General features: G+C 40.3%; 1 protein-coding gene across 6 annotated transcripts; it reads left to right on the top strand.

The window, feature by feature from the left end:
* The first annotated feature begins 33,991 nt into the window (after positions 1 to 33,991).
* CDC42EP3 (CDC42 effector protein 3) lies at positions 33,992 to 63,495 on the top strand. 6 transcript variants are annotated; one of them, XM_050894898.1, is made up of 4 exons: positions 37,409 to 37,579; positions 51,280 to 51,464; positions 61,353 to 61,565; positions 61,647 to 63,495. In XM_050894898.1, exon 4 carries the CDS (start codon positions 61,661 to 61,663, stop codon positions 62,426 to 62,428), a length of 768 nt encoding a protein of 255 aa, XP_050750855.1. In that variant the 5' UTR covers positions 37,409 to 37,579; positions 51,280 to 51,464; positions 61,353 to 61,565; positions 61,647 to 61,660; the 3' UTR covers positions 62,429 to 63,495. The 6 variants fall into 6 exon arrangements, with proteins under 6 accessions (XP_050750857.1, XP_050750856.1, XP_050750855.1 ...); XM_050894896.1 differs by having other exon boundaries at positions 51,224 to 51,464; XM_050894897.1 differs by lacking the exon at positions 37,409 to 37,579 and adding an exon at positions 37,876 to 37,921 and having other exon boundaries at positions 51,224 to 51,464.
* The last annotated feature ends 1,016 nt before the right edge of the window (positions 63,496 to 64,511 follow it).

Below are 64,511 nucleotides of genomic sequence, written 5' to 3'. Positions count from 1 at the left end.
AAATACGAATGTACAAAGGAGGAGGTAAGGAGAGAACACACAAATCTAGTCCTTCCTTTAGGACTGATAGGGGATTGGCCTCAAGACAAAAACTTATCTGAGCTACAGCTATCTGCACCAGGAAAGTATCAAGCTGATTTACTTTCAGACATGGTTTTGGTTACTAACTCCTATTAATTTGCAGTTAAAGCAAAGCAAACCTTACATTACACTAAAAAAGAAAAAGATTCACAAGCATACCCTAGTCCTGTTCAAAACTAAGAACAATATCAAAACTGCTATAATTAAATGGTCAAACCACCGTGGAGTGTATAATAGAAGCATCCTTGTCATTATCATTTTGAGGTGAACTAGAACAAGGAATATAAAATTCTGATCACTTTGAAACGTTTGAAATTCAAAGACTAGTGACAGCTCCACAACTGTGTCACAGGAGTGTATTTCACTTTGTGATTAGCCATTTCACAATTTCTTGTACATATTTTTGAATCATCAGATACCAGATGAATGTAAGCAGTCTAGTACGGTAATTCCTTAGCAATCTTATACACAAAATGAGCACAGTCATACCTGTCTTCCCATGCTTACTGAAATTAAAATACAAAATGAAACAAAAATACCTTTTCAGATAAAGAAGATTTAGGAAGGAAAGATGAAGTGATTAGATTTCCAGTTTTAGAGTTTCTCTAATCTTGTACATCAGATTGGTAGGCACACACTCCAGAGAAGTGTGTTCTAAAAGTGTGGAAATACACTGCAAGTAATTCGTAGAAAAATCAAGTGATTTAATCTGATTCAGGGTACACAGTTCAATGTGCTTTTTTTCAGAGTTGCTGGGTTCTTAATTGTTCTCAACAATTTAAAACCACATCAGTAAGACAGTGAAAATGTTCCCTTTTTGCCTCTCAGACCTTCACTTTTCCCATTTGTAAAATATATAACTTTGTAAAATTTTAAAATATGTAAAATCATGATAGTAGCCTATCGAAAAATAGACTTTTTGCTCAGGGAATGGTTTCCCATCAAAAGGTGAAACAAGAGCTGCCTCTGAAGAAGGGAGTTTGTTATTGAATGCATTTGAACTTAATTTCCAACATTAACAGCCTTTTCCCTGCATAAACAGAATCAGGAGTTAATCAAAGAATTTCCAAGTTAAATTCTCAGTTTTCCATATCAATAAGAGAAATTCTTCCAAACCCACAAGCTCCATATTTTCACTTTGTGTTGAAAGAGTGAAACTGGTAGCCAAACCTCAGTATGCTACACATTCAACAGAATAGCATCCGTTACATGGGTAATAAATTGCCTCCGGAGGAAGAATTTTCCAGCTCAAATGAGCTTCCAACAGCAAAGCGCAGGTGTTCCAAAACACTCCTTGGTTTAGATGTGGTGAGAGAATTTTACAGATGATAAATCATAACTATTACTTTAGAACAACTACCTAGTTTTTATTTCTAAATTACCCATTTGCATTACATCTCCTCATCTCTGTGTACTCAGTCTGAAATACTCCTTTCATTTACCAACGTCACTGGCCACCCAGCGATTACAGAGAGTGTGCTCTGAGGCAGAGATACAGGGAAACAGTGTGGGAGTACACAGCTGCCCACCGCCAAAACAAGCACCCACGATTCATTTTCCAGAGTATGGCAGTCAGTTCAGATAACCACCAAAATGAAATGCAAATCCATTTCCCCCTTTTAGATATCTAAATCTACATATCTAAATATTCTCACTGTGATACTAGCATCACAGCAAAATGAGGGAGTGTGATTGCAGGCTGTGCTGGCAGACGTGGGCTAGCATCAGCAGGCAAGGACAGAAGATAGCCAAGAAGAATTGGTGGCTTGGCCTTTGGGACATGCTAGAAAGCAAAATACGTGGCCAGGATTCTTGGAGAGTTTTTAGTGTAGTTGCTGGCATGTGCTAATATGTCGGACTTTTGAGTCTTCGTTATTATTGTCACCCCTGCTACTGGATCTTGCTGGCAAGGTAGACCTACCCGTATAACAACGATACGTTTCTTTTCCTGCGTAGACATACCAGAAACTGTCATCACCAGAGCTTGAAGCAGAATTCAGGATCTTACTTTGAACATCTTAATCACATTCTTTAACTTCTGTGAGGTTTCCTGGCATTAACAGATGCCACAATGTTTGGAAAGAAATTTTTGTGGCACCTTGTTGCTGAGTCGGCATTTCAGGTCGGGTTATACTCTGAACCTTTTTTTCCTGCAAGAAAATGAACCTCTATCTACACTTCTGCTACCTTAGATTCCTCATGTCTTGTCAAATTACCTTCAAATTCACACACTGGAACCGTTCAGTCTCTAAGGTGTAATAATAGCTCAGTAAGAGCAAAAATTTGTTCAGATGACTGCCCTTTGAGTTCCCAGATCAGAAACGAAAACAGTTAAAATCAGCACTTTTTTAATGTACACAAATATATGTTTAGTTTAAAGAGAAAATAAGTTCACACTGCATGAAGTTTTTCAACATGCAAGTTTGAAATGAACTTTTCCTCCTCTCCGGCACATCTGCAGTTCACCACATGCAGACACACAACGTACGTTTTTGTTGAAACAGAAAAACACAGTAAAATAATATGAGAGAAATCATAGCCGCAAATGGCTTCTGTGGAGTCACTGAGCTGTTTGAAAATAGCACTTCACCATGTTTTCTTCTGGGCAATTTTTGTTGTCTCCCACAAAGAAGGCCGCCAAAGACCCCACACTCAACAAGCAGTCCTCCTCAGAAAGCCGAGCTGCTGTTTGATGTACCAGCCCTTCTCTGGATAATCATAATCTGGTTCAACGTGTTTGTTGATTAACATTTCACAGATATATTTTGGTTTTATTGTTCCCTGGTTTATACCTCTACCAAGACCTTATGTGGCACCAAGCCACCATCTGCTGGAACTCAACTTTTAACTCTTTCAGATGCTTGTGCATTGGCCTAGGGTCAGTCAAGCACCACGCTCTTTGCCTGACTGCCATGGAAGTGGTAGGCGGGGGTGCACAAACTTTGTTAATCCAGCTACAGACCTGCTCAGCAGGAGGAGCTGCATTCATTTTTAAGCAGATGATATTACACTCCAATCTTCTATCTTACATCCATACTTGAAACCATCAGTTGCTACATTGCACAGGACAACCTTCTAGGCTACCCCTACATTTCTTCTTGCACTACTTCTCTACTGCTCCTTCAATGAGTCTAACCACTCCCAGTCTCTGAATAAGGGAGAGATCTTGCCGTAAGCACTAATCTCCCATAGCATCTCATTCTCCCAGCCTTTTCCTTTTCTTTAATAGAAATCCATTTTCTCTAGTTACTGCTGCGTGCAGCACTGCATAATCCCTGTCTTTACAGAGTTGTGCCATGCCCCTCTTCCCAGGTGCCTTCAGCCTGTCCCTGCTCTCACCAGGTGCTCCACAGGATGCTGACTCCACTGTGCTGCTCAGGAAACAACAGAAAACAGCCCTTTGGAGATACTGTTGTGATTTTGCCTGTAAGAGCCTCCGTCCAAAAGCTCCTTTTAAAAGCAAAACTTTTGGAAGAAAATGGAGAAAGTCAGAGCATCTGCTTAGGATGCAGTGGATGACTGCTGTAGCTAGGAGAGTGCCTTTAGGTAAAATAGAGAGAGGACACCTTGATTTAAAAAATGCACTAGTCTCTCTCCTTCCCCCAGTTAGTAGGATGAGAGATACATCTGTCACAGCTGGAAAACTTGTCTATACCCTTTTGATTTGCAGTATATGTCCAACCCTCCCAGTCTCTGTCAGAGTACCTCACCAGTTATATTCCTGGCCAAACTGCAACTGCTCAGGTTTCTTTGTTTCCTGTCTCAGGGAAGGCAGCCTTTTAAGTGGCTTTTAGTTCTCCAGTCTGCATTTGAGATACATGAACCATATCAGAAGTTATTTTCTCAGATAAAACTATGATATGCACAGAAGTAGCCAAGGGTTGACTGATGATCCTCTCCTCTTTCCAATGAAAAATAGCTTCCTTCTGACTGAATTTTTCAACCATTAGCATTTTTGTTACTGGTTTGTTTCAAGAAGACTCTTGTCATTGGTTTGCAGACTGGCCATCTACATGTTACCTTGGCTATAACCAGTCAAGAGCACATTCTAGCCATGTATTCTGTAAGTTTTTAATTAAATGACCTCAGTATGCCCACTCTTTGAAGTTGAATCTATCCAACATCATTAAAACTTACTCACATGCTCTTACTTTGGTATTAAAATCTACTGAATACCTCTGAAAGTCTTTCATTCTTCACCCTTAGCAAGAATTGTAATTACCTTACTATAATAATAAGAAGAATAAACAACTTAGTCTGCCAAAATTTATTTACTTACCCATCCCAGCAGGGTAGCTCCCACTATTATGCACATTTTTCCAGTTCTCTAGAAATATAACAAAATGAAAAACTGTGTTCTTGAAAATGCTCACTAGAACCATGTAATTAACAAGAAAATTTTTTGCTTCTGACAATTTAGATAGTATTTTTTTGAATAAGTGCTTTGGGACTTTGCAGTAATGTTGTCAGACAATGCAATACTAGTTTGATTGTTTTTTTTCTAGGATAATATTTTAATTTGATTTTAGTGCTTAGTAAATGCTGGATTGTCATCCCTTTGAGACTTAAAGCTCCGATTCATAGTTAATGAAGCATAGGCAATAAAGCTCCTATTCATAGCTAATGAAGCATAGTCAAAAGCAAGGCAAAAAGCCAACCTTTACAGGTAGCTAGGAAATAAAAGCAAAACAAAACATTCTCTAAATTCAGAATTCTTTGAAATTACCTTGACCAGTTGCTATGATGCACTAGTGTCAGTGTGCCCTGTCTGTACATTGGATAGCATGCTTGAATACTTAAGCAAAAGTTTCAGCTGAGTTGGTGGGGTTTAAGCATGGGTTTAAATGCTTCAGCTAAGCCTACAGCCTCATTTTATATAGGTCTCCTATAACTCTCAGGTATCACCAGCCTGAAACAGGCTCAAATACCTGTTCTAGGAGTTACAAGCAGTATGGTACTGAGCACTGGTGTCCTGTACCCTATTGCCATTACTGCAGGTAATTTTTATGCAAGTGTAACAATCTGTACTCTTCATTTCCACAAATGGATTATTCTTTTTGAATGACTTCTCCTCTGTTCCCCCAAATATTGTCCTAAATGGATGAAACAATTGCAGGTGAGACAAAACTTCCATTAGGTAACTTATTTTATAGTTCTATTGTATATGCCATATGAAGGAGAGATATTTGCCATCATTGTATACTGTGACTAAATTATATATTACACCACAGTTGCAATGACTGTAAGAAGCCTAGTTTTCTTTGTGTCTGTGAACAGTTCTCTGGGGAAAAATGATCTGTTCATTAAAACGTAAATTGGCAATGCTATTGAACATTCTTCAGCTTCATAAAATCACACTTGATAGCACTGTTGATTGAAGTGGGCATTACATACACTTTTTATTAACTCCCCTCTCCCTGCAGAGCCCCGGATGGCATTCCTGTGGGCTCCTTCACCTTGGAGCAGGAGGGCATATGGGCCTGCTGAAAACTGAGAGGCAGATCTGCAGACTAACAGAAGGATATATTGCTGTGTTGAACAACAAAATTGCTAGTTAAAACTCAGTGAATACTAGTTTATTGAATTCTAGCTAGTAAAGATTATAGAATACAAGTAGTCCAGGCTTAGCCCTTTATCCATCACTCAAAATACAAATTTCTGACTTCACTTTCTTCCCAAAGGCAGTGTTTTTCATGCTCTCCCAATAGAATCTCCTCAACCACTCTCTTATTAATGCTGTTTACTAGCAAACTGTTCCAGTTGCTCCTATATCCTGTCTATCTACAACAAAATGCATCTGTCACTGGGATGCAGCTGTAATTACCCTGCACCATTAAGCAGTGTTCAGGTACCTGGCAGCAAGACAGCGTGGTTGTTACCCAGAAATTTGGACTTTGCTGGGCTTCTGCAAACAGGCGACTGGATGCTTGGTTCTTCTCATTTCCTCTGGAGAGTCATCCACTATTTCGTGTTTAAAACAGAGCTGAAGTGATACAGGATACAGCTACTAGCATGGTTACTTCACTGCTATAATAATGCCATTTGCTTACTGAGCTGTAGGACCCTACCCATTGGCAGAGTCTTCTCTCAGAGTTCCCCGTCCATCTTTGCAGTGACCACTTCGGGTGTGGAATTAGCTTTCACTAGAGCTGGGGTATGTTCACCGCTGACAGTACGTGAGTTCCTCTGAAGGGACGCAGGAAGCAGGCTCTGGACCAGGGTCTGAGATCTGCACCCCAGTGGCTGTGGACCACAGCTAATTGCTTGCGGGCGTGGGCTGGGGCAGGAGGGCAAACACCTCCATGCAGGCCTTACCTCAGGGCAGCTGAGGAGGTGGGGAGACCCTGGGCTGTCTGGGCCCCTAGCATGAGGCGAGGACTGGGTAGGGGTCCTCTTCCTTCTGCATATGCATCCTCCGGGTGCACAGATGTCCTCACGCAAACTGAAGGTAGGAGTCTCAGCACTGGATTATTTATAAAGACTCGTTGCCATGAGTTTTTGGCCTTATTAACAGGAAGTTACATTCCTTTCATTGTAGTTCTTGGACAAGTTTGTTAATACACTTGGAAAAATCCTGTCCCTCACGTGTGTATGTGGGAGGCAAGTTTTACTCTTCCTTAATTTTATTCTGAGCTTTGCTACTCTGCACTTGCATACAGAACATACTATGCTAGTACCAGCAAAAGATACATGTGCGCCATGTGTAAAGCACTGAATGGGAAGGGAATAGGAGCTAAAATCTGTTACTACCACAGGCCATCTGCTCAGGTACTAGCTCTCAGTCCTCCAAAGCTATCTTTGATTACCTTCAGACCAAGGAATAACAACTTCCTTTAATGTCAAGTTTTGACTTGTCCCTGGAGGATGGAAGACATGGTAGTTTTGAATCAGCACTTGGAATCGCGCTTCAAGACCAAATTGTAACACTGCCTGACACACTGAGTTGCAGCCCTTAGAAGGAGATATGATTATCATTACATCTGCAAGTCCCGGCCAAACTCCAGCTCCAGCACTCCAGCTGTGGGGTTTCATTGTTTTATGTTTCTATCCCTAAGTTGTAGGATTTGTTCTGCCTCAGCTATAGATGCTACTAGGAAATTCTTTGGTGCACATTCTACTCTCTGTCATCCAAGACAAACACTTGTCGAGGCTTTCATTTCTTGTAAATGGGAACAAGTAGTTTGTGTTTTGCCAGAAGTGTGATGCTATCAACGTGTTGCAAAATCTACAAGCAACTCACTCACCCACTCATATGTTCACCAAACGCTCTTCAGCTCTATCTGGGCATCCTGGATCTGTCTAAAAGCCATCTGGAATGATACGTTGCCAACTTCTGATCTTCAGTTAAGTACAGTAGCAACTTTCTGAACTCGTAGTTGCTAAAATGACTAAATTTGGAAACATCATAAAATTGCACTGCAACGGAGGATCTTGTTGGATGTTTTATATCCCCAAAAGCATACTCCAGTGTTTTCTTTTAGTCTTTTTAAAGAAGTGTATAAATAGTAAACAGTTTGATCTGCATTAATTCCAGAATAACTTTTGGGGGCAATTTTTCTATCATTTTTACTTTTTCTGAATCTGCCTTTGCCTCTTCTTTATCAGTTGCCTTTTCAAAGAATGTTACCGGCATTTGTCATTTCAAGCCTTTGTCTCCTTAACCTCACTTGTAATCCAGTCTTGTTTTACCCGTGGTCTGTTCATCCACTGACTTCTCCTATATTAAACTGTTGCCCACACATATGGCCATTTCTATCAGAGCTGGAGTCATTAACTTTGGAAGACATCTCAGGTCTTTGTATTTCCTTTGGAAATAACATCTTCCAAAAAGATTTACAAAACTCACAAGCCTGTAGATGTCATGGAGAACTACAGCTTGCTGGAATCCCTGGCTACAGCTAGTAACTGAGTTATCCCATCTTTAGCAACTGGAGGCATTTGTGTTTGCAACAATAGCATGAGCAAGCACTGATGCTAAATGAGATTTTGCCTAAATTTTGATCTTATGAGGCCAAGCTGACAAATTTGAAACATCTTTCAGAAGGTGTTGCTGTCAAAATAGATACTGCAAACTGATACTGCAAAATGTTAATTTTGTCAACATTTTGCTGATGTTGCAATTAAGTATAATGTTAATTAGAAAGTTTTTAAGAAGAAAAGGTTGTGAATAGAAGGTTGTGTATAGAAGCCTTTTATCAATACATTTTTATTGGACTAGATGACTCTGAGGTCAACTTCCCTGCTGAGGAGAATATACTTTTCTCTCTGTGCTGCTTCACTGAACTGTTATAAATCTGTGAAGAGAGAGCTGTAGATAAACAAAAAAAAACTTAGACAGGCTTAATGAGTGTTTACCCCAATGTGTCAGTAGCACATTCTGTTATGCCATTTTTCTCTGTTCTTACTTCATGTTCAGAAACACCAGGAACAGCTTGTTCATGGCTATCTGGAATGCCTTTGGCACACCATCTTTCGTCAATGAAATGAATACTGAAAATTTGCGCTGAATACTATTCAACTTATTGAATATATTTTAGGGCTCACTCAGTGGCTGTGCTTCAATTTGGGTTTACTCCACTGGCAGAAAAGGCATAAAACAGAGGGAAAGGTTCCTCCACTGCTGCAAATCAGTAAGTGCTTTTGATGTCAGTGAGCTGCACTGATTTACAGTGTCTACAAGATGTGCTCCAAATTTTGCTTTCCTTTTTGTTTTCATGTCACTGCTTCTGAAGATAGTAGAGACTGTCAATAAACCCAGCACCAGATCTGTCACACTGAAGAAGTATGTAGAGCTGCTCTAGTCAGAGGGGTCAGAGCTTGTTCATCTAAAGTCTTCTTAAAAAATACAGTCTTCCCTCTGTCTTAATCAGTTTTATATTTAAATAGGAGTATTGCAAAATTTGAGAATAACAGTCCAAGCCTGTTCAGGAATGTCATTCTTAAGGCACAGATCTCAGGAAATGCATGCTGTCCCCAGTCTCTGCTTCCAAAAGCTCTTTTCCAGGTTAATATCCTCTTACATTTTCTGTAGATTTTTTCCCTGCCCAGATAACCTCATCTTGTATTTTCATCACCTCATGAGTTTTGTTTTGCTCTGAGTTGTCTTTGTGTCCCTGGCCTCCATTATGCTTTTGTTAGGGGACATGTACAACCATTAGCTCGGTTGCACAGCTTCTAAGTTGACTGATTTGTATTATGTTTCTTATAAGAATCAAAATCTATTTAAGCACCAATTCAGCCAGGCTAGTCTTTAGGTTTACTATGTATGGACAGTCTTTTGGAGGATTTTACTTCTTTTCTTTGTTCCTGACACTGTCTTAAGGGCTGTAGGTGATGCAATGCCCAAGTGGTGGATAGTGAAAGTGCCAGTAGATGGTGCTGAAGAACATGCAGCATGTTCCCGAGTTTCGGTTGTTGCTTCCAGCAAGTGGCTGCTTGTGTTAGAGCACACACAGCTAAAGAAAAAAGCAATCTGGATTTTCATCTTGTTAGAGTAGATGAAAAATCATGCTATTTTCTTGCAATATTGAGCAAAGAACTTTCAGCAAAAGGGGAGAAAACTTTGTCATCAGAGACATGCTATTCCCTCCACTGCAGACCTTATGTTAGAACCTTCTCCAAACTCTTCTTGCTTTAAAAAAATCCACCTTTTCATATCTTGTCATGTTCTTTACTCAACCACTGCTGCTTCCTTTTTCATTTCTTTATGTCTCATTCCAGGATATGAGACTGCTAACCATGAGGCAGCCACTGTGCACAAAATAATTTTGAGATTCACTTCTGCCAAGCAGTCAGGAAATACAAGTCCATGTTGGTCAGATCCCCATCCCTTCACACTAAATTAACACTGAAACTCCTAGGACAGGGTCTCCCATCTTTGTACAACTTCCACTTTGTGACCTGGTCAAGGCTAGGGACACTCTGTAAGTTTTCATCCTGTACTGAGTTGAAGGAGACCTTCACTTTGCCAAATAACAGATAACACCACTTTTCTTCATTGATAACCTGGAAGCCTTGAGGTAGGAGGGTAGGGTTTGGATGGGGGTGAATGGAAAGGTGGGGAAGGGGCATACTTGAAATAATTTAGATTGGTGGTGGCTAAATACATCAATTTGGTGAATGTGATTGAGGCAGTTTAAATGAGTGACTCTTGCCTTGTTTTTTACTGTCTTTAAACTTCATAAATAAGAGATTCAGGGGACCAATTTGTCTGCCTGTGTCTGTTTTTATCCTAATCCCAATAATTCTGAAATGAAGCCAGAAATGCTGCCAATAAAATATTCAGCAACATGAGACCTTCCTGTTGTCATTTAGGGCATGGTCTCATTTGGCAAATTTAGATCAGTTAATTTCAGAAGATTCCTCTATGCCTGTCAGCCAGAGCTGGCCTCCCCACCAGGGAGACAGCACAAGGGAAAGCATGTCATTACCTCCCTAACAACTCACATACTGGCTCAATAGCACAACTCTCTCTTCACCAGCAGTTTAACACATTACCCAGGTTTATGACATATTGCAGCTGAGACCAAGGCACATGTTTATTTCTGCTCCAGGGGTGACAATATCTGGCAGGTTCCCCAAAAACTGTCTTTGTAGTATAAAGATCTCAAAGGGCTGACAGTTCCTAGACAGTTTTCTGTACTGCCTTCATTTCAGAAGACATGTTCAGCTGTAGGAGTGAGGATTAAAAGGACAGATGCACAGCCAAGGAAACCTCTTGTTTAATTCTTCCATATGAGAAGAACCAGCTCCACCAGCTCCTGCCTGCTGGGCGCAGAGCCGCACAAAGCTGCTCTCCTGCTCCACCACCTGCGCTGAGTGTGCCATGAAGTACAGAAAGGTCTTAGTTGAGCCTCAGAGACACATCTGCACTGCTCTGCTAGAGGATTCCTAGATGCCAGGGCAGTAAGAGCGTCTAATATTGAAATGCTGTATTTCAGCACTCAACCTTAAGGTCTTGGGATATCTCCGGAGTGCTTGGGGGACATAGCAGCGTTGCACGTGGCTCCTAGTGCGGTTGGGAATGGCACATTTCCGAGCCCAGAGCCTGCAGCCCTCCTGGAAAGGGTCTTCTAACACTTGACAGTGATTTGTCTGTACCACCCACATCTGGCAACCCTTCTACGTAGTTCTGCGTCTGCAGTGTTCATACCGTTATCCTTCATTTTAGAGTCAAAAGGAGGGGAGGACTCGTACAGGCCAAAGACCAGGCCTGCAGACTAACAGCCTCCCACATTCCTCCCAGTTTTGCAACTGCTAAAATGCCTAGGATTTTTTGAAAATATTTAATTTATGCTTTGAAGGGAAGAAATCTCTATTTCAGCTTTTGTCTAATGAAAGTGACTTAACTTATTCTGTCAAAAATAATCCTCTGGATGTATGAAAGTTTCTGTTTCTGTCTGTTTTATAGTGCATAGTTTGTAAGAAAATTCTGCAGTGGCAAAAAGCATGGTCTTGTCCAGAAGCTCAGCCCATTAATAACGCACAAAGATGCACTGTATTCTGCCAGGCAAAAACACCAGACAAGCTGGAAGCCAATATGGAAATATTTAATGAATTTTTCAGTAGAAGTGCCAGCTACTGTATTTCATTGAAAGGGAGGAGGATTTTAAGCTAAATAACAGATAGGTTTTGCAAAATGTAGGTATCATAATTTACAATGAAAATAATTCGGGTTTGGGTCACTGTAGTCACTGAAGCTAAGCTGTTACTGAAAAATGAACTGATTTTCATATATGGTGGCTCAGAAAAACATCTCTGGAGAAAGCTCACTATATCATTTTTCTTAAATTTATATACATGTGCTCTGATCATGTTCTCATTTTATATTTTATATAAAAACTCAGGTAAAAACATGGGGAAGTTTGGTGTTATTAAGGAGGAAAGGATATATTTGTTTGAGTTTTCCTTCCTTGAATGGATTTTAGAAGATACTGTACTTCAGCTAGGAAGATCTACTGAGAGTTTTTCTGATCTTTGGCAGTAACAAGAGATACACAGAAACTGAGCCAATACTGTAACTGAGAGTTACAACAGCAATCTGACTCAAGTTATAAACTGTACTGGGTTGCATGTATTGCCATCAAAGAGATACTGTTCAGAAGAGCAGAGACAAAATCTGTGGGAATTCCCTGGGTTGATCAGACCCCTGGGCAATCAGTAGGAAATGATGACAAAATACTACCAAGCCAAAAGAGTCATATTTCATATCTCCTTTCCGCCACTGGAAGTGACCAGATGATGGAGCACAGTGGCTACTGGAGTTACAGAGCCAGATAGGTTTGGCTTTTAGAGCATTTAGGACACGTCTTTAGAACTTGATCTCCAAATTCCACCTGCACTTCTGCATGTACATCCACAAATATACCTTGAAATGTGCTTGTGCAAGCAGTCATATATCCCCATATGAAAGACTTCTCAGTAATAGGTGGAATGATGCTGGCTGCATGATTTCGCTTAAGTCATATAGCAAATTGGTCTAACATTACATTGAAAAAACCCATATACTTTTCTTACTGGAGGCAAGTATCTCTAAAATGGAGGATAATTTTCTTTTCATGGATTCAATGGTATCATACCTGTTACAGTGCAAGATGAGTGTACCTTTTATTTTTAATGTGCATTCTTCTGTTATGTGTCAGGTACACTTCTGGGTTCAAAATATGAGTGTGATCCTCCTGAAGATGATTTTAGTACCTCTTCATTTCTCTCAGCACATTTATTATATGTTTTGCTCTTTGGGAAAAACCACTCCTGAAAACTGTCTGAAAGGCAAAAGTTATAGTTCCAGGTTAACATGTGTCAAACTGATTTGTCTACAAAAATTAAATAGGCATATGGAATAAAGGAAGAGGATTTCCAGGCAACCAAGTGTCATGATAACTGAGTGACTTATAGTGTTACACAGTCTTAGGGGCACTAATGCACTGCAAGATAAAATCCCACCCTTCACAAGTCTCAGGAAATGCATATTATATGTGCTTCACAATCTCTGTCTGATTTACTGCTGATATTGTAAAGTGCTCTGTAATCTACATCCAGGCTCCGACTGTACTTTAGGAGTACCATCAAGGAAATTAGCATTAATTAGATAGAGGAAAGATGAAAGACTCTAGGAAGCATTTAGGACCTAGTAATCATGTTTCCTAAAGAGAGAGACTTGAGTGTGATCAAATAAAGCTGCTGAGTGATTAGGTCAGAGGTTCCTGCTTTGCAAGGGCCAAATGTGGTGAAAAACGCTGAGCAGTCAGAGCTGAAAGGGGACGGCAGCTCCACACTCGCTATTTCTATCTGAACCTGTTCCCTTTTCCTCCTCTGCCTGTCCTTACCATAGCCAAAGCCACGGGCTGTGAATCGGAGGCAGCCTCTCTGGCCCAGCTTGGTGTTCCTCGGAGAAATGCTTTGGTCATTCTTAATCTCTGAGGTGTCCAAAACCTGGAAAGTAAACAGTAGAAGTACTGAAATAATTGCTCTTACTGGGGTTGTGTTCTAATAGTTTAAACTGCAGTATTTCTTTGTACTCAGTCCAGCTGCAGCCACTGGGCTGTATGTAGCTGTACAGAATGGTGAACAAACTGAGCAGCAGTTCCCCAGAGCTGTGACTGCGGCAAGAGGGGAAGTATACATGTACATGAACCAAGGCTTTTGTCAACACTTAATTCTGTAGATTGTGCCTGGTTTCTGTAGATTGTGCAGAGGTATTGTCCTGGTTTCAGCTGGGATACAGTTAATTTTAACAAGCTCTCCTATCACCATAGAAATTATCAGCAAGCTGGATGTATCCTGCAGAAAGGACTCCAAGGTTTAGTGAGGGTCAAAGGGATGCAGCAGCCCAGAAGTAATGTTGAGAGCAGAAGAAAGGAGAAAAATAACATTTACAGACTTTGAGATGGCTTGTGTGAAGTAAGTATCTCCTACTCAACGCAATTGACCTGAACTGGAGATTTGTCTGAACGAAGAGAAGAGGTAAGGGTTTGGCTTTCAGGGCTCTGCCTTGGCGTTGGTTCCCAAAGTGTCCCCACACCATCTGTAAAGCTATTGTGTTTCTGGTGTGCAGTATCATCGTTTCAGAAAGGCAGAGGTAAGATTGTGCTGTAGTCATGATGTGTGCCTTGCTTTCATATTCTTTGTTTTCCAGAGTTTACATTTGGAGCAATGCAATGTACTCCATCTGCCTTACTGTGTGAGGTGCATGATGACACTGCAGCCTGAGATTAGAGTATGAGGATTCATGTCCAGAGACCCACATCACTTGTGGAATCACTTCCACTTGTCTGGAAGTGCACAATGAATGTAAAATGCTGCACTTCTGACTTGAAAGCAATTTATCTTCACCTTCTCTTGGTGGAAGCAACCATGTAAACTCTGAGAAAATCCAGGCTGCAGACTTCAGGGTCAAATTCAATCAGTAGTTGATTAATTAAAAATTATCCTTTATAATGCAGGTTGGCTACTGAAAAGCTTTGTTCACATTTAATCAGTTATATAAATTTATCAAATTATTAATTGCCAGTGGGAAGACAATGTGCTCAGAAATTTGAAGTCTGATCTTTACCGCATCATTGAATCAGAATCTGGTGTCAGGTAAATCTGATCCACCCAAATTACTCCTTGCATAAAATGGAAGTCACTGCTATGTCAGAGAGGACAAATTAGTAGACAATTGATAATCAGTAGATAATTAGTTGATAATCAAGTGTGCTTTGAATCAAAATATGCAAAGTATTATTATCAACAGTATTTACCTCTGCAGTAGGATATGACTCAGCCTTCAATTTCTAACAGTTCACGTAACCATGTAATTTGATTTTAATATTTCAATAAAATTTTCATTCTGATTTTATTACACAAAATTACAAGAGCCCTCTAGCGGACATAGTTTTGTCTAACAACAAGAATGTGACCGACTTTGGCACCAATCTTCAGAAATTAAAAAACCCATTCCCATTACAATTTTAAAATCTGATTCCCCCCACACTGTGTGCGAGTTAAGCTAAAATGCTGAGGCTGAAGTTGGGCACACATCTGGGGCAATGCCTCTTTTTCTGGGTGATTTCAGTGGGGTTCAGCTGAGGAATGGGCTTTTAGGGGTACTTTAGCTATTTGTGGGCTTGCAATTTTAGATCTGTATGAATGTCTGTGACATGGTGGGTGACATGTGCATACCAGCGCCAGCCCAGAGTCCTCTCCAAATCAGTAGCAGTCAACCTCCATGGCTCCTTGTAGGACTTCTCAGTGAACGGTAGATCTGACGGACAGACTGTTTTGTACTCTTATGTTTTATTGAGTATGTCTTGTGCAACATATTGGTGTCCAAGGCGGTAGTTTGACAAACTTCAGCCAGCAGAAATTGGTATCAGCTGTTGCTGGAGGAAGCAATCTTGCCCTGGCCTGAGCTGCTCATGCCCTTGCCCAGATAATCTCCTACCTGGTGCCAATACAAGTACTTGGGCAGCCACAGGGTAAGCTGGAGAACTGATCTGGCTGAAAAAGAATGATACTGGCATAAGAGAAGCCCTCCACCCCCAGAGGTGGGGACATGAATCTGGGGTGGGTAGAGGGGGAAAGACAGCAGCAGCAACTTAAAACATTTGTCCAACTAGAGCTGAAAAGATCTGGTTCAAATATGGGAAGTAGCTCAGCTGCAATTATCACAGAGCTCTCTGAAAGCCCATTTATCCCACTGAGAGACATTATTAGACAGCTTCAGGTAGAAGACATGTTTTGCTTATTATTAGAACCCCTTCACTGAATTAGAGAGCACAGAATAAAAGTATATCTTGTGCCAGAGGTGCAAAGTTTGGTTTGGGAGTTTTGCAAATATCAGGTGTTCCTGAATCACGAATGCTGATTTCAGTACATGCAGGGGGCTAACAACAAAGGACTAAACAAATTGTATGTTACTGCTGTTTAGAGACCCTTGAAATATATATATGTATGTATATGTACATGTGTACACATATATGTGTGTGTGTGCATGTGTGTAAAAACAGGTTATATGGTTAAAGGGTTTTAATATACGTACAGGGTCAGGATTAAGGAAAGAAGAAATCTATTGCAAGGAGAAGGAATTTCTCAATATGATCATAAAACTCATTTATGCTAGTTCCATAAATCTGTATCCCCACAAGGGAAAGAGGAGTGTCTAAGGCAGATTTGAATTACTTGTTTAGGTACTGCCAACTTAATGCAAGTCTTGCTGAAGTACGGAAATCCTTGTATTGGCTCCAGTCAGCCTTGCATCGGGTCCTGAATTTTCATGGGGGAATAGGGGACCGTGGACACAACTCATTGCAATTGCTGCTAATGCTGAAACTTGAACTCATTTTGATCTATCAATCAGAAGAAGAATGTAGCCAGATGTTTCCCTATGTATTTTGTTCATAATTCACACGAAATATGCCTGAAATGGGGAGACGGTAATAATGTACCACTCATATTCCATATTGCATTGGTTTTGAGTATAGAGTTTATTGGAAAGTAGCAGACTGTGCAGTAGTTTTCATGTCTATCCTTGAGTTACTGTATTTTTCAAAATTGAGTGGTTTACCAATGTTTGTATATAACATAAAGGCACTACAAACATTTGTATTTCTGGACTATACAAAATCCTAGTTTACTCCTCCGCCTATTTCCATGCTAGGCACGCTGTATATGTCATTCTAGATACAATGAGCTGGAAATTTAAGATATGTTGTTTTGCTTTTTAATCCTTTTTTCAGTCCACTATTCATTCTTCATTTAGATTTCCTCACTGTGTTTTTAAGTACATGCCAAAATGCGGGATCTATACTTAAAATGACAAACTTCTTTTTGCGAACTAGACACTGATTTTGTGACAGCTTCTCAAGCCCTTTGTAGCCAGACTGCTATATCTTTCCCCCTACATCACTTTATATGTCCTTATACATAGCTGGCAGGGGAGGAAAGCAGGAAAATTTTAAACGATGTTACAATGACAGTATAGCTGCCAACATAGCCTTTCACTCTAAGTTCTATGATATTTACTATGTTCATAAAAAAAACCTAGTTCCTCTAATTCTGTGCTGCAAAAAGCATGAACACATGGTACTATTAAATAAGTTATAAAGACACAAGAAAAGAAAAGAGAAAAAAAAGAGTACAACATTTATTTATTTTTTAATACTATGATTTGTAGCTGACCTCAAGGCTTGACTCCTGTTTTGCAAAATGTTGGGACTGGCAAGGCTAAATGAAGAAATACAGTACCTAGCTTATGTTTAAACAGCATTAAATCTTCATAGTAGCTATTGCTAATATGTGTATGTATAAACAGACACCATATTCATGAGAAAACTTGCACTGATTAATTTAATGCACATATGGAACGATTCTTACTTAGAAATACTTTTGATTTGAGTAAAACTGCACAGAAACTGATGATACGTCAGAGAGATCTGCCAAATGTCCAGGGACATAGTGGGCTTTTAAGGAAAATGAAATACAATATCATGTGCTGTTTTTAGAGCAAAGTATGACACAGACCAGGTAGAAGGTCACACAAAGTGTATCTAACATCAAGGAATAAAAACAGCATCAACATTTTTATTACTTAAAATCTTATGATTTGGGGGGAAACTATCTTATTATTTTCAGATGCCTGAGTTCTGCAATTGCATGAAATAAAATGCATGGTAAAACAGCTCCTGATAAAATTTTAATTGGTATGATCTATCTGTTATTCTGACTGCTTTTACAGATCCCGAAGTAGCTTAGCTGGGAAGGGAGCGGGTGTGCTATAAATGCAGTTATTATTTTACATAAAACGTTTTAGTCAAACGGACTAAATTCCTTAGGACTTATAATCTTGGCAAAAGATTATTCTCCTTTTTTAATGTTTATCTTTTTGTTCCTATATTATATTATTTCTGGAAAAGAATGGATAGGGAACCCCTTCTTGCCTGAAAATTCAGAATGAAAGAGTTAATGAAGCAAAACCACGTAATGAGAAGAAACGCAATCATGATTAAAAGGTAAACATATATTTGACAAGCTCACATATATGGAAATGATACTAGCAGCCCTATCTATGTACAAATCTATCCCATACATCCATAAGCAAAGGATATTGCACAACCCAAAATGCAGGGCTTTTTTTTTTTTTTAACTCTAGCTCACCAAGCACCAGACAAGTACATCTTCAGTGATGAGAAAGCCACGGGGCAGCATGTGCATTTTGCATAGAGGGCTGCATTCCATTCATGCACTGAAATTAAAGCTAAATGGAAACTGGAGTTCCTCAGGGCAAGAACCATAACTTCTAATTACCAGAGGTAAAAGATAAACTAGAAAAAAAAAAATCTTTCAGATATGGCTAAAATTATGATGTGAGTCTTAGAAATATTTATCTTTCCTTCCATAAGTGAACATTCTTCTGGTAACTTGGAGTTTTTCTTGGACTGTTATTGCTGTTTCACAATGATCTAAGGCTTTATTTGTAGTCTTACTGGTGCTTATATAATTACATAAATCTAAAAAAATAGAATGTCTGATTATTCTAAATTCCAGTTAAAATGAGTCAATTGAAAAAGGAACTATACCTCAGTGTTTCAGCTACACTTCAGAGGCTCATATATTCATGTGCTCAGTAGGCCGCAGAATGAGTGATCTTGTCACAGGAGTGCATGGGGAGTTCTTTGAAATCCCAAATATAATTGAATGTCTAATGTGCATTCACAAATATATTAAGCCACAAAAGGCAACAGTGTTCAAAATCTCTGGTAGTCCTGAAAAAACCCTAGAGCTGGGCCAAGTGAGAAACGAGACTATCATCTCCTCTGAGAGCTCGTCTTCAAGAAAGCACTCAAGAAAGCCAAGGCTAATTAACTGAAGTACAGAATTAAAGTTGATTAAATAGCTATTCTCTTGCAATTGAGGATAGGACCAGCTGAACTCTGCTGCAGATGCTTTATCTCTGTGTGGCACCACCATACATACCTCTGGGATTTCCTAGACCTACTGCCCCTCCACAGAGTAATTCTGCAACACCAGTCCAGTAATTAAAGCTGATTCTTCCTATAAGTGTCAAACTGATTGCACAGGCCCAAGGTGGCTGTATAATGCACATGGGGTATATCCTACACTTGCCAAACCACCAGGCATTGTGCGAGTGAGGTATATATCCGCATGTCCACACTCTGTAGTTGTCTTCAACCTCTGTATACAAGCTAGGTCCAAAACTGTCAGCTCATATGTCAGTACAGGGCATATGCAAAACAGTGTCTGACCTTTCACCAAGAACTAGTCTCTAGGAAGGCTGAAAATCCCAGACAAATACAGAAAGTGATCAAAATTTGCCCAGGCAAGATTTCCAGGCAGGAAGAGGGCACATGCTGGGAAACAGAAAGCAAACAACAAACCAGAGGACATGCCAGGAATGGCAGTTTTGCTGTATCATTCGCAGCTGTTAATGCATGCTATTGCTGTTGGAAAGTATGTAAATAGAAGTTTTAAAAGTCCTTCTGCAGAAGCATGTCTTCCTACTGACTAATCAAATCATGTAATCAAAAGTATGTATTATATTATATATTAATGACTAGAGCTGGATCAAACTTAATTCAGATTCATTGCATAATTTTCCATGATTACAGTTCACCTTTTTCTGTTGCTTAGGTCAGAAAAGTCTTATTAAAGATATACAACTACAATTTCTCTTGTTTAGGATTAAAGGAAACCTTAGGAGTAATGGGACAAGACGTGCTGAGAAATTCTCTCAGTAGTTGTTTATAACGAAAACCAAACACCTTACAAGATACGTGATAAAAAATACAAAACATTTGAAAAATGCACAGTGTTTAAAAGGAAACATAATTTTCAATACTTTGACTAGAAGTGTAATGTGTTGCCAATAGAGTAAGCTGGATTTTGTAGGCAGAGTCCTTTTCAGAGCACAGCAAATCTGACTATAAACTTTTCCAGATTACAAACTGAGTAAGAATAGCTCACATCCTTTGCACATGCTCTCCCCTGTGCTCCACAAGAAACTCTTGTAGGTGAGAAGTCCCTAAGCTTTTGGCTGGCTGCCAGTCTTAGGATGTTTACTTTCTCTTTCAGTGTAGGCTAAAAGCAAAAATGGCAAAAAAATGAAGGAAAACATTCAAGACAGCTCTTAGTACTGGGTCCTGCTCACTAGTGCGTTATTGTGTTTGGACTGCTAAGGAAAGGAACCAAGGCAGAAAGTCGAAGCAGATCAGAAATCACTGTATTTCCATACTGCAGTATGCACTATATGCTGCCATGAGGAGTTTGGCTACTGTGCCCTTCTCCTTTGGAGAAAACATTCTCCATCTAGTAAGAATTTGCTGAATGTTGAATGCGTCCCTATTTGTCTTGACTATCGGGGCCAAGAAATGTGCACCTGCGGATCCCGATACGCAGCTGGAGCAACATTCCAGCAGGCTCCAGCAATGACTCATCAGCTCTGATCCAGTTCATCCCTCCAATTAATGAAAACAATAATACCTTCAAAGTCCAGTTTTAAGCCTTTTATCTAGAACCACTTGTACATTGCTAAAAATAATTAATCACTTCCTCTGATACACATGGAGATTCAGGACGTTTTACAGAGAACGCTATAAAAGTATATTCATCTTCACTTAAAAGTTGATTTTCATGTCAGTGCCTTAGTTTAGTCTGTTATATTAAGGACTTGCTTTTAAACAAAAAGTACAATGTTATCTACTTAGTGCAGATTCTTTTATTTCCTCTTTTATTCACGAGTTTATGAAATTATCCAAATATAAGGTAGAAGAAAATCTAGACATATATGTTTTGGAAAAGAAAATAGGAATTAAGTAATCACTGTCAGGCTAAGCTTTTGGTTTGCATCTTCTTCAAACTAAACTATCAACAAAAATAGAACAGACATGAACACTACATCTTCTCTTATAAATATCTAAGATTCAGATATCACTGATGTTTTCGCATTACAGCTCCCCTGATACCTGTGGAGTTTCCTCCTGATTTGCACTACACTTAATGAAAGCAGAACCAGCCCCTTAAAAGATCATCATTTTATCCAAATTTGGCCTGTCAGCGTACCCCTTTTTTTCTTATCCTAATAGTAACTAATAGGAGCTCTGGGTAGAGGCCTCAAGCACCAGACTTTTAATTTGGAGGATGATGAAGTGGTAAATTATCTCAGCCTTTCCCTTCCATTAATTAAGCAATACAAAATGCTGCATTATTTGATTATGCAATTTTCTTTATGAGACCTATGTTATGGAAATGAATACCAATAGTCACCATTTGGTTGCTGGCAAAAAGCATGTTAGCGAAAGACACAGTTACTATTGCAGTCTGTTGTCCCACAAAATCATGTGAAGTTCTCTTTTCACTCTCTGAAATTTGGAAAAACAAACACAGTGAAAACATAGGACATGGATGAACTGTGAGGAAGAACAAACAGCCCTGATAAAAGTTATATAATTATTGGGTAACTGCAGAGACAGTTAAGAGAAAACACATAAACCTGTGCAGTCAGCCACAGATTTAATCTGGCCCCTGCTTTCCCTTCGAGGTGCCCACAGCAGAGCCCCATGGCAGCCGATGGGACTGTGAGTTTCTGCCAAACCCGCCCCCCCCCCCCCCCCGCAGCAAATCCCTTGCTTGACTCCTGGCAGCTGCTTACCCCATGGCCAGAAGGACACCAGCACCCGAGGGGGCATCCTGTCCTGCTCAAAACACCCCGGGGCTGCACACCATCAGTGCAAGGAGTCCTCAAGCGGCAAGCAGGCAATGCCCAGTCCCTGCCTTCCACCGTCCCCCACTTGCCAATCTGCCCCTAATTACAGGTAATGACCGTGGAGGGAGAGAAAGACTGATTACTAGAAGGTCATTACTTCTGGAAGGTCAAGAAGCGCCATATGGATGCTGTGGAAAGAACTTCGATGTGAGATGCAAACAGGGGTGAGGTGTGGCTTGTGTTTTGAACCTAGAGAGGGGTGACTCTCATGGTCAAACCAAACTATCGCTGTAGAACCAGCCTGAGGCCTGTCTAAACTGATGGATCCAGAAGCACTTCCAATCCCCTGGGTGAGGGCAGCCCAGCTACTTCCCAGCTGCGTTCTGGAAGGAAATTCAGACATGTGCTGTCTTCTCCCTGCCTCGGTTTCTGCAGGAAGCAACATGGAAATTGCGCAGAGAGCTGCCCCATGCTCAGGGCAAGACCTTGATGGAGCTGTGAAGAGGCCAGGAACCTCATTGCATACCAGAGTGGGCATCTGCCCTCAGCCTAGACACAGCCTGGATGTGCCAGCTGCATCTACCAGGGACCAGGGACACCTGTGTTCCACAGGGAATGGAAAAGATCCTTGAAAAACAACGGGGCGGGGTTTGTTTGTAGCAGCTATCAGCCCAGGGTGATCTAATGGTGCTGCAATTTCACGTACTCACATTCCTCGATTCAAACCTACCATGAGCTAATCGATGATCCATTTGTCTCCCCATTGGATAGCAAATAATAGGGGTTTAGATGCCAAATAGGAATGCGGCACAACGGGGGAAGTTTAAAGCTCCTATTTATTTGGGACTTCCCCATATTGAGATTAGCAGCGATAGGAGGGCCAACTGAGCAGGAAGGATATTATGGACTATTGCCTGCTCTTTGCAATCAATTCCTTTCAAATCCATGCAGGATGTAGCCTTGTCATCCTGTTTGAAAACATTCTTCACATGTTGGAGTATTCAATGCTAAGAGAGAAGGTGGCTAAAAGGTTTCTTATGGCCACAGGGATCAAGAGACACATATATTTGTGAGGATGAGTGTCACAGAATAACTCTTTATATCATCCTGCTGGCTCACTGCACCTGTGCAGGCATTGTGTTTTTTAGGAAGTGTTTCAGTTTACAATATCCTGTACTGCTCAGCTGAAGCCACAGCTATTTACAGAAAATGGCAATACTACTCCAAAATGAGAAGTACTGGAATGTAGAAGTTCAGTGTTTCTTGATCTTTCTCTAGTGCTGACTGTCATGTCCCCACCCACAGAAAAGACTATTTATCTGTAAGGTAATTTAATTCAGATCAGTATTTATCTCTACGGTCAATATTTTCCTTTCAGGTAATTTCTTTTGAGGAGAGTAATGCTTTCTTACCTTGCAGAAAAGGAATCCCCCAAACTGTAAGCCATGCGTAATAATGTCATTGGCACTATGTCCTTATAAGTCAGTTTGATGTCCAGGCAGAACTTTCTGTTAAGGGCAAGTTTTGCCAAATCTCAGCAGGAAAGTACCAGCAAGTTCCATGCGAACTGACAATGAACTATAAAGCCCGCCTGTTTGCATGCTGCATCATTACGGTAGCTTGCTTTTAATGGCACTTTCCTTCCTACGTTTTTATTTCCATTTCACTTTTAAGAGACTGCATATTTCAAAATTAATTTCCCTAGGTGTTAATAATGTTAATTTGTTAATATTGTGGAGTTTTATTGATTCTAAATAGCAGTGTAATTTAAAATTAGATATAAATAACTTGCTAGTCAACATGCTCCAAACTAGTAAATCTTACTAGGCATATTGCCAGGCAGAGAGCTACCTGAAGTCAACAAACTTTCCTTTGAACTCAAGTGGGCTGTAAGATAACCTCTCCCACAGCAGGGAGTGCTGGGCATGGTGATTGCCTTTACAGGCTAAACCTTTAATTTGGAAGTTGGTATTTTAAAAATCCAACATTTTTTCAGATAATGTAGCATCAATGTGTGTAAGCTCCTTACATATGACACCCTTATTTCTTGCGGGTCAGCGTGTGTGGAGGGATGGGCTCTGTGGGGCCTGTGAGCTGCCACCAAACACTCTGGAAGCCTTTTAGGGGGGTAGACCTGCACATCACAAAATAGGTTTTTGACAGAATTAAGTGAGAAGGATTTGTCAGCACTTGTTATGTTTCACAGCTCAGAAATGCAGTTCCATACAGAGAGGGTATTATTAACCAGCATGCAATTTCTGCAGGATGTCATGAATCACAGGTTGTGGGACATCCTCCTGAAAGGCTCCATAAATTCTGAGTCACTTTTAAAACAAACACTACACAATGGTAAGCAAGGCCAAACTATGGTAAATATGAAAACACTGAGATGCAGAAATAGGATCCCTTCCTCTGTCTCCTCCCAGCTGATACCTTTCTCCCTTCTCCAAACCATTGGAAATGCTGAGAGCTCTGGCATCCCTTCAGGAAGGATCGCCTCTGCATCTCCACAATGCGCATCCTACCAAATCAGAGCCTGAGTAAATCTTTGTTCAGGACGTCAGGAACTGGTTGACTATGAGTAAATACTGAGTAAGGCTCCTTCCTTTCTTGATGGAATCCACTAAGGAATTTACTGTAATCTTCTCTGGCATTTTTTTTCAATGATGCACTTTTTAAGTATTTTTTTCATAGTTGGACGTGTCATGAGAGAGTCATCACATGACATTTTCCTATGGTGCCAAGTCTTTTTTTCCAAAAGATGTGCCTGTACTGCATAAAATATACAACTGAGATTTGCACGTCACTTAGGAGTCCAGTTAAAAATGGAATAGACTGAGCAGAAAAGTCATCTTGTCAAGGATAGAAATGCAAGATAGCCACACATGGCTGGAAATCCAAAGCTGAGCACTAATACCCTCGCTTTAAGCTGATGTCGCTCTAATATTAAGCTGAAGATTGATGAATCTACCCAAAATGTTTGTAAGGAACTCGAAGTTGATGGGGAAAAAAAGACACTCCCAATTCTTACAAATCAGATCAAAATGGAGGAAGAAAAGATATCTGAAAGCAATTTCATGTTTTTCTATTTCTTTCAGGTTTACTTTTTACAGCCTTGAGCAGACAAACAGAAGTCAAACATAAAGATGCGTGCAATGGATTTTCTGAGTATTCAGTCGGGCTGAATAAACAAATGGTTGGAAAGCAGTGTGGTTTTCTGCTCTCTATGCAGTGCTAGCTCAGATCCAGCAAGGTTTGTCAGATTCCATATTGTCTGCACTTACAGGAGGGCTTGTGAACAAACTTTTGGTCTTTTTTTTTTTAATTCCATCATCAGATGATATAAACTCAAATGTATAATCTGGTTTGAGTTAACACATACCTCTGTGTAGCAACCTGAAAATTTAGACCAAATAGAAAGAGCTGTTCTTAGAGGTTTCAGAGCACTGGCCACTGCAAGTAATGGAAATCTTCTAACAAAAACACTTCGTATGTTTCTAGTAAACTGGCAGATGTCACTAACTGACTCTATTTGTTCCACTCCAGTAGTTTTCACAGACATAAATGTCAGTGTAATACACCTATAGTAAACAACATTTAAAAAAAAAGCCAACATTAAACATACCAGACCCCAAATAAAAACCTCTAAGTATTGTGGTTACTTAAGAAAAACAAATTATGTCATTCAGCAGAAAGACTGTTGATTAAGGTCTTTCTTCTCTAAAATATGTATTCCAGTCATACCAGTTTGCTTAAGAGGTTAGTCAAAAAGAATAATCTAGCTAAAACAGAATGGGATTTAAAATATTCACTGAGGGTCAAAATTCCCCCAAAACATAAGCACCTGGTTCTGGACTGAGCTAGTGCAGGCAAAATTCCTACTGAATTAAGTGGGAGTTTTCTTATTTTAGGCTTTAATTACACTAGCAGGGCACTTTTTGCCTGTAGTTAATGGCCAGTTTGTAGGCTGTTACCACATTTAAAAAGATTAGTCCAGTTGCTTCCCAAATGGTCTTCTAGGATGACAACATATTTATATATGTGTGGGATGGCGAGGAAGAGAGAGAAGGAGTTAATGACGGTTATATTCTTCAGATGAAAGTATTTTTGTCTGGGGAAAAAAAACACCACTATTTATCACAAGCAAATGAATTTTTCCAGCACTGTCGTATTATTATCCTATGCAATTTGATCAGTGTTTTAATCACATACAGTATGTTGTTTGTTTAGCCAGATGTCAGGTCATCTAATTATAGAAGAGGAGCACTGGCAAAAACATTACCATAATTGATGTGAATATTATGAAAATTAAAACATATATAACAGTTATATTTGTTATATTTGTTATTAGGTTTCCAGACATTTTTCTGCAAATGCACTAGGTATCTTACAAAACTGAGGTGTCTTTAAAAAATTTATTTCAGGTTTTATCATGCTTACCATTTTTAAGCTTTCCCTATATTTTGTTCCCACTAATACTTTTCAGTCTATAATAAATCGCTAAATCTTTACCATGTGTAAGAAAAAGGTGTGAACCTGCATGTACAGGATTAGCTACTTCCATCTTTCTCAAATTGTGGACTCCTAAAAATTTTTCTGTGTAGATACAAACCTACTGGCAATGAGCGTTCTTTTCTTATTTACCTTTCATAAGACTGTCAGAAGTGGGCACCAGGGGCCCACAGACAACAGGTTCAAAACTAGTGCTTCAAAAGATAGCAGCTCACTTCTCTTAACTGCTCTGGGGACACCAGGCAACAGAAAAAATTCAGACCTGTACAATCTTGGTGGTTTTGGTGGTTTCAAGTTTGGTTTGTGACTTGTGTAAGTTGTGAACTAGAGAATATTTGTGGGACTGTGGAATAGGTAATTTTATCTTGCATTTTAAATGCAGCTTTTGTTGATATTGATGCAGAGGATAGACATAGCTAATCACATTTGTGAGAAGGAATAAGTCTCCAGTGTTTATGGAGTCTATGGTAGAGGCAGACATGGTCCCAAACTACAGGGCACAGGACAGGAGCTGCACACCTATGGTAACATCAGGAGATGCAGAAGTGCACACCATAGTAAATACATAGTAAATACATGGCTCTGTGAAGTGCATTTCTTTAAGTGACACCTGCATATAATTTCACACCAGCATCATGCCATTGATCTTAATAGTTATTCTCGACTTACAGTAAAATCAGCTGAGAATCAATTTCATAGTACTTAAACAATGTGCAAAGGCCAACACAAGAAAAGATGAATCATTCCTTTGTTTCTGGTGGGAATAGGGTCTCAAAAATATACTCATGGCAAAAAAAACGGGTAATTGTTGATTTTTAGCTCAGGTCTAAGCACATGAACAGCGGAGCTATGCTCAAGTGTATCTATTCTGGTACTGTATTCAGTTATGGGACATACCATGATGTCTGAGGTTATATTTACTGGTTTTAACTGCATGCTCAATTGCACCATTCTGTGGTGTGCTGTGGGAAAACTCGTCTGTCCTTTGTGAGTACCTGTACAGATGAGACTTTGTCCTGTAAACATAGTAAACTACTTTCAGCTTGGCATGCTGAAGTTTTCTCTGTGCAACCTCTATTCCAATCAGTGGTAAGGCATGAATCCAACTTGGAGCACTGATCTGTTCCAGCTGTTGGCATTAATGCAACTTTCATTTTGGAACCAAGAGGTAAATGCAAGACGTGAGACATGTTTGAAGGCATTTTGTCAGTGACTTCTTGTTAGCCAGCAGCATGCCTGGCTAACAACAACGTGCAGACACAGGAGCAGCTGATACAGATTTTTATAGCTGTGAAATCCCATAATGCTCATCAGTGATGCAGTGGTAAGGCTGCAAGGAGAGAGCAATGAAACAACCCTGTCTTGCAGACCAGAAGGGATATCAGAAGAGCCAGATCTACAAGAAGAGGAAGGTCCCATGAAGCTGTTGGAAGCACTTGCCCCTTCACTTGTCCAGTGAAGTTGAGCCCTTAAGGAATCTGTAAAAAAAAAACCCAGAAGATCTTCTGATCCTCTGATCCAAATCCAAAAATGAAGAAAAACTGAAGCTACATTATAGCTGGAGTTGTCTCATCATCCAGGTAGGACACTGTGGTCTACAGGTATTTGTGGTCTTGCTGCTTTATTAATACCTAGCCGAGGGAGTGTGCAAGAACCCAAAGGAGACAGCTGGCTTGCTAAGCTCTCTTTTCTCATGTGGTGGGGGGAAGGGGCTCTGTAGTAGGCGATGCTGGGGAAGCACAACCTTCTGCGAGGGCACACAGAAGAACTGCTTCCTGGGAGAAACTCTGGCTGCCTCCCTCTGCAACCTCTGCCTTCCAGCACTAAAAGCCAGAACAGAGCTCTAATTCTCATCTGTGTCAAAAATAAGAATGTGACCAAATTTGGTTTGTCCTGCTGGATTCGCAAAGTGTTTACAAAAGAGTTTCATGGAAGTGAAACTTGGGGAGCAATTGTTTAGCTTAGTGGCAAGGGTATGTGGAATGTGAGATGCGTATGTGATATCTGGATTCGGGACTAAAATCTACACTGTTACCTTTGCTTTATCCTGTGTGAACTCTCATTTTCAGTAAGTGAAGGTCATGTAAAATGACTCTTTACCAGCCCACATCCACACCCAGCCGACTTCAGCATTTCCTAATTAGGTTATATTCAATCTTTATAATGTGCTTGTAATAGATGTGGTACTGTAGCGTAATCTCAACTGATATTATTCACTTCCCAGGAATGTACAGCTGAAGCTGCTCTGCAGGCTCTGACTGAAAACAATGGGTGTGCAGCTGACAAATAAAAGTAGCTATTTTACATGCCCTGGTCTATTTGGATGCCATTGTTTAAGCGATGTCTGCTGAACAGGTATTCGCATTAGAAAAACAAGCACAATTACAATTTTCTGATGTGGCAGCTATTTTTGAAACTCTTTAAAGCTTGCTAGTGCTTTTCCCATGCAATGAAAAACTGGAATTGCCTGTTGTAGTGTTGGCTGGCAGTTATGAATGGTTTCAACTCACATTTTATAATGAAGAAATGAGCTCATGCTATATAATTGTGGGCTCTCCCCAAGAATATTTTTATTCAGCATTATTGTCAGACTAAATTAAAACCACCAAAGAGCCTGATTCCTCAAGATGCCAGGTGCTCTCAACTCCCACAGTAGTTAATGGAAGGGAAGAGTACTCAGCAGTTTCAGAATTAGTCCCTAAATGCTGATAGTAATGCGCAAATTTTCATATTAAGAAAGACAACATTTTGCAGAGCTCTCATTGTTCTTTCACTCTTCTTTTTCTTTGTAAAGTGAGCAATTATTGCTAAAAGTAGTATTTATTCTATGCCGTATCCATTTATTACATTTATATGAGCTACTGCAATATCCTTCCAAGTGACTTTTGGTTTACTTTTCCCCTTCTAAGCTTAAAACAGCCATTAACATCCTTTTATTAAAAATTAATTAGTGATGTATTTGAAGCTGCTAGTGATCATAGACAGTGGCATTCGTCTGGCATTAGAGACTTGTTTGCATCCCCTCCCGCCAAACACTGTGGAATTTTTGTCCTCTTCTCCCTGGGGAGTTCCACAGAGAAAAGTGCTCTGAGCTTAGGGGACCCAGAGGGAGCAGATGACAAAAGAAAGGAAAAGCCCTTTGGGGCAGTACGTGAACTACCACCTCCTTTCACCAGCTGAATCACCACTTCACCCCATGCACTCCCCCAGGCAGTACTGGGCAGCCTGGGAAGACTGGGGAGGGGGAGGAAGGTTGGTGCCCACAAACACACGTGCTTCCACTTGGCATTTCATAATGCAGTAAGAAAATGCAGACTAGGAAAGCCAAATCTTGTGCAGTGTTTGAATACCAAAAGAAGTTGAAAGTCAAATGTCCATCATTAATATGTACAAGGTCAGGCAAAAACCTTGCTCAAACTGTGGGTCAATTAGTCCTTCTTTTCTCCCCTGGGTCCAAAGTGTTATCACCACAGAGGATAATGAGTTAAAGCCAAGTAAGGTCCTCTGGAGCTCAGAGGTCATGGAACAAGAGTTGAAAAAATGGGTTCCAAATATTATAAGTCTTTCAACACTGTTTTCTAGGTATTCTGTTAAATATCCCACTGGGAGGCTTCTTTTCGTCAAACCTAACCACATTTCTTTGGACTTTCTTCTCTGAGTGATTTCAAATATATAAAGAATTTAGATGAAAAACAGATCTGTATTTTTTCATTGTTTAAAAAATGGTAGTAAATGCTCACTTCTTAGAAGAGTGATAGTGATTTTATTTATAGAAATTCCCAAAGTGACAGTTACAGAAATAATCTGTGGCAAACAAGTTGCAGAAGATTTTTCCCTCAGTCAGATCATGTTCTTTCTTTCCAATGCTGCATAATAATTTCCATGAAAAGAAGCTGTATTATGTAGCCCTGATCATTGTTTCAACTTGGTAAGAGCAAAACAGTGAGAAAAAACTATAAGGTTGGGGAAAATAACAGTCTCCAAATAGCATTGTTATAAAGAAGATGGTCTCAGTGTTCTCCAGACTCAGTGAGAGAAGAAAGACTAATTTGCAGCAGAGAGAGATATAAGTTGTGTATCTGTTGGGAAAATAGAAAAAATATGGATGGTGAAAAGATGAGCCTGTGGAGCTACCTCAGGAGGTTGTGGAATTTCCATCAGTGGATGATTTTAGGAACAGAGGATAAATGAACATGTGTAGGAATAGCCTAGGTTTGTGGTTGCCCAACTTGCCCACAGTGCCACAGGGATCTGGGAGGGACTGTGAAAGGTGGCTGAGGAGACGAGTTTGTATGCGCTATATAGCGGCCTGTTTCAGGGAACTCTAAAGGGGCTGCATCTCGCCTGCAAAAGAGCATGGTGAGGTCCAGAGATTTTGGAAAGTTTTAAAAGTTTAGTGCTTGATCCTGCATCAGGGCACAATGTGGAGGAGATGACCCCAAAGTCCCTTCTGACCCTACAGTTCTGTCGCTGTATAAAGTAACTTATCAGAAATGTTCTGTGTTTGGATATGTGTGTATTGGCAATCCACGGGAATTATTAAAGAAGAGACAAATATTTAGACTATTCCTATATAGTATTGCTAAAGACTATTTAGCAATAGTATTTCAGAATGCAATCTTCAGGAACACTGGAAAATAGTATTAGACAGTTTTTGAAAATGTTTTAGTAACATTTTCTTGTTTATGGTGGTAGTATGAAGAGTGTTTACATTAAATAGTTTAATTTCTTAGCTTCCAGAGCTTATGTTAATCATGTGTACTTTAAGGATCATAAAACCTTTGTCAAAGTACAGCTTTTAAACAGACAATTTCAAAGCATAACAGATTGCTTAACAATCCTCACTGAACTCCTCATCTAGCTCCAGCTGAAAGGAATGCAAAAGCACCACGGACTTGAGTTGGGCATATATAAATAAAACCAATATTATGACAAATAGAAGTTGTCCTGATTCAGCAAAGCACTTAAACAGATACTTACATTCTCTAGATATCACAGGGACGTAAATATTCAAGTATTTAAGTATTCAGGCATGCCTGCCATTTAGGAATCTCAAGACCATGCTTTAAACTCCAGTTTTAGTTCCTAATGAGAGAGGTTTGAAGTGACAGGAGACAGCATAAATCTGTGGTGGAAAGACCACACAGCGGAGGATCCCATCATTCCTTCCTGGTGATCAATTCAAAATCTGCATTTTATTAATAATGCTGATACTTTAACTGCTAAGAACTTAAAGAAATTCAGAATTGAGGTTCTCGTAGGGACCTTGGTTCTGCCTCTGGCCCCTACACTTCTGTTTTCCAGGGTTTCCCATAACACGCTAAGCTGGGGAAAGGACTGGCATTTTTTCTGCAGAGAAACTGAAACTTTTATCTAAACCATTACTGCCTCAAAACACTAACTGTATTTATGTGTACACATAACGCTTTCCTATTAATATGTCCTTTGCTTCTTCATAAGAGAACAAACCAGTATCAGTATGGCCTACGATGGTACACTTGGGCGCAGTGCAGGGTAAAGAACACGCTCCTTGTACTGGGGAATGCAGCCTGCCTTTGATAACCTTGGGATGACTAACATGGGATTGGAAAAGGTAAGAGCAATGATACAAGAACAGCAGAAATGGTGTGGCTGCGGCTTCCGGCCCAATAGGCTTTTAGGGCTGAAGAGAAGCAGGTCATCTCCTCACCACAGTGAAAACAAGCATGAATCTCAGAAGGGATAAAGACAAGGGAAAACTGAAGAGGAAAAGCTGGAACAGGTGCTGCAGATCAGAGACACAGGAGGTCACGATGTGAAAGTGTGCAAGAGAGAAACTTGAGTTAAACCAACTGTGGTGCAGTACAGTGGCACACACAGGTTTGAAACCCAGCTCTGAAAAAGAAGAACCAGGGAAAGTATTCAGAAGAGGCAGGGATGTGTGACATGACTAGGACAAGCTTTTGAGTGTGCTACTGTAAAACGTTGCCAGCCTGTTGTTATAGCAAATGAATCCGTGTGTGTGTCTGTTTTGTCCTCAGAAACGGTTGTGTGCATTTTCTTCAGCTTCAGCACATGGAGCCACACACATGCATGCCCACACACATGTCCTTTCTGAACTAAAAAGAAGTATGAGCAATGCCATCCCTCAAGTGTCCCTTTTAAAAAGTTTTAAACCACTTAAATTACGTTCCTAAATGAGAAAGTAGTCTCAAGAGTAGAGTTGGTAGATTAAAGGTAGCATGGAGTGCATTCACGCAGGATAAATAATTGAATAATTGCAAAGTTGGAAATGTATCCAAAGAAGCCAGGTTTTATTACAGAATTCTTTTTTTCTTTTGCCCACACAAGCTTTACAATAGCTGTTTTCTCTGACTGTCCTTTTGCATAAACTGGGAGCAGCCTCTGGGCTGCTCTCAAATTTACTTTGGCTTCTGCAATAGCAATTAAGAATTACTGGAACTGTGCAGTCTCTGGCCATGCCTTCAGTACCGTCGGAGGCCGGGGCACAGAGCCATCCCGCTCCCTTGGGCAGCGGCGAGGCTGCTCCCTCCAACCACCTGCTCGGTCGGTGCCTGCTCCCAGCTGGGGGGCCGCACGCTGGGCACGGGGAGGGACTGTCTGCACGAAGCCCTTGCTCCAACGGAGCAAGCAACTTCACCCTCAGCTATTAAACTAACATATGGAGGGCTTGGGCTTTTTTTAAAAAATCATGTTATGTAAATCAAATGGCTAAAAGGATTTTCATAGAATTGAAAATACTTCAGCAATGAGAAATTTCATGTGAAAGGGCAGTGTTTTCTGTGTAAGTTTTATTTCAGATAGCAGGATCGGGGTATAAACTGCTGTGTATGCCCTGATGTTTCCTGCCCAGAGAGATCACCCTCTATGTGTAAGGGCACAACAGTCTGCGGGCATGCTGAATATTACAGTCCTGACACCTTGAAAATGTTCTCTGAATTTGGGCACTGTATTTACAGAAAAGAAAATACAATTGCCCTGTGGTAAAGTGCTTTAGCATTAAAGTGCTCCAATGCTAATAATGCAAAGAGAGCAAAGGCGAAAATTCTCTCACCCAGATGTGGGTATGTAAACATATTTTAAACTAAGTATACAGTTATATACAATGCATCCACTGTTTACACTTATTTTTAAATGCCATACGTAATGAAAATTATGCAAATATTTATAAAAATACCTTAGCCTGGGTAAGGTATGTACTACACTTAATATTTCAATAAATGCACATGCAGTGCTTGCATGGCAGTGCCAAACGTAACAGTTTGAAAAATGACCCTTCGGTAAAACTGTCAGATGCGGAGTATTGAGTTCAGGTACCTGCCAACAGAAACCTCTGGGAGGATGTCACTGGGAGAAGTGAAACAGTACCGTGGTCTCTATCCGGATTAACCAAGGAACTTGTAAAAAATTTAACATCAGCTCAGTATTTATGGACTTCGTCGTCAGTAATCTGCTGGACTGCCAACAGCTATTTTGAGCCCTTTCCCGTTTTGGGCAAGGCAGTTTCACTTGTATAAAACAGATGAGCAGGTGTCCTTAAATCTGTCATTAAAGGGCTCTTGGCCCCGGCGGGTCCCGCGGAGGCGATGCTGGATGCTCCGCGCCCCGCGCAGCACCTCCGCGCCGCTGCCCCGCTCCGGCCCCGCCGCTGGGCGGGAGGAGACGCCCCTGCGCCTCGGCAGCTCTCGCAGTATTTGCCGTTTACCTGCAAATCGCAGACCGTGGAGTCACGAAAGCCTGGGCGCTCCTTAAAAACGCGTAAATAATGGAGGAAAGGCAGCATGAATGAGTGCGGCGGGCGCTGCTGCGGAGAGCGGGCTGAAAGCCTCACCCTTGACGGATCGGGGCGTCGAGGTGAGGGGGAAGAGGGTTTGGGTGAAAAATCATCAGCTTTTAAGCACCTCTCCGAGCTGGCCGTGGTCGGGGGAAGGGGGGGGGGGGAGAGCTGCGGGACACTGCCGGGGTGGAGGGTGGCCTCCCGGCGCTCCCCGCAACGCCCCCACCCCCGCAATGAGCTCAAAAAAAAAGGGGGGGGGGGGAACACCTTTATTGTTATTGTGGTTGTTACTCGCCTCCTGCCCGCCTCCCAGGCGGCGCTCCGCGGTGCCAGGATTTCCCTGCAGCCCGCCCTCCCCGCCGGCAGCGCCGCCTCCCCGCGGCTCCCGCTCGCCGCCCGCGGCCCCGCGCCGCGCCCCCGGGACACGGGGCGCCGCCGCCCGCCCGCCCGCGCACTGACAGGCGCTCACAGGTGCCGCGCTCGCCCCGAGTCGCGGAGGGGCGGCCCCGCTGCCCTCCCGGCTTCGAACCGGCGGGAGGGAGGTAGCTAGGGAGGGAGGAGCGGCGGGGGAGCAGCCGGCAGCGCCGTAAGTCGGGGAGGGGAGGCGGCGTGTGCGCGGAGCGGGGCGCGGAGCGCGGCGGGCTGCCACCGCCGGGCTGCGCGGTCGAGGGCCGGGGGCCGGCGAGAGGCCCTGCACCGTCCCTCTTCCCCTGCGGAGCGGCGGCGGGACCGCACCGCGCCCGCTCGGGAAGCAGGGAGGGAGGCTGGGAGGGAGGGGAGGCATTTCGGGGTGGCTGGGGAGAGCGTTCATTAATCCTCGTGTTTGGCTGCTTGGGGGATTTATGCCGGAGCAATCGCATTGCTAAGACCATCTCGGGGTGTTTCTACATCACTGAAATTCCGAGCTGAATTCGCCCCTGTAATCGGTTTAGATTTTCTTCCCAGCGTATTTTGACATACCTGATTTTATGCCCTTGTCTTGGAGGCAGAAGGCATACCTACATCGCCGCGAAACAGCGCGGGCATTTTTTGTGCGGGATGTCCCCTTTTGCTGCGCCTTTCTGCGTGGGTTTAAAAATAACCGTGCGCTTGAATGCGCCGCCGCTGGCTGCACGGCTGGGGCTGGGGCTGCACCTAGGGCAAAGACAGGGCTGGGAGAAAGGCAGTGGCCCGGTGTGATGCTGGTTGTCGAACAAAGAGTTCAAGTCGGGAAGTCAAATAAGAATCTCTGTTGGGTTCCTGATGAAGAAATGTGGGCGGTAGATTAATAAGAGGACTTCATTTATTTTCAGTTGAAATTAAAAAAGAGACCAAAATAGAGGAAGTAATTAATTTAGGACTTGCATCACTGTAGATTGTTGTTATGTTTTAAAAATAGGAAGAGAGCTTATTATGAAATGCCTAATGTAACAAATATGATCCTGATCTCTTGGTTTCCTTTAAAAAATATTTGGGGGAGGGAGGCAAGGAGAGCTCCTGGGAGTGAAATTACTCATGCATAGACCATTATTTGCAGTTACATATAGATTATAAGTATGTAACATTGTTCAGCAAAGTGTAGTGAAAAAAAAAGTCAGAGGCTTTAAGGTATGAAAATCTATAGCTGAACAATTCTTAAGATGCACAGTACCAGAAATCTTATAATCCATGTGCCGTGGTTCAGATGTTGAGAGGAATGACAGAGATACCAAAAAAGGCATCATGATACTCAGTGCAATTCCAGGAGCAGAATTTTCTCCTTCCCTACAGAAAAGGAAAGTGCATTTCTGGAAGCAAGAAGTGACAGATGTGGCATCTCAGCAGCTGGCTAAACATAAAAGTATCAGCAGGTGATTACTGTCGCAAGGATTTATTTTTAAAGTGTCTTGTACTGAAAGGGTCCGGCCTTTTTTAGCGTTAGTGTTAAGATTTACTTTAGCTCTATGGCATGTTAAAAATAGTCTTTCAGCAGAAGCATTCAGAAAAGTAAGAGAAAACTCCTATGTTCAACGCACTCCTTGCTTTCAACATTTGTTTTTTATTACAGCATGCAGAGGAGAGGAACTGAGCAGGTTCTTCGGTCAGTAGGATAGCACTGAAGGGAACGATTTTTCCTGGCCTCAGCATAAGCCAATGGTATCTTGGAAGGAAACAATGGGGCCTATCTCCTCCTTAGATTAAAGATAATCAGTTACTGTTCTCTCGGGAGCACCTTGTGCATACACAGAAGTGAAAATCAGGCTGCAGAAGCTACCTTTGTGGTTCTGCCTCTCTTCTGTGATCGGTAAAGCCAGCCAGAATCACCAGGAGGTGGCCTGGGTGAATTTTGGAAATGAAAGAGATGGATATCACCTAAGAGGCAGCCCAGAGCCACTCTTTCCCTAAGGCAGCATGGCTCTGCACCGTCCCTATTTGGCTGCTGTGGCTAAATGTCACATTGACTTCAAAGAGGCGTCTAAAACTGTTCCAAACCACTTGTATCAGCTTTACTGTAACCAAAGAAAGCCATGGTTCATGGCAAAACATGTTTTGCTCTCAGCTTTTCGTAATTAGGTATGCTGCTTTGGTTTATAGTCTTCTAAGCTAGATGACTTCTTATAGAAGAAATTCTGGTCCTCTGCCCAAGTCTTGAGAAATAGTTTGGGGTAGGAGAGGGAACTGGCATTTAAAAACAAATTTCCCTCTGCCATGCAGAATTTGCCATCAAGTTCTCCTTTGCTTCTTGCCAGTGAGGCTGTGTCCTAGGGGCTCAGCGATGCACTCTGACCAGTTCTTCCTCCTGTTCCTCACCCTCGTTGACAGATTTGCTGTGGATCAGGTCACCTGGTGCCCGTTTTGGTCTTTCATAATGATGTAAAACACCACAGGCTTTCACCCTCCTGCATGCAAATGTTACTTTTTGAAAAACAAACAAACAAAAAGCATCACTTTTTAACTTTTTTTTTCCCCCTTATCATGATCAAGGCAGAGTAAATATATTTTCCCAAGATCTGAACCATCTCAGGGAGAACTGGCTGCCTCTCCCTCCCCCAGTGGTAAAACTGAACTAATTGTGTGGTCTGTGCCTAATAGGCACAGCCATGCTGCAGAGACATGGTATCCTCACGGGTACAGCGCTTACAGGGCAGTCAGCTGAAGGTATATCCTGTGGTTGGTTTATTTGTTTTTTTGTGTGATAGCAAGGTGAATTTCCCAAATAAACTCAAGCCTGAACTTAAATGGGGATGTGGGGAGAATTGTATTCAGGTGTTGGATGGAGGACTGTTTTTAAATTATTTCCTCTCACTGCAAAGCAGACTAGTTACTAGTCAGTGAAAGCAGCTAGCTGGTGCTGATGGATGTGTCTGGGTAGAGCAGTGAGAGCGGATTTGAAGCATCACCTATGCAGGTGAAGCTTTTGTGTGAAGCAGAATGGCAGAATGGGGTGCAACTACTGAGTACAAGCTCAGGTAAAGCTCATGCTGAAGAAGAGATCTATTTCTAGCGCTATGTTAAATAAGAAAGATCTCTGGATGACGTTCATGAAGGTAAGCATTGCTTACAATATTTTACAATGTTCTGTATTTACATTCATAATGTTATTGAGCAAAGATATTGGTCCAGCGTGGTGGCTGCTGGGGAGATGAGTGTAACAGGAGCAGCTGGAACTGGCTTTCTCATCATTTAAGGGTTAAATCAAGATGTGGTAAAGCTTCAGAAGACACGCTGCCAAAGATAAAATGAGAGGATTACAAATGGACAGAGTTGGCCAGGGTGACAAGATATATTTATACCTTTACTTGGGTTTCATTGACATTTATGGAATAGTCAGGTGTAGAAACAAATGTTTGTCTTATGGTTCTGCCACTAGCTAAGTCCACAAGAGCAAGGTCAGTTTGTAATTTTTGTAAGCAACTCTAAGATTTTTCTTTTGAGATGCTAGTGAACTGTTGAATGTGTTTTACTTCTTTTTGTTTGTGTTGTGGTTTTGGTTTTTTTTTTAAAGGGGGGAGATAAGCCATTTGCAGACCATTTACAGGCCAAGCCTACATTGGAGTAGCACATTTTAATACCTAAAGCCCTGAAAATGTGAAAGCGATAGTTGAATACTCAAACTAAATCGTATCTTCATGACCATAGTAGCTTTTTATGTGAGACCATTTTACTGAAATGTATGTTTAGCAAAAGTAATTTGAAATACTGTTATCTTTGAAATAATGCAAGTTGCACAATACTCTTAAAACTTGATGACTAGTATCTTACGAATGTCAGGGAGTCACATTAAGGGTTTCAACCCCCACTATGTGTGGGACAACAACATACAACTTAACTGTGTAAATGTTGCGTTAATATTGTTTACTTGCACTGAATAATAGAAGAAAGCTGACCAAGTCTGATACACTGCTTTGATTTCTATCATAAAGGTTAACAGGGAACAAGTTAGATAAGAAATTAAATGGACTGATATAGTGAGTTATTGTGCTGGGGCTCATTCTGAATGAGCTAAGTGAACTTTTCTGTGGTTATGTGTGAACAGCAGCTGACCTTCTGTAGAGATACAAGTGCTGATGACGAGCTGTGGTCACTGAAACTAGGTATGGCTTGCTTAGTCAGGTCTGCAAACTTGTTTAGATGCATTTAGATGGCAATTCATTTTTTTTTTTTAAGTCATCTGTAGAGAACTTTCTAAAAATAAATACTTCATGTTTGCTGGGAAGATCTAAACTGTAGGGCTTGGTGTATTTTTTTATTCTGTCCCTTTGAAATACCAGATGTTTCAAGTCCGGTTCTCACTGTTTTGCTGTAGAAATTTTATGTGCATCTGAATATTTGTGTTGTGCCTTAAAAAAAGGAAACAGGTGTTGAGTCTTTGTCGTGATTTAACCCCAGTCAGCAACTAAGCACCATGCAGCCGTTCGCTCGCTCCCCCCCCCACCCCTGGCATGGGGGAGAGAATCAGAAAAAAACCTCGTGAGTTGAGATAAAGACAGTTTAATAGGACAGAAAGGCATGAAAAACAATGATGATAATAATATGACAATAGTAATACTAAAAGAATTAAACTATACAAAGCAAGTGGTGCACAATGCAATTGCTCACCACTCGTTGACCGATGCCCAGTTAGTTCCTGAGCTGCGATCTGCCCCTCCCAGCCAACTCCCCCAGTTTATATACTGGGCATGATGTCATATGGTATGGAATAGCTCTTTGGCCAGTTTGGGTCAGCTGTCCTGGCTGTGCCCCCTCCCAGCTTCTTGTGCCCCTCCAGCCTTCTTGCTGGCTGGGCATGAGAAGCTAAAAAATCCTTGACTTAGTATAAACACTACTTAGCAACAACTAAAAACATCAGTGTGTTATCAACATTCTTTTCCTACTAAATCCAAAACACAGCACTATACCAGCTACTAGGAAGAAAATTAACTCTGTCCGAGCTGAAACCAGGACAGTCTTCATTCCAAATTTTTTTTCATATTAGAATATTAGACACTACCATAAAAATAGTAAATAAAAGCAAACTGTTAGTCTGAAAATCTTTTTTTTCAGCTAACTTTTTAAAGTCTGTACAGTATAACAGTAAAGTCAAGCAAACCCAAAAACCTAAAGCCTGTTATGCTGGCAAAAGCAAGTATCCATAAGTTGGAAAATGCCTGTAGAAAATGGTGATACATATATAAGTGCACTATGGTCACATTATTTCTCATAGCCCTCTTGCCTCGAACAGTGTGTGTGGGGTGAATGAGGTGAGAAGTAACAAAAAGAGAGGATCTGTTTGAAATTCTGGGCTAAAGCTGAAGGTCCTGCTCTGTCATAGTCCTTTTGGGTGGTGCTGGGCAACATTGCCATGCAGATGGTGAAGGAACCAAATAATGGTTGCACAAGTAATATAATCTTGGGATTTCCTAACTTTGCATTCTTTGACTTTGCAACCTTAGTGTTCCACGTATGATATTTCTAATTATGGGGTTCAGAATTCTTAGTGATACTCTGCAAGGAAGATCAAAGGTGCTTTGCTGCCACCACAGTCGGCATCTATGAAGCATTTCTCCAAAGAGGTTGTGAAACTAGCTTTCTAGCCGGCAGAGCTCTCTGTCATGATCTTCATGAGGAGAAACCCTGATACCTGTAGGAGTATGAGTAATATTGTTTCAGGTCTTCAGCAGGAAGCAAAGAAGAGGCAGGAAGGAGATGGTAGACAAGGCTTGAGGCTTAAGTCTTTAGTGAAGAAGAGGCTGATGGATCTTGTTGCTTTGATAAACACTTTCTCTGTTTCTCCTATTCTGGTAAAGCTCCTTATTGACTTTTAAGAAAGTGGTTTTTTCAAGCCATATGACTGGGTCAGCTCCTGTGTAGTAGACAGTTTTTTGTTTGGTTGGTTTTTCTAGTGCTTAAGTGGTGCACTAGTACCAAGTGTTGTACAGGAACATAATGCCAGTGTTGCTGGGGATTTTTTCCCCACATTTACATTCTTGCCTTTTTGTTTATTTTTTCCCTTATTTCATTTATATTGTCAAGAAGTGTATGACAGCACTAAGGGTTTCTTCTCATTAAGAAAGCTTTTAAATTTTACAGAAATGAATACTGAAGTAATTTAGAACCTTAAAAAAAAAATCCTTGTGATACCAGAACAATTTTTGAATGTTCCTCTTCATTCTAATACTTATTAAATCTAACCTTTTAAATTGTATTCATCAAGATATTGTGATCAGAAGCAAGAATCTATGTGTTGATCAGAAACAAGTTCCATTCTTTCTTCCTTTTATGTGTATCTCCACTTCTAGTTAAAGCCTAAATTGTGTGTGTTTACATATATCTTTTCCATGAAGGTCTAAGTATTTTCTAGAAACCTCTAACTTTACCTTTTTGCCTCAGCTAATATGATTCAATGTATACTTTGATTTAGTTTGACTTTAATTCTGTTTATTCATGAGATTGGGTAAATTACATCTGAAACTCAGGCAAAGATTAGTCCAAGATGTGGAGGAGCTTAAGGTGAATGTTTTGGGTTGCTTTTTCTCTCCCCTTTTCTGTGCTTGAGATGCACACCATAAATATCCTGTCTTCTATGTGACAGACCACCATTAAGGAACAGCATCTTGTTCAGGCACTCTTGCCACTGCTTTTAATGATGAATTCTGTTGGGGAATGGTTGTCAGTATTACTTTTTGGTCTTTATTTTTGGATTATTTGATAAACTGTCTTTTGGGAACTAAAGCATAGTTTCAGTTTGATTAAAATTTATCTCCAGAGAATGGTTAGGCCAATCTTCTCAATGTTCGGATTTCAAATGATAGCTTAATCAATTTTAATTTTACAAGCTCCCTGTCATTTGAAGCATTAATGTGACTCATTGGTTCTTTGAGAGTACATGTTTCTGTAACCACAAAGAATAAAAACAAAAGCATCTCTGACACTAAAAGCTGCATGTGCCACAGTGAGGGTGAAGGAAAAAGAAAATGCAGGTTCTGCCTTTTGTAGTTTGATGTAAAGGCCAGCCATATCATTTCTCCCCAGCGCTGTGGTCCTTGCAAAGGCACTTTTCTTTAGCTTTTGCAGGACTTGTCTGTATTCATTTGGAGGATGATATGTGGCTGTGTAGCCTTTGGTGTTTCCCTTCTTTTAAGGATGCGTGGCCCCTACAAATAATGTTAGGGGTTAGCCCAATTTAAGGAAGCCTTGAACAGTAGAAGAGCTACATGGTGAGTGAAAGAGGGACGAGGAAAGAATAGTGCCATTGATTGTCCTGCATGTCAGATGCAGCTCACATGTTCCTGCTCCAGATGCAAAAGATTACTGCTCTTCATCAAGTTTAAGCTGGTTCTTTGCTTGCTCATGGCTCTCTAGCAGATGACCTTGGAAGAATAACCACAGTTCACAAGAGAGTAAAATGCAGTGTATCTGGGAGTCTTTTCTGCTCGGATGTTTAAAAACCAGATGGGAACATGGAGGTAAAGAATGGAGCAGTGTGTCCATGCATAGGCTGTATATATGGCATACGGAATTGTATTTTACTTCAGTCTGAACACTTGGAGTGGAAACGTGAAATAGGAGGGAGGTGATGCTCACAACAGTTACAATTCTGTCGCAAAGCTAACAGTATTCCCTGCCCCAAAAGATGCAACAACTGAAGAACTGTGTTTTGTGAGATTTTGTTTTGTCATTTTATGTCTGCATAATTCTTAATATACTAGATACCTGGCTTGTGATTAGGGCTTCTGATGCTACAATAATACAAATTTATAGTAATACATTGCTCAGTTTGGTCATCTTGCCTAGAAGTAAATTGTAGAATCTAGTCAGTTTGAAGAAAACCTTAAATGAAAAGGTTGGATTGTTAATGTTATCATATCTGCTCTAACTTGTTTCTTATTAATGATATGCGAAGTAATTAGTGGTACAGAGAAGTCATACAGACTGAATAGAAAATCTATTGTTAGTAACAAGATAGTGGACTGAGCAGACCAGTAATTTGTATGGCAGCTGCTCTGTTCCTGTATGTCCCTTCTCCACTTGCACGGTATGATTTTAGTGAGGAGGGAGGCTTCTGGTTTTGTCTATATGCACCCTCAGGCACGATGAATACCCATCTCAGTCTCCAGAGTCTTTTAGACAACATCCACTAAAGTCAACAGCAAAGACAACAGTCATCCATTTTATGGCAGAGTGGGCTGTACAGCTCTCTTAAAAATACATATTTCTAGTCTCCAAGAAGAAAAGTTACAATAGCAAGAGCTCAAGTAGGTTAGGAATCTGTAGGAGTTCCTAAAGGAATTTGTGAGGACAAAAATAAAACCCACCTCTCCAAACAAAAGTGGTGAACAATCAAGTAGTTTATGCTGCAGACGGCTTTCAGATTTTTGTCTGAGAATTAATTTCACTTTTAGTTGCAGTAGTTATTTTACCTTGAGACTACAATGGTGCCTCTACTTTGGCAGAGGAATATGCATTGTAAATAAGGTATTTTGTGGCATGGTGTAACAGTTGGATTGCTGGGACAACCTTATAGGAGGAAGAGACAGGAGTAGCATCTAATGAAGCAACAACAGAGAAGTTGGAAGCTTTTTGACACTGGCTTTGGTAAGAACAGTGTATCCACTGAAATGTAAATCTTTAAGTGTATTCAAGTAATCTCTGAAAATACAGAGATGTAATCTGCATAAAACTGAAGAATCTGTAAGGAAGGAAGCAGGCTTCAATGCCCAAATAAGCAATCTAAACATGAAATTAACTTCTGTTGCTAAATTCCAGCTCATTTTCCTGCATCAAGCCTGCTTACATGTCTTTCTCCCTTGCATCTATGCATGAGGGTCAATCCCTTCCCCACTTCCACTGTCTTCCATCTCCTGGTTCCACATCCCTAGTTCTTAAGCAGAGGTTCTGTCCTTCCTCTGAATCTGGGTTGATGGTTATTCCTTCCTGCTGAGTTGTTTGTGGAGATAGAGCAATGTAAGCAGGAGGGTGGTATTTTTAATAGAGGGGGGATTTTGGAAGACTTTAGCTGGCAGCCACTAAGCTACTGAATCTTGCAAAAATTATACAATTAAAACACCTTAAAATTGACTGTCCTGGTAATTCACAGTGACAGGAAGAGACACATTCTCAGATACAAATTTGAATGTCAGGACTAGCTTCACAGATGTGCCAGAACTTTTTAGCAAGGCTATGGATTTTGATGGGTGGTGTATGCATAGGAGTAAAGGGTATTATGGTAGAGCGAGGGAGTAGAAATACGTAATTTTGTTTTGTCTCATTAGAGAAACAGTTTAACAACTTTGGTTAAAATTCTCCCACCTCTTTCTAATCCTCCCCATAAACAAACATACACAGATTGCTGCAGATGAAGGATAGAAAATGTTGGCTTGAATGGCAAAGTCTGATACTTAAAACAACTCTGAAAATGAGCTCTAAAATGGAAGCTTCCAAGACATCTGAAGGGTAGGTGGACATGTTAAAGAGGCATCATCTAAGACATTGTGTGTATTCTCTATGTAGTAAAACAGTGTGGTATCTGTGGATGTAGGAGCAGCTGTCTGAGTGTGTGTACATTAAAGATCCTTGTCTGAAACGGTACCAGATAATTTTTCAGGAGCTCTCATTCAGTGTGTTCTTTCAGTCCATCTGGTGAGGTAGCTGTCAGTAGTTACTGGGCTTTCTGAATTTCAAAGTTTGTAGTTCTTGAGTTAATATCCTGAAAGTACATATGTGGTCCCAAAGTCAAGTTTTACAGTAGTAACAACATATAGGAGATGTGGATTGAAAAGAAATGATAGTTATAGAGTATTGTCAAATTCAAGAACTATCTCAATTTCTCTTGAGTAAAAGTGAATGAAGCCACATCTCACTTTTTTCATTGTGCTTTTCTTCAAAACTGAGTATCTGAAGTTGGACACTGGATTCTGCTCGGTCATGGATTTGATATACCCTTGTTAGAAAGTTGTATTTTAAAATGTTTAGTTTTCCTTGTTCGCTTTGAATAGGCTAAGTTGCTGTGAAATGTGTGCCCTTCTGCTTGCACAGTGTCAGAGGAGAAAACAGCTTTTAAAGCTTGCAGATCTCAAACTGTTCATGGCAATTTGACAGGAAAGAATTTATTCAGTTCTCCATGCAGGATTTGAAGTAGTGTCAAACATAGTTATCTATTTTTTTTTTTTTTCTATTTTGTGCTGAAAGACAAGAACTTTCCAAACACAACAGTCTGGATGAGAGCTCTATTTTGATAACTTCCAGCAGATTTGCCCTTTCAACCTTCATAATCATCTTGATGGCCAAGAAAACAAAATCTGTGGACAAAAAGGCTCTAAAAATTTAGTATGGCTTTCCCTAGATAAAAATGCTTTCCAAAATATTTAATTCTTAAGAGAAATGTCATGTATTTAGGGAAAAATACTGTTCATATCTTGAATGATAAAAGCCAGAACAGACCATTGGGAACCTGTCTATGACAAGCTGTAGACTTTTCCTGAATTGTTACCCAGTTCTGTGTCAGTATGACTCCTGGCTCTGCCTGAATTGTTTGAATTAGACAATGGGCAGTTTTTAGAAAAAAAAATTCTTTTTTTTTTTTTTTTAGATAAAAATCCAAGTAATAGAGAATCCACCACAAGCCTTAGTAAATTTTTCATAACAGCAAGAACAGGTACATTTTCTTTCTTGCTTTGTCTAGCTTCAGTCTGGCAAACATAAGTGATAGTATCACTCTTGTGGTTCTTCTGAAACCCTCTTTTGTTTAGTGGCATCCTCCCGGAATTGTAGCTACCAGGACTGGACATGGTGATGGCCAAATACAGAATTACTGGACCTTCCCTTTCCCTTGTCACTGCCCTCTTATGCAACAGGGAATTGCGGTAGCCCCTTGTGACTACACCACAAGAGGATGGGGTTCAGCTGATTATCTCTTCTGACCTGCAAAACTCTTATTACTGTTTCTGAGCACAATCTTCCCTCCTGAAAGTGTGGCCTATATGATTTAGTCTTAAATTTTAATCTTGAATGCGTGACTTTGCCTACTGTTAAAACTCAAGTGGCTTGCTGATGTTCAGATATTAGCTAATCAAGATCACGCTCTTCCTCTCATTTCCGTTATCTACCTGTTAATTTTCGTCTCCTCCCCCTGATCCCCAGTCCTCCAGTGCAGGTCACTTTAGGGTAATTCTCCAACTGAAATGGATGAATTGAAGGCAAAGAGTTTAAGAGCAGCCACTGGCAATGCAGGTTGAAAGTCCTTCTGCTGAGCAGAAAGCCCGCGCGAGTCCTAATGCCCATAGAAAAAAATGCCACAACCTCTGTTTGTAACATCTTGTAACACCAGTCTGACTTGGGAGTGACACTACTTTTTACGGCATACAAACGGGGAGAAATTCCTATGAAATCAGGCATATTAAGGTGGTGTATAAGTCATAATTGATCTATTCTGAGATCCTATGACAGGAAAAAAGAATATTCTTTTGGTTTTGAGTGGATGTAGTGGGCAGAAGAGGAGCTGTGTATATTGGGTGTTGTACAGACCTATCCTTCCATTGCAGATGTACCGGTTTTGTTATCTTGTCATCTATTTAGTAATGCAAGAGTCCCAATTCTGGTCTGATTTGCAGGTGTTATAGCCTCTAATAATTACACCGATTTAATTACTGCTAACTGAGAGAGAGAGAGAAGATGTGGACTAAGTGACTCAAAAATTTGATCTTGGTTGTTTTTTAAGCTATCGGAAGTAGCTGTCAACTGCTACAGTGTTTCAACATGTTAATTTTGTTTCATTCTTGCTTCTTGCATTTAATATTGGAATATTCTAGGAAAAAGAACAGAAGTAGGAGTTCATTGCACTTCCTGGGGTGAGGGGTTGTTGCTTTCCAAATGCAGCATGTGTACCAAGATGTTCATTATATTGGTGAACTCTTTGTTGCACTCTGCTGAGGGCATGAATGCTAAGTTTGACCAAGGAGCAAATGGCTATTTCCAGGTGCTTAGTAAATGACAGCTTTTCAATCGAAAGCAAGAAGAATATTTCAGTGTCTGGAAAAACACATACGAAAATTTTCTGTGTCATTTTCTACATAAGAAAGGTGACTAGCAAGAGGTATGAAGGGGGTTTCATTATTTATTAGGCTTAATCAATTTCTAAAGCAGCACTCTGTCTCATTGGATAGTAAGTCACTGCGAATGTAACAGCCAAAATGCAAGGCAGATTAAGAGTGTCTCCGGATTTTTCAGGTATTCACAATATTTTTGTTTTTAAAATTGAGATTTCATTTTAAGTTGTAATGTTCTTTCAGCCTGTGTTGGCACCCTGGGTGAAACTGCCTTGTTTCAGACAGTCTAAAATGCTCACTTTGGGACGTATGAACTTTCTTAATCAGCACCCACTAACCTGGTGACTATTAAAAGTTAACTGTTCTACTGCAAGCTGCTAATGTGTTGTATTTGGAGAGTTTTGGTTTACTGATTAGGTGCAGGTTTTTTTCTTTTCATTGTTGTTTGGGCCTTTCTTCTCTTCCCACGCTAAATTGTCTCTGCCTTCCCACTTTTGTTCTCTAAATTGAATGGATTATGGTCTTTTCAGGAATGGCAAGAGTTTAACAGCACTGTCTGTGGCAGGATTTTTGTTTAAGAAAATATATATATTTAATTTGAATTTTTGTAGGATAACCCATATTTAGTGTTCTGTGTTCTGAGAGAACTTAAACAAAACACCAACAAAATCCCATTTTCCCCAAGGATGTGGTTTGACTTAAGAAGCATAGGACTATAGCAGTAGGGGTGTTGATGAATTATTTCTAACATGGATCTTTGTAGCTGTTGGTGAACAATTTAGCGATTTCCTCCAGTAAGGACTTCCTTGGGCTCCTTCCTCGGAGCCCGAGTACGCTGCCCCACTGCTTCTGCAGCCAGAAGGTGCATACCACTGGTGAATCCAGGTAGCACCCACGTACAGAGGAAAAGAAGGAATGCCAGTTTGGTAATATCATCTTCCTTCTAGAAGTTACTGTACATGCCTTTTGCTGGGACTGTGTTTCAAAGTATTTTGGTTATGATATTTCTATTCCTTCCCATGTGAGCTATATCCAGAGAGTCTGTGGAACAGGCCCTACATTATCCATTAATTTCTTCCTGTCCAGTACTGAAGCAACAACACTGAGATGTTGATGCCCTCCTCGGATGCAAGTTCTCTCTTAAATTTCTTAAGTGTACTGTCTCCGGTCATGTGCTCTTCTGTAATTCAGGCAGCTAAAGTGTGTTGCTTCCCTGTGTTTCTACAGAGGCTATCTCTGTTAAAAGAAACAGTATGGACTTTTACAAGAGAAGAGAGTGCCACACTGTGCCTTAAATTAATGCAATCCTGATGCATTGTTACAGTGTTACATGGGGGATTTTTTTTTTTTTTTTCTGGATATGGTTTGGATTTGCACTCAGGACAAAGAAATTGACCTCAGTTCTGCTCCCCTTGGCTACACTAAGGAGATCAGGAATACCTGGCCACTTCTGTGGCTTGGATTCTGACCATCTTTAACATTGGTTTTGTTTTCTGAGTTGGTGGGGTTTTTTTGTTGTAGTTGTTGTGAGGGTTTGTTTGGTTTTGGTTTGGGGTTTTTTGTTGTTGGTGGGGGTTTTTTTCCCCTAGTGTTTGAGCAGAGGTTTTTGTCAGCACTGCAGGTGTCTGTCCTGGGCTCTACAACATGTCACCTTTTCTTAAGTTTCCAAAGGATGGTAAACCACAGTAAGCAACGTACTACTCCTCCCATGACTTGAATTCTGACTCCCTGGAGCTTGCAAGAGCCATTACAAATTTGCTTTAAATAGCCTTCAGTAAAGGCAGAAGTTCATCTTACCTACTTATGAAAGGATTAAGTAAATAAATGTGCCCTTTACACAGGAAAGTATGTTCCTGAATTATGTTTTTATTTGTCTGCCTATACCCCACTGCCTTCCATACCAGCTGTATGAATTGGTACATGAACGACTTGCAGCATGTGGTAACAGCTCATTCTTGGTCAAGAGAGATGTGCATCCATGCCCAAAGGGATTGCTGCACCTCATTTCTGTGCCGTTACAGTTGTATAAATAAGACATGTGATGACCAAGCAGAGTTATAACAGTCTAGCAGCAAGTCTCACAATGTAGTGTAAGGCCTTGGTATATGTGTGCTCTGTTTAAGAACTAGCTTCTCTCAACTCTGAAGTAATTAGTGCAACCTAGATAAAGTATAGACTTAGTATATTTAGCTGGTGTTCGTTTAGTCATACCTAAATGTAACTTTTGCCTTGTGCAACTGATTGTTTCTCCTACCTGTCCCCCAGTACTCTATATCATGTGAGAGGCAAAATGTCTGAGACTTCTAAGAGGTAAGCTGAGGCATTACTAAAAAGCCAGGTTGTTGTTAAATTCAGGTTGAATTTGGCTGTCAGACACCTGGTATAGGCTTCCTCAATATCCTGGGAGTGGAGTGCCACTGCTGATCAGTCTTAATTCTATGGACAATAGTTTTGGCAATGGATTATGTATTTAATGGTCAACTTCAAGATCTCTCTCCCCTTTGATCTCCCTTGTCAGAAGTAGCATAAGGAACACAGTGACTGGTGCTGAGGAGCATATTTAGCAGTTAGATGGTGTTTGTAAAGGCGAGTGAAACAGACCTGCAAATGCAGGGCTCTGCTTCTGAGGTAGGAGGGAGGGAGAAGAGTTGGCTCGTTGGACTCAATTATCTTAAAGGTCTTTTCCAACCTAAATGATTCTGTGATTCTATTTGGCCTGTGACGGCTGCAGAGAGGTGCAGCTGGGTGTTGTCATCTGTGTTACCTAATGTCTAGCCTAGTTTCTGTTGAAATACCTGATTAATTTTGGGGTTTTCATTAATGTGGGTTTTGGAACAAATTAAATGTGACCAAGGTCCCAACAAGGATCTGAAATTTGTTTTCTGCTGAAGGACTCTTTATACAAATGAACACCAATTTGCATCATTAAGCGCACGCTTCGCTCAGGCTGCCCAACAGGATTGAACACTGAGACAGAAATTGCCTCTTGCAGTGCCTTTCTTATAAGGTGACAGCCACTTAGGCTCAGCTCGTGCTTTGGCGTGTGTGTGTTCTTTTACAGCCTTTCTGGGGAGGCAGTAGTTGTTTTATAGCAGCCTGTGTTTGCTGTGATCCTCTTCAAAAGGGCCATACATCTTGTATTTCTTTAGATACTAACTAGCAATTGGACATGCCCCTCCCTCTCCCTACGCACCCCGAGGATTTACAGTGTTTTAAGGTGTGTGAGAGGGTTTGTTCAGGTAGGAGAACTCATCATAAAAAGTTGTAACTTGTTTCTCGCAACAAAGGCAAGTTGTTGTTTTGGTTGAGTATGGTATTACGCCACTGTGTTTGTCAGTGTCAATTTATGCCAGGCTTTAAATAGGATACTCTGCAATGAGTTTGTTTTCTGGTAGTCTGTAATCCTTTCAGGCTAGCTAACATTAACGAGCAGCAGCATTACTGTGGCTGGTTTTCTTTTGATCATGCACAGCCCTAGTCAGGAAATGGGTGAGGAGCATGAGTCATGATTACATTACCCTAATGTGACTGCCTACTAGAAGTTTTCTTTTTGCCGCCAATACGCTTTCCCTTGACACTACTTCTGAAAACAAAATGTCCATTTTGGAGCACTTTGAAATATTGACCTTTAAACAGAGGGATTTATGTTCTCTTGCAGTCTCAAGGCAAAGTTCTAAGCAGGAGCCCCTGCAGAGTGCAGAGAGAACACGAATGTCTGCAAAATGCTTTTCCAGAAAGCTGCAAAGGACAGGACTTGACTTGCAGTACATTAGGTCTGCTTGGGTTCATTGGATACATTCCCTGACCCATTTAATTATTCTGTCATGTTGCCTGCACATGCAAGCTCGAGGTCCAGTCTTCTCTATATACAGATACTGTCATCTCACCATTTGGCTTAAGCTGTGTCTTAGAGCTGTACTTATCTTTTGAAATACAGCTGCAGTAATGGGAAGATAGGTGCTGAGTACTGGCTGAGGTAAAAACCCTGAGTGTTGAGAAGGTAGCTTTAGTGGGATTTGAGACAGCAGTATTTCAGACAGTTTAATTAAATACATGGGGTTTAGAGTTTGAAAGAAATATCAGCTGCTTATCAGTAAACTAGATTTAGCACTGAATTGCCACTGCGCCACTCTGAATATTCAGGCAGTATACCTCTGTACAAGTGCTGAATATATTAATTTCTTTCAAATTAAGCTGATTAACTCTGCCTGGTTTTAAGAGCAGTTTGTGAAATATGACTGTTGGCACAGAGAGTGAATGCACTCTGATACTACTTGATATATTCCAGAAAAAAGAAATCTGATCAATTTAGTACAAGCAACTCAAGTTAACAGAACCGAGCGTCTGTGGCAGAGAGATCTTGGGAGGAAGTGGGGACCTCTGCACTGCCGTCCAGCATGATGCATCCCTATCAGCTGGGGCACATCACAGGTGTCACTGACATGCTGCAGAGCAAAGCCAGAATATGACATGTCTTTCAGTTGTCACTTATTCCTCCAGATTCTTACCTCTGCTCAAATGGTGCCTTCAAATGGTGGAGTTGTTTTGTTAGGAGTATAGCATAAACTCACCATCAAGATGTAATTTCTATTTTTTTCCTTTTGTTTCATATAAGGCTAATAAAAGTTACTTTAGTTGTATTAACAATCTACTTTGAATTGCATATAGATAACAACATTTTAGAAGTCCTATTTACTCCATGATTTCATCCCCATTCCTTAAAGAGGGCATGAGTTGGACCAAAAAAGAAATTCAGTGAAGATTTTTGTAGTCCATTGAAGAATTTCTTTTCTTCCGTCTACCCCAACTCCATGCTCTTTGATCTCATCTTGATGACCATTCAACTGTCTGAAGGAGGCAGAACTGCAACAGAGCAGAGGATTCATCCTTTTTCTATGTAATAAAACAAGTAAGTCCTGTGCAACTTTATATTTTTCTGTAGCTTTGTACCTCTACCTCATTGTTAGCCTTTGCATATAGAGGGCTCTCTGGCCTTCAGGTTTGTTTTAAACCTAGTTTATCAGCCACTTCAAGATGGTAAATACTTATTTCAAGTGAAACGCTTTGAGAATTGAATAATAGGAGAACTGGTGATTATAATATGCCTATGTCACTTGTGTGTTTCAAGGAGATGATAAAGAATATTTGACTTAGAGATGAAGGGTATTTGAGAATTGGAGGTGGGGAGTTCAAGGTAGGGTGTTGGGGTTGTTTTTTTTAATCAGGATCTTGCAAGATGCTTTTATTTTAGATTGCCTTTTGTCAGGAGCTACCAGTTAAGGAAATGTTAAGCTATGGCTCCTTTAAAAAAAATAGTAATAATAATATCTTTACTATAGTTGGAAAAACTTCATTTCAACATGACAGCAGCCTTGGGAACCCTAAGGCAGAAGCTAGTGGAGCTACCAAGCCGTTTTTGCATCAGAAGTGAATAAATCTAGATGTAATTCCATGGACATATTTTCTTGCAGAAAAGTTGGTTAAGAATTGCCCATCCCTTCTGCCAGAACTCCTTGCTCTCCAAGAGTGATGTTTCATGAGACAGCTGAGCTATTCAAATGACTTGTTGCAGCTGAAAGTAGCAGTCTCGGTCCTAGCCTTCTGATCTTACACCCCTTTCCTAGTTAGTTTTCACCCAGTTCAGTGTGCTGAACTGGCTTATAAGGGGTCAAGTGTGTGCACACAGTAGGGGGGAAGGGGAAAATGCCTTTCTGACAGCAACAGTTATATTGGGCTTGAACTCTCTTGAAGCATTGCCATCAGTCACACTGCAGCTGTTGGTAAGCCTTTACTGTAAACTGAGTCAGTGGGGAGAATTGCTGCTGTAACTGGTTTGCAGTGTGGCTTGTAGGTCTGCCTGCCCATGGAGGGTACAAGGAACTGCAGTGCAGAACCGGGAACCAGCAGTGAGGAGTGAGGAATCCAGGGTGGGAACTTCTTAAACCAGCTTTGAGAGCAGAGCTGGGTTGGGGAACTACACCCTCTGTGTCAAAAGAGAAAGCCATCTATGCTAACCTGCTCAGAATTACAAAGGGTGTGGATTCGTAATCCACTTAAACTGATATGAGTGCTGGCTGACTTCAAAAGGGGCAGTACTGCTTGCCTCAATCCACATCTTGACAAGTTCTTCCATATGGCAATACCAGCACTTATCTGAACGTGCCTTCACGTCAGGCAGCTACTTTGGCTAAAAACTCCTCCTTTCTTCTCCCTCAGCAGATGAGATTTCAACCAGAGCAGTTATCCAATCTTTTAGGTAGCACATAGGCTCAGGTTATAGGGTTTTTTTGTCCCATTTCACAATGGTTTTCCTTTGGCCTAAGAGAATTGATAGACAAGTTTTTAAGCTTCTCCATCTTGTGGCTTATAAGTTTATGGTCCCCAGCTATTTGCTCATCTGGTCTGCTGGCTTTGTAGGAGGAAATGTGTGACTGTGCTTCAGTGCACAGTCTCTCTGACGAAGCATAACCTCACCTTCACCGGCTGCATGAGTTAAGGTGCTAGACTTTGTACTGACATGTACCTGTGCCTAAATCTGCATGGTCTTGCACTCACCCAATTTTTGAAAGCCAATGATAAAACTGAACTATATGGTATTAAATCCGTATGTATGAATGTACCAGCCAACAAAGCTGAGGAGAAGGTAATAAAGAGGGACCTGTTTCAGTCCATGGAGCCAAACAACAGAATACAGTGAGCTCATTAAATTCCTGTCTCTGGAGAAGAGAAGAAAAGAAAAAAGGTTGTTATTATTCTAGAAAAGATGCTAACTTTGCAAAGCTGAAAGAAAGCTGTGACCAAAACCTGTTGGAAGGTGAAAAAAAATTTGCTTGATTAAAAAAAATGGGAATTATTTAAGACATTCTAATGAGTGGTCAAAAGCACAACTGCAAAAACAGACTCTATAAGGCATTTGACTTAATATTGTGTCACAGCCAGATTTTTAAAACGTTAGTCCTCTGCAGTGTCAACAAAGCACGTATTAAAAACATTTAGAATCTCAGAGTAAATGTCAGAAAGAAGTCATCATCAGAGGGATGTATTCCTGTTGAAATAGTGCAGAGATCTTTTTATACAGTATTGGGCTGCATAGTATTTTTATGAGCAGCCTGCAAATAAGTGTAAAATTGTAGCAGTACAAATTTCCAGGTGATAGAGATTGGTGAGGAAGTACATTGATGAGGAAGATGGAGAAATCTCAACTGATTTATTGATTGACAGCATGAGCACATTCAAATAAAATGTTTTCTCTTTCTGAAGTATGACCTTGCTTTTTATCCTAAAGAATATAAATCCAGCTTATCTGCTGGAGAACGATAGCTTGGAAAGCTTCCCCCCCCCCCCCCCCCCCCGCTAAGGAATAGAGTCTTACTGGACAAACAGTGTAATATGAGCACCACCATTGGCTGTGCTGGAAAAATTTGTTGATTAAATGTATATATGTGTATCTTCATCCTAAAAAATAGAATGAGATGCCCACTCTGAACAAGAAATGGCAGTGATAACAAATTTCTACTTTTGCCAATATAGTTTATTCTACTTGGAGAACTCGTTTTTGTTATACCAGCACAAGAACTCTTAAATGGTTTGTAATATAAGGCTACCCTGTAAATACAGGAAAATTCCTGTTGTAAGATGATGAGGATAAAAGCAGAAATATGATCTTATTTATAAACAAAGCAGCAATGATGGGAAGAAAGAAGTGATTTTTATCTTTGTATATGCTGTTAGGGAGAATGATATTGAAATGTTGTCACTAATTCTGATCTGCTCTGAAAAGGATGTTGGAAAATTGGAGAGGGTTCAAAGGAGAGAGAGAGAGAGACGTATTTGAAGGCTTAAAATTACTCCCCCAACATTACCACATGAGGAATTCCCCCTGTTCACTTCGATCAAAAAGGATGACTGAGAAACAGCTTGGTTAGTATTCAAGTACCTTAACAGGGATGAAGGTTACTGGTTGATAAAGGGCCTTTGTAATCTCACAAACTAATACAGAACAAAATAATAACTGGAGACTGGGGCCAGTTGCTCAAATTAGACAGCAGCCCCAAATTAGATAACTTCAGCAGCTCCTTCCTGCTGTGCTGGTACAGCTGTTTGAAGGATACAATGAACTGTGAAAATCTTTTTTTTTTTTTTTTTTTTTTTTCCCAAACCAGGTTGTCTTTCCTTTATTTCTTTTTCTTACAAGCTAAAATGAAAACTTAAATACTTGAAATGCCTCATTCATTTCAATATAATGCACAAGTACTTTAATGGTTTAAAGTTGAAGGTGTTCCCTGGTTAATATGACTTACTCCAGCTCGATCCATTTGAAAGGGTACTATGCAGGTAAAGGTGGCAAGATTTAAAGGAGTCAACAATTAAAAATCATTTCAGGAACTTGATTTTTCTTTGTTCGTGAACCTAGGTTTTAGGGGGGGAAAGAGGAGGGTGCTGGAAAAATGGAAGATACCTGGAGAGAAAGACACTGTATGCAGCCTGTCCCTGTCTGTGCTTACACTTAATGACAATTAACACTTCTTCAGGTGGACTGCTCACAGCTAGTGTACTATTTATCTTTGATTTATGTGGGAAAAAGTGTTTATAGCAAGGGAGATGAAAATGTATCCTCATATGATTTTTCTTACATTTCCCTTTCACTTTCCCTTCCAAAGATGACTGATAATGAATCAATTCCTTTGCTTTTTAAAAAAAAAAAAATTTCTCCCCAGGTAGTGTATAGCTGAAGTTTTCCAAGCCTTCCTTATCATTCATTAATATATCTGTATTATGGAGCATATTCATAGAATCAGGGAGTGGTTTGGGTTGGAAGGAATCTTAAAGATCATCTAGTTCCAACCCCTCTGCCATGGGCAGGGATACCTTCCGCTAGACCAGGTTGCTCAAATCCCCATCCATCCTGGCCTTGAACACTTCCAGGGACGGGGCATCCACAGCCTCTCTGGGCAACCTGTTCCAGTGCCTCACCACCCTCACAGTGAAGAACTTCTTCCTTACATCTAGTCTAAATCTACCCTCTTTCAGTTTAAAGCCATTACCCCTTGTCCTATCACTACATGTCCTTGTAAAAAGTCCCTCTCCAGCTTTCTTGTAGGCCCTCTTTAGCTACTGGAAGGCTGCTGTAAGGTCTCTCCAGAGCCTTCCCTTCTCCAGGCTGAACAAGCCCAAGTCTCTCGGCCTGTCTTCATAGGAGAGGTGCTCCAGCCCCCTGATCATCTTCGTGGCCCTCCCCTGGACTTGCTCCAACAGGTCCATGTCCTTCTTATGTTGGGGGCCTGAGAGCTGGACGCAGTACTCCAGGTGGGGTCTCACGAGAGACAGGGTCATAGTCAAGAACAAGATGTAGAGTAACTGGCTAGACAACAGTTCTTCACTAAAGGAGCTAGGTTTTTAGTGGCCGACAAGCTAAACATAAGCCAACAATGTTGTGATGCTGAAAGAAAAATGCAGACACTATTAAGAGAGAAATTGAGATCTCAGCTTGAATATTGTGCTTGCTTTTGAGCATATTTAAAGAAAGATTTGAGCTGAGGGGAGGAAGACCAGAAAAGGAGGTTGGGGGGAAGCTATCAAAGCTCCAGAAAACATGACCTGTGTTGAAAGATTGAAATATTTGTGGTGTTTAATCTGAAGAAGAAAAGGCTGAAAGGAGATGTAGAATGCATAAAAATAATGAACTGTATTCATCAGGACCCAGATTGGAGCAGGGGAGACTTTAGGTGCATCTTCTCTGATGACTAGCTTCTGTGAAGTAAATTAACATGTGCAGTCTGCAACTGTAGAGAATTTTAAGAGGAGGGTGGACAAACATCTTCCAGGACTAGCAGAAGGCATTTGGGTCTTTGCAGGATGATGGAGAAATGAATGAACTGCATCACAAGGTCCCCTCTTGACCTGTGTTTCTGTAGCTGTGGGAAGGATTGGGGATTTTTTTTTCCTTCATTTTCTAAAAAGTGTATGTGACAATGGGATAAAATAGGTTAGATTTGATCTAGGAAGGTAGGTTGAGTGCAGTTTGAGAAAATTAGTTGAACTGAAGTGTGATTAGCCTGATTGTTTTTATAAAGTAATTAAATCGGTAGCTTTAATCAGAAAGTGCAAATTCTTTGATGGAGGGAGAAACAAAGGGGTGAGGACTTCTAATCTGATCAGGGAAGTTGACTTTAATACAGATGAATTGAAAGGCTAGGCCTCTTATAAACAAGGTAAATTTAGATGAACAATCTGGAGCGAGAAGTGTTACCACTTGATTTTTGTTAAAGCTACTTGGAAGGTGGTGGCTCTATAAGCAGAGGCTCACTGGTGGCCTCGTCTAGAAGTGGACAGACTTGTGGCCTCTCGTCTTCAGAGGCTGCCAGCTGATACAGACACCTAAGTCCACAGGAACATGAGAGGTAAGCTCTATGGTGCATCATCTGCTGCTTTTCTTGTACCTGAAGACTTGGTTATACTGGGAGTTGGTTTACCAGCATTCAGGAATTGTGACTGCATGAGTTCAAGCCCCTGTTAAAAAAACAATAAAAATGTGGTTTGCACTGATGTTGTTTCAGGCATAGTGAAAGTAACAACATTGACAAAGACGTTCTCAACAGTTTGTTTGTGCTGCTGAAAGCTACTGGTAGCTAAAACCTAAAATGAACCCCTAAAGCCTAATTCTTCTATGCTTGCAGATATTTCATTGTGTAGACAAGTTGCAGCAGCTTATTGCATAGTTTGTGTCTGTCTTGCTGTGTTCCTGTATTCTTATTTGGATATTTAAATAATGTACAGACTCTGTTTTCTCCTGGTGACTTGCTCCACAAGATAATTCAATGTTATTTTAAACGATACTTTGAAAATAGGTTTCTCTAAAATTCACATGCTTCTAGCTAACGATGTGTAAGGCAGAGCCCTTGCAAGGGATTGTCCTGTAGAAAGCCCATAGGCTTCCCAGAGTGCACGCTTGCTTCTGGTCCTGCTCTGTGGAAACAGGATTTTCTTTCTATCATTTCCTTGCCTAGGACACTGCTTAAGGATCTAGGTCCCTTGGGATTTGTGCACAAATAAAATTTTGCACCTTGACCTTTATTTGTCTCTGGCTTTGTAAGCTTAGCTGTTGAGATATTTGCTGGTAGTCTGTCCTTTTAAAACGGACTGTGGACTAAACTAAGGCATCCATAGAAAACTTTGAGCTGTGTGGAAGGTGATGATTGCTGAGTGGACAGAAGGTTCACAAGGCAGATGGAGAAGTGCCTCTGAAAATATTAGTCTTTGTTACCAAGCAAAACACTTATATGAGAGTGTGAAGTGATAGGAACGAAAATGAGCAAGTGTTACAGCCAAGGTAAAACTTTAATTTGCACTGGGCTGAAGTTTCTCTGGCTTGGCTTATGCTTGGATCTTGTTAGGAGAGGGATATCTCTTCAACTGGAAGAAACATTGTTTCATGTTGTTTTTCTCTTAAATTAAGCTCTTCCACTGTAGGCTGGCAGTCTGGGACTGTGGACTTTTGGTTATGCATTTGGTTTTCTGATAATTTCACATTCAGCTTTCCACTTTGGCTATAGATTACTTAGATCACTTAGTTAGTTAGTTGAAATTAGTCAAAACAGAGACTCTTTTAGGAGCAAGATCAGAAAAAGGCCTCATTCTAAGACAAGGTGAACTTTACTGTGTGGCCTGGTATCAAGATTGGAGTGCATTCTGTCCCTTCTCTTAGCCTGTGTGTAGTGGTGATTTCATTAAATCTTGCTGAATGCAGGGAGTGTGTAAGGTTCTTGTGGAAAATTTTGTGGACTAATTTTTCAGTTTTGCAGGAGTTGAGCTGGAGGCTTAGTCTCGTTAAACCTTTCTTCATTTGCCAAAGTTGGATTTATATTTTTTTTTCCTTACTAAAAGAACTACTTTTTTTTTTTTTAAAACCACATGTTATGTATTGATATAGGTTCTTCCTTATTTAATTGTAAATGAAATATGAGTAACAACAGTACTTTAGGCTAAGTAAATATTTCCAGATTTATGATATATTTCAGCTGTTCAAAGTAGCTTAAAATCTGTACTCCTTTGGGCAGTAGTTGACAAAGAGGCTAGGTATTTAGAAACAAAGTACAGTTGCTCTGAAGCCTACGTTATGCAGTATGTGGAAAGCCTGTCCATTGAGGAGTTATCTTTTATTTACAAGGTGTAATTTGCAGATTTTCAGTACAGTGCTAGTGAAACATGCAGCAAGGGTAGCCTTTGTTTTCAGCAGAGAAAATGATGCTTGCAGTAAGCATGTAATTGTAAAAGTTCTTTTCCAAATGTAAAGCTTCTTGCACTGGCCAAATGGAAGGCAAGGCCTTCACAACTGCAGGGACTGCTGTGTAGAGAGGGATTATGATTCTTGACACTGGAGTCTCTTGCAGCATCCTCTGAGGTAGCGTGGTTTTACACTGCCCCTTACTGGGGCTCTCTCATAGTGCAAGAACTAAAGGAGATCTGGATGCCCAAAAGTTTGCTCAATTTTGTGTTTTTGCATTTCTTTCCCCCTGAGCTATGAGCTAAATAAAATACAGTGCTGCTCTTGTGTGTCAAAACTGATTATTTATATTAAAAGCTATTTTACACTTGATTTTAGTATTTCTTGATGTTCAGATGTTTCATTGTGTGTTTCAGGTTTCTTTGAGATCTCCTTGTGGAGTTTGGTGATAATGGTTTTTGATACACATCCAAACTGGTGGAAGCCATGAAAGCTTTTAATGAACTAGGATTTGCCTGTCATTTTTAAACTAGTGACCAACAGGCATGACTTTGGACCACATTGACACTACATTGCCATTCATTCCACATTAAAAGATCTGAAAGAATGGGGAATTAGAATCAGAGGGAATTCAGCCTGTTGTTCCTGGGAAGTGAGATAGAGCTGAGTTCACTAGATAAACATAAAACAACCTCATATTTGGCTTTGTTTGCTAAGAATAGTCTTCTCTTTAGAGTCGAGGACATTTTGTTTAGCTAAATGGGTTGCTTGGGTAGAATGATAATCAGGGGGAGAAAAAATGCAGTTAATTTTTCAGTTTAGTCAACTCAGTTACCTTTCAGTTATAATCAGTTCTGTTCCCATGGCATGTGACACAAGTAGAGATCTTATTTAGGACTTACTTTTGTATCTTACAGTACTGACATGGAGTTAAGTTGGTGGAGTTTTGGTATGTAATGTGAATCTCCTAGTATTCTGTAGATCCGAATGAATTGCCATTTTGTTGTGTAGAAGGAAGCTTTGAAGTGCTTTTAACTGATTGCATCAATCAACTGTATTTTCAAAATTGAGCTTAAAAGTATAAAATGTCCTCATAACTTATTGAACATTGAGCTTATTTTGTATGACGGCTTTCATCTGTTTATATCTTGTACTTTTTGGGGGAGGGCTTTTCAACCATATCTGAAGTGCAGTAGATATCTGGTGGGAATCAAAAAACCAAAATACTAACCTGGCTAGATTCCTGGCTCCCCTTGTGATGCACAGTTAAGTACCCCACTGTAGGAACTAATTACTCAGGTTAAAGGATTTGTGAAAATGCTTAAATACTTCTTGACAATCTGGCTGTATAGGCATACAGTACAAAGTTTTAAAACTGGTGAGTCTTACTGGACTTAATTTGATGAAGGAAAATATCTGCTGGGGCAGGGATAAAAGGCAGCAAAAGTAGCCCTTGTTACAGACAGCTTCCCTTCACTTATTGCATAGAACAGTCTTTCTGTGCAAAAGCTGCAAGCTCCTTTACGGAGTAAGAATGGTGATGGACAGAGTGTGAGGGATTTGTGGCTGAGTATTCTGGTGAGGAGGAGTGACCTGTGATGCTCTGGTTGTCCATGGACTTAATAGGGGAAAGTACAAAAATGTCCAGGAGAAAAACGCGTTTATTCTGAGATTGCTCAAGAGTCAGGAACTGGTATTGTAAGGAAGAACTGCACCATTAAAGCATTAATGAAGAGTGTTTTTCCATAACTTGTTGACCCAATAGCCTGTTAGCCCTTGTGGACTGCTTTATCAGGCTTTTCAGAGACCACATTCTAATAGGACGACTTGCTTTGCAAACACTGTTTCATTTGGTTGCACAGAGCAACTCTGAGTCACCGTGGCCTCATAGCCTACATATTTCATGAGCTAGCCTATAACTAATTGCTATGAAGAATTCCTGTAGTCTAAAGATTGTAGTCACAAGAATCAATCTCAGCTAAGACACCTGCATTTGGATGTTTCTAACTAATTGTAAAGACCTGGACTAGTACTTTTTTCAAGTACCTAAAACTATCCTTTTAAATCGGCACAATTATCAGAAATGTTATTGATGACAGTTTGTGAGAGTTTCAGTACTGAATGGGGGTATCTGAAGTTCTCTAATCCAAGGTGGTCTACTCCATTTCCAGAAAGGTTTCCTGAACGACTCTGTCAATCTTCCTGGATCTACCAGAAGCTTAATGTTGTTGAATGTTATAAATGTGTTTCTGCATGTGCTCTCAAAGGCCAGCATTTTGAATGCCAGAATAAGGAGAAGAAAAATTGAGATAGTGATATTTATCAAATGAATTGTGCTCAGCAACCGTGTCTAAGAAACTCTGACTTCAAAAAAAGCTATGAAGTCAGAGAAAGGTTAGCTAGCCCTTGTTAATCTAAACTCTTTTATCCTGCCTAATGAAGGGAAGCAACATCATAAAGCTAATCTGCAGGCTAGAACTGTCAGTACCATTACTAATTTTTTTTTTGTAAAAACAAGACTGAATGAACCATGAAAAATAAATTAATGATAACCTGATTTTGTATCCCATGCAGGTTTTCTCAAGTTCTGGAAGTAGCAGGGCATTTGGTTGCTAACTGACCTGAAACTTGTGCTCTGCCTTGGAAAGATCTGCAGTGGGAGGCATTCACCTTCACATACCCCACAGTTCCTCTGCATCAGAAGAAAGGGTCTTAATGTGCAAGAGTGGTTCAGGATGATGATGTAACGTTGATAACGCTGAAGGTCTCCCAAGAATAACTGACTTTGTAAGAGGCTTCTCCCTTACCTCCACTCCTCTTCCCTTTTTTTTTTTTTTTTTTTTTTTTTAAAATAACTTCCTCTCTCAGAAACTACAAGCAAGATGCCAGCCAAGACGCCCATCTACTTGAAAGCTGCTAACAATAAGAAAGGGAAGAAATTCAAACTGAGAGATATCTTATCTCCTGATATGATCAGTCCACCACTTGGAGATTTTCGTCACACCATACACATTGGAAAAGAGGGACAACATGATGTTTTTGGAGACATCTCCTTTTTGCAGGGCAACTATGAGCTATTACCTGGAAATGAAGGAGAAACTAGAGTTAGCCAGTCTGGTGGCCACAATGAATTCTTAAGGGCGAACAGCACTTCTGAATCCATGTTTACAGAAACTCCATCACCAGTGCTCAAAAATGCTATTTCCCTTCCTGCCATTGGGGGTTCTCAAGCCCTTATGTTGCCCTTATTGTCACCAGTGACATTTAATTCAAAGCAAGAATCCACCAGGTCATCAAGAAATCCTAGACTTAGCTGTGAGCCAGTAATAGAAGAAAAATTGCAGGAGAAAAGTAAACAGATGGAGGATGAAGAAACATACAAAGATGACATATGGGAGCAAAATGGTTCTTCTTCGCATTTTACTAATGGTAGAGACAGTCACTCATCCAGCTTTTCTGAACGATGCACTGATTGGCAAACAGTTGATTTATTTGATGACAGTCGACTTTCATGTGAACTAACCAAGACAAAGACTAAGTCAGAAGAATCCCTTTCAGATCTTGCAGGCTCTCTTCTCTCATTACAACTTGACTTGGGACCTTCACTTTTGGATGAGGTCCTCAATGTAATGGACAAGAATAAATCTTAGAACTGGTACTCCTTTGCTTCTTTATAAGTGATTCACTTAAACAAACAAAAAAACCATAGTTCAAAAGTAGAGACACTTAAAAATCAGCTGTATTTGCAGTTGTTTGACGGGTTTTCTAAAAATATTCTTAAAATACTATTTTTTTACCTATTGTTTTTCATGATTTTTATTACACTAAATTCTCATAGCAGGAAGGTAAATTTTAATAACAGTTTTCAGCAAATATAAAATGTTTTTAAGTACCAGTATTAATGATCAAAAATTAAGAAACAGAGTTTGAGGATGATACTGATTGTGACATTTGGTTAGTTCACTTCAATGGGCTTCTGAATATGTAAGAATCTCTAAGTGTCAGAAAGGAGACTGATATTAATTATTCACTTTTATAAATTATTACAACATCACTTTACATGTAGGCCTCTTTCTAGAACCTTGTGTTTGAGGGTTTGATAGTGTTTTTCTTCATTTTCCATAGTACCATTTCTGTTATACCTTCACTGTAACTACTTTCTCGGTCTTATACTACCGCTCTGTATTCAGATGTGAACAATTTGAAGGCTTTTTCAGCTTGAACACCTGGTCCAGAGTCTCAGCTGCTTTAAGTGAGTATGCACACATTTACACAAGTTGAGGCTTGGGCCTGACATTGTATATGAAATGATATGCTGTAAACAGGTGACACATGCAAGATATTATGGTTAAATTATTTTAAAAGTTGAAATATATTTTTTGTGTGCATATTGGCTTTTTACTGCAGAGCCTACACATACAATATCTCATCAAAATAGTTGCTTGGCATTATTGGTGCTCTTCTGAAAATTGTATATTTGTGTGTTTGAAAAGAAATATGTACTGATACTTCTCGCTTTTTTTCTTCATTTATTGCCACACATGCTTAAACTTGCAACCGATTATTTTAATTTTTGAAGAAGGCACTGGTTATTCACAATGCTTGTGATGTGTGCTGCAACAGCCAATGTTTTGGGAAATGTGGATCCTTTAATACAGTACCTACGTGGATTGCATAGATATCTTGTGCAATGCAATAAAAAAAACCTTTAAATTGCTATGTCTTTGTGATTCAGTACATAGCCTCACCAAAACACGAAGTTTTGTTTTCTGCTGTAATAAAACAGACTGCAGTAGAGTTGCAGAAATATGGGACCAAGGGGCAGATCAATTCTACTATCTTAATTCAGTTGACTTCTCCAATTTGGTTTACTTCCTGAGGTTTTAAGGGCAAACTCCAAGAAGGTAGGACCCTCTGGGATATACACTGATTTTAAGTAATTAGAGACAAGAGATCAGTACTTTGGTCCTAGTGAAGTTAATGGCAAAGTTCCAGCAGCTTTCACTGAAGTCTTTAGGTAAAATTCTGACACAGTTTGTTCTTCATTAGATAACCACATTTACCTGTACCTTCCTATCAGAACATGTAAGTCATAGATGATTTAATATATATTATATTTATCCTTAAAATTTCTAGGGAGTCAATGCCAACTAATTCCATTCCTTCAATGTGTTTTAGGAACAGTCGTTACCCCTGTTTCTGGTTAAGCACTTATATTATTGTGCATTAATGAGACTTGCATCTACAGTCTCCCATATTATTCCTGCAAATGAGGAACTGAGATGTAGAATGGCCAAGAACTGTGTTTATTTTTAAGATAATGCTAAATTGCCTTCGACTTTATATTCTCTGTGTATAAGCCTGGATCAAATTTCCAGTGCATTCATGATCCAAGAAGAATTGTGGTTCTGCAACTATAGTGCTTTGTATTTTAGAAAGCAGGTTCAAGGCTCTACTTGGCCACGTGTTTCTTATGGGACCTGGGGATTTAGAACCTAATGAGAATTTAGGCCAAAATTTTCACTGGAAAAATCTGTCAGTCATTAGCTTGGGGAAGTTAGGGTGAAATGGGGAATTAGACATTTTCTATGTAGACTAGCTTCAAATAGCATGATTAGAACAGTAAAAGTATTTGCTGAATGAAAAGTCATTATCTTGCAGGACTTTTCAGGTAAGTATTCTCTAGAAAGCAGAAATAGATTCTTACAGCAGCTACTGCAGTCGTGTTATTTT

Source organism: Gymnogyps californianus, chromosome 3 (assembly GCF_018139145.2).
Source record: "Gymnogyps californianus isolate 813 chromosome 3, ASM1813914v2, whole genome shotgun sequence".
NCBI classification, from domain to species: domain Eukaryota; kingdom Metazoa; phylum Chordata; class Aves; order Accipitriformes; family Cathartidae; genus Gymnogyps; species Gymnogyps californianus.
This window is presented reverse-complemented; position numbering and strand designations above follow the sequence as displayed.

Excerpts from the sequence above, each read along its gene's own strand:
- CDC42EP3 (XM_050894900.1), top strand. The coding sequence starts at position 61,661 with ATGCCAGCCAAGACGCCCATCTACTTGAAAGCTGCTAACAATAAGAAA.